Genomic DNA, 72,089 nt, shown 5'->3' with positions numbered 1-72,089 from the left:
GTGGCGGGGATGCCAGGAAAGCTGACTGGGACCGCCTAGTACAATAAATAAAAAAAAATGGCCTGTTTGGTTTTGAAGCTAAAATTCGCCTCTGGTACCACCATTCTCTTTAGCACGAGATGATAGTAACAGACTTTATGGTTGTCAGCTGACTGATGGAAGTGATCCAATGTGATGGGAAGTCAACAGTTAGGCTAAGGTCACAATGGATGAGGAGGTGCCCTTTTTATTTTTTATACTGGCTTTTATAAATAAATAAATATTCATTTATTGCAACTACAGCAAGCCCATCACAGCACTAGGCTAGGGGCATAAATTCAGTACAAAGGAGACAAATATAAAAAAAAAAATACATAGCATATTCTATATATACATTAACAACGAATATGAATTATATTAATCAAAACTTTTATTGCAGAACATCGGATTTGGCTCTCGGATGCAGATACTGGGTTGCAGGCAGGCAGCTGTTTGTATTTCTCATAATTTTATTGGAAATGACACTCCTGTAGGCTTCAGTGTTGAGCAACCTCTTACAATCAATGTTGTGATAATTTATGAGGTGAAGGGATTCATTGGGGAACATCCTGTCCATTTGTTTTCTTGTTGGGTTTTTGAATTTTCTCTGTTGGTGGGAGCTGTTATGTTGGCTAGGTTTGGGGAATTGGTTGCGGAAGTAATTAACTTCGCAAGAAGCGTGACTCCAGACTCGTTGATCATCTGTTGCAGAGGCTTTATTTTTAAGTTTTTAGAAAGCTGTTGGCTGGATATTGTACGGGGAAAACGAAGTTTATTGTTCAGCTATCTAAGAACCCAATACTCTAGGGCAAGGAATTTTTGACGGTGACTTGAGGAACACCAGACCAGATTTCGGAGGAATAGGACAGAATGGGGAAAATGCATCTCTGAACTATGACTGTTTTTCTATCTTGAATCGCTGCTGTTTCTTGCTTGATCAGCCATTTTAATTTTTGAATTTTTTTAGCAACATATACATAGTGAGAATTAAATGAAAGATTTTTGTCAAAAACAACTCCTAGGTCTTTGTGAGCAAATACGTTGGGAATTGAAACATCTGAATTTTAATTTATATGTGGTTTGGTTGTTTCTGTAAGGAATAAGTTAATTGAGCAGATTTGCTTGCATTTATAATCAGATTGAGATTCTTCAGATACTTGATGATTCCGCACATCTGTAAATTCGCATCATGGCTAACCTTGGAAATGTCATCACAGGATTTGGAAATAATAAACAACTTTAAATCATCGGCATAAGCCAGCAGGTTTGGATTTTCTTGTAGAAGTGGTTGTAGAGATGCTGAAAATATAACACTGCAGAGAACACCTCCTTGAGGAATGCATGTTGTGGTTGTGACGAGCATATTATCAGTATTAGTGGGGAAGATGAGATTTCTATGATTTAGGCTGTACTGTAGATAGGATATAACCATTGTGTCAATGAGGAAATGATTTTTCAGTATTTCAATGGCGTTCTTGTGATCAATGTTGTCGAAAGCACCTTTGATGTCTAGGTAAAAGACATCGCATTGCGCTTTATCCTGAAACGCAGTTTGGATGCGCACAATGGTGTCAGCTAGGCTTTTTGTTGTGGAGCGGCCCGTAGGACCAAAATGTATATTGACAGGTGCATTAGCGAAGATCGCATCCTGAAGATATGGCAGCATGATCTTATCAATAATTTTAGCGATTATTGACGATACAGCAATTGGACGATAGCTTATATGGTTATTACTACTAGCCTGTTTTGGAATCAGGGTAATTCTAAAAGTCTTTTCCATAGTCTTGGAAGGAATGGCTGGGAGATGCACCTGGAAATAATATAAACTAAAGAATCAATGATGAATGCACTGGGAATTTTAATAATAAAACTAGGGATGCGGTCAGGGCCTTCACTATTATAAAATTCGTAATTGGTTAATAATTTTCTGAACTGTATTCTTGTTTACAAGTTGGCTGATTAGCAAGGCTTGACTTAGGAAGCATTTCATGTTGCACGCTATTTGTGTGTTTATAAGAATTGAATTCTTTAAATCTGTTTTGCCTATCTTCAATGCAGATGTCAAAATTGCATCTTTCCATATTGAATTTTATCTGTATGATATTGTAAATATGGCGAACGGGGTTGCTAAAAAGTTGGCTGGGACCGCCTAATACAATAAATAAAATAAAATCCTTTTTGCAATCTGTAGGTTATATGGGTCTGTGCCCGTTGCACAGTGTTTATAATCACCTTCCCACACCGGATTCGAATCTCATTAATGATGTGAGGAACTTTCATAGGATTTTTTTTCCCTCCGTAACTAATTAGGTGATCTCTGACGCGGATAACAACGTTTTTATCCCTTACACTCGAGTTTTGCCTCCAGCAAAATAGGAAAATCGACCAGAAATGAAAAAAATTATGAACATAATTCACATGGTCAGATCAATTGATTCTCTGGCAACCCTAATATGACATTTTTTTTTTCTTACATTCGTAGTAGTTTGGTGGAGTTATTAGCGTTGACAGAGTAATGGGTTGATGATTCGAAGCCCTCGTGGATATCGCAGTTCTTTGCAATTTCAACTTTATTCAGAGATCTAACCTTTTGAAACATTCGAATCACTAGCGTTCGTTTCACTTGAATTGGTATTGTACTAGGTTGCTGTATACAACCTAGTACAATATCAATAAGATAGCAGCCTCTTAGTTCGTAGTGGACTTATTTCCAGACTGATAGGTTCGTTGTCTGCGCGTGGCTGGTCAGAAAAACTTTTTAGGCTGATTGGCAGTATATGAGTATAGATGATGGGAATCCAATATATTTCGGGAAGGACGTTAGATGGTTGTTTTCCATTAAGATTAATTACTATATTTAATAATCACTTATGTACCACTGGAAAATGTTGCTGTGTTCTTTTGTCGATTTGCCTGTTTTGCTGGACGATACTGATACTTATCATCAGACCATGCAACAGCATGGTTTGATGATGAGTATCGATAAGATGCCTGAAACTTCACGTTAAATGGATAGTGGTTTGGGCCGATAGGTTTCCACAATTGGTATTAAATATAGTAATTAATCTTGATAGAAATCCAATTTGTAGGGAGGCTTTCTGTGGCGTATGAGGCATGACTCTGTCTGAGTTAGCTCTAGAGGAGTTCCGTTAGTTGTGAATCATATCTACTTTTGTTTTGACCACCCTGAATGTTTCTTTGAGGGGGGGACAGATTTTTCACAAAAGTCTGTACTAGCGTTCCAGCTGGTTAGGTATAAATGTCTCTGCTCTGTTCAGCTTACTACTGGTTACATTCATTCTTGAAGGATACGTACATTTGGTTTATGGCCCCCACTTGAGACTTTTAATCTAAGATTATTCAAAGAGGACTTCTACCACAAGCTCTGGAGTTTTCTGTGGTACTAGGTAAGAAAAAACTCATGATTACTCATTAGTGTTAGGTCTGATGGGTACTTATAATTTTGATATCGGAGCAATATGGCCTTAGTTGCTAATGCTTCTAAAAAACAAATAACAAACAAACAAACAATTTTGATATCTTTTTTTTTCTTCGAAGCTCTAGGATAATGTACATCTCTCATGATTCATGCACTCATATCACCACATATGAATAATTCTTTTGCTGTTAGAGGCGGGAGAAGTGGGATTTGTGGAATTTAGATTCCATTTGGGTTGCATATGGCGGAGTGAGTGAGTGATAGGTGTCAAGCAGAGAATAGACGTTGGGGCTGCTATGACATGACAAAATCAGGATGTGCGCCAGTTATTGGCTACGAGATTCCCGGTGTGGCAGATAGACTTTGGGTTTTGAGATGCTGAAATTGTTGGTAGACGGTTCTCCGATGGCACTGGTATGTTTTGCATGCTGTACTTGATGATGTTTAGCATTAGTAGAGACATACTATGCATGCAAGAAAGTGAGCTTATGGAGCATCAGCCAAAAAAAAGAAAACAAACCCTCCCATTTCACCCCTCTATTCGTTCCAAATACCTGTCCGGGTCAGCCTTAAATTTATTTAGACTATTAGCTTCCACAACAAAAGATGGAAGCCTGTTCCACCAATAAATTACCCACTGGCTAAAGGCAAATTTCCGCACATCTATTCTACAACTATCTTTCCTCAAATTGAGGCTGTGCCCCCCTCAGGTTCTTAGACTGAGCAAGAGGAAGAATCTCATCATCTTGCTCAACCCATTCAGGGCCTTATACCCTCAATCATATCACCTCGCAGGTGCCTACTCTCCAGGGGTTGCAATTTGCAGAATTTTAAGCCTTTCTTGATAAGAGCACCTCTTTGTTCCCCTCACCAATCTTGTTGCCCTGGTTCTAGCAACTCTACATCCTTCCTAAAATGAAGCCTCCAGACCTGTACACAGTACTCTAGGTGTGGCCTGACCATTGCCTTGTATAACGGGATAATCATCTCCCTGTCCCTGCTAGCAAAATTCCTATATATCATTGACAAGACTCCATGACCTGCCCTGACAGCCCGTCTGCACTTCTCAGCGAACTTCATATTTGACTGCACAATTACCCCCAGGTCTTTTTCACTTTCCACTTCCCCGAGTGTAGTACCACACAGTTGGTACGTTTCTCTTTGATTAGTGCTACCCATATGCAGTACTTTACATTTGTCAATGTTAAACTTCGGTTGCCACTTTTCAGGCCATTTTCCCAACTTTTCTATATCCAGTTGGAGTAGCATACTGTCTTTACTCTCGCTAACAACCCTGCCAACCTTTGTATCATTGCAAACTTGGACATTAAACCTGATATACCTTCACCAATATCATTGATAAATACTTAAAACAACAATGACCCATCACCGAACTCTGGAGAACTCCACTAATAACATTTGCCCACGATGAGCAGTGTCCGTTGATTACCACTCTCTGTCGTCACCCACTCACCCATCCCTTTATACCTTTATACCCACTCAACTATCCCTTAATACCTCTCCAATTTGTACAGCAGTCTTCCATGTTAAACAGTAACAAACGCTTTCCTGAAATCTAAGTATAATGTCAGCATATGTCTTCTTTCATATTCTCAACCTCCAACCCAAGCACGGTACTAAGTACTATAGGTTCTAATACATCTCGTGTTTGGGGTTTTCATAAAAAAAAAAAAAATATGATATCAAAATTATTTTTGGCATTCAGTTCCTTTGTGACCACATCATGGTATTAAATCAAATTGGTCAGACAAAACCGGCCTTTAACAAACCCATGCTTTGTCTTAACTATTACTGCAGTCTTGTCTAGATGATCCTGCAATGCTTCGTTAACCAGTGGTCCCATTATTTTTCCCGGAACACAAGTTAAACTAACAGATCTGTAGTTACTTCTGTCACCTTTTGAACCCCCTTTGTGAATTGGTGATACAGTTGCACACCTCCAGTCCATGGCGGACTTCCCCTGAGTCCAAGGAAGCCCTCATAATTATGGCTAGGGGTTTGCTTATTTCCTTTGATGCCTCCTTTAATATAACTGGATAGATCTCATCCACCCCTAGGTGCCTTCCTTATGTTTAACTTCAACAATTTCTCCTCCATTTTGCTCTCAGTTATTAAAAAATCACTTAGCTCCTCGTTAGCGTTTGATAAACTTCTGGCACTCCCCTCATTGAATAACACTCTTGCGGGAATGTAGATGCAAAATACTCATTTAGTTTATCAACTACTTGAACATGATCCTCAATAGTCAACCCATCTATGTTAAGTGGTCGAACCTGATTCGTCCCTTTCCTTCTAGAGTTTACATAAGAAAAGAACCATTTGCTGTTTTTCTTTGCATCCTTTGCCAACATTTCTCGTAATCTGCTTTCGTCTGCCTAACCTCTCTGCGACTTGATTACAGACTAGTTTATACTAACCATAGGTTTCTGTGTCACCTGATACTTTATATGCATCCCATACACTCTTCTTCTCTGCCACTAGCCTCATTAATTCATCTGACATCCACTTAGCCCTAAACCTTGAACATTATTTCTTAGTTGGAATAAAAAGCCCAGTAGCCTCCAAATATAAGTCCCTGAAAGCTTTCCATTTAGAATTCAACGTTGGTAACATCATCAGTTGATCCCACTGTACAGAATTTAAAAACTGTCTGAGACCTCTGTAGTCACCTTTACGAAAGCAAAAGCCCTTCCCTTTAATGGTAGTTACATTTTTAAGTAATTCCCACATCAGTACATTGTGATCACTGTTGATAATCAGATCAAGAGCATTACTCCCTCTGGTTGCCTCTCGAACATGTTGCTGGAGAGAACAGTCATCCAATAAATCTACAAAAGTCTTGCGAGTGACCAATCCACAAGTTCCACTCAATATCTAGAAAGTTAAAATCCCCCATTATAACACATTCTGATTTACTGGCCCACTTATCACACTTACTCTCCTTTTTCCTTTCCTTGTGCTTATATTTCACACCAAACAGACTCAACACTGCATTGCCACCAAAATCAATTGGATGCACATCCTTAGATTTTGTGTTTCTTAACTAGCAGCATAACCTTTCCTACCTTCCTGTCCTGTCTATCCTTCATGTACACATTATACTCCCCAAATTCCAATTCTGCATTGCTTATATCTGCGTGACACCAAGTCTCTGATATCCAAACAACATCTGCCTTTGATGTCTTGACTAGCACTTCAAACTCATCAAATTTATTAACTATACTCCTAGCACTGGTGTACATGCAAGTATACATGCACCTGTCCCTACTCTTAGTTACCCTAACACAGCCCATGTATTTACTTGTCTCACTATGAATCCCAGCAGGCCTGAAAATCTCCATTACCTTGCTTTTCAGGCTGCTGCTCATTGTAATCGAAGCAGTGCAAGAATCATTTTTGCCTCTGCCTGCGGCCACTGTTACACTTTTAGTCAGTGTATCTCTCAAGCTAGCAGTTTCCGACTACCTAACACTGCCTCGATTGCATAAGCAAATATTTTTGCACCCTTTCTATTTAAGTGTACCCCATCCCTGTAGAAGCACTCTCTCCTATCAGCAATCACAGACCAGGCTGAAAAAAAAATCTACCCCTTGAGCATTGCATCATTTTTCCATGGCCGAATTGATCGACAAGGCCCTCATCATATATTCTCTCCTATCGTGTCTGGGCAGAATAGCAGACACTTTCACAGTCAACCCTAACTCGCGACTTTTTTTTTCAACATTGACCTTTACTTGTTGAGTAAATCTTCAGATCTCTTAATGTCATTAGTGCCAACGTGTATAACAACATCATCTTTTGTGCCCTTAAAAGATGATATCTGCTCTACAACTTCATCAACTTTTGTCCCTGGCAGACACACTCTAGTCCTGTTCCACCAATCCTTCTTGCGTAGTATATTCCCCCCTCTCCCTGACAATAGTCACCAACAATAACTAGTTCCTTTTGGGATCAGCGCATTCTGCCTTGGAGATTGCCTCTGTTTTGCCTGATGCACAGGGGTGACATCTGTCATTGAGCTGGGCAGCTGAGAGCGTGATGGGCTCCCTCATATTAATTTCTTCAAGGGCATTTGCCCTACACCTCAAGCTCTCATAGACGCCTATTAGAACGCTGAATTGGTGCCTACTTTCTTGACACTCTAGATCACTAGCGCACATAAAGGCATCCTCCTTGGCTAGATGTCCTGTTTTAGAAAGGTCGGCAAACATTTCGCACATTTTTTGAGACTGTGACGCGTTGGGGAATCGCCCCCTTCGTTTCTCCCCCGAGTCACAGCACTCTCCCCAGTCTGTGATCTTTGCTTCGCAGCTCTAGTCTGGGTCATGGTTTCCGTTTAAATACAATTTAATTAATAATGAAGTTTAATAACATTAATAATATTTTTGATTAATTAATTGATAATACTATAATAAGCTAACAGATTCCTAATTGAATGCTTCGTATTACGCTATCTAGTCTTACTTTATACCTTACGCTATCAGTTCCAGATATACATATGTTAAGCTATTTCTTATCGACTACAATATGGCGGCTAGTTCAACAATATGGCGCCAACACCGGGAGTCGTAACTTCCAAAAATGGCCGGTTAAATTCAAAATAAGAAGCTAACTAACGCTACTAAACCTATTTAATATCTCTGTAAAAACACAATGCAGTATGTTAATTAACGAAGAATACGGTAAAACTATTTAAATACTTATCCCTTTACAGCAGCCAAAAATCCACCGACTGTTCTCTTCCGCGACCTGAGCGCCCTCCCGAATGTGATGAGTACTTAGATGAGCACTTATATTACTGACTGTTTAGGCTGGTATCTCATCAAAGGATTTGTATATGAGAGGCTTTTGGCGGTCTTGAAATTGTTAGACGATGCCAAGATGCGTTCCTTGGAAGAAAGAGGAGTGATTCCCTTCGTTCATTTTTCTTTCATTTGGCTTTCATTCGTCCTTTTCCTAGGTTGGCTTCAACCTACCTCTCTTACTTACCGCAGGTATTGAAGAATACTGGTGCATGTAGACTAAATATCCTTAAGCCCTGTCATGAAATATCCATTTAATTTTGGACTTACTACGAACATGAGTCGTTGCATGTTCTCCACCGAAGTGCAGCTGTGCCTATGATTCACATCGAAGTGCAAACGGTTGGCTTGTAGTGGTATACTTTGCATTTATTAGTCAGTCTTAAAGACTGGGTTTGACCAACGGTGCTGGTATGTTGTGCATGATGGGAGGGAGATAGGAGCAGCCCTTAGAATCACCTAGAATCGTTTTTGTGATTCAATGGCTATCATTGTTAAGACAAGTTGCTGCGGAGTGCTAGGGAATGCATTTTCCATAGTTTGGTTCTTTCCATAGTTTTAGGGCCTGTTTCCGTGGTTTTTGTCCTTTGCAAAACGGTCCAGGATGCCTGTTCAGGCCATATTCGAGAGTTTGTTTTCAGGCTAGCAATAATCTCTTCAGCCTGGATGTGGCAGAGGAAGAATTTTCCGTTTATTTCTGCCGAATTAGTGATTTTTGAGCATTTCTGTACAAAAGTTGATGAAAATCAGCAATCACTGATTTAAATTTTGCCTATAAATAAACCTTCTCATGCTTTTTGTTAGAAGTACTGATAGTCGACGAGATATGTAATTTAACTTACAAAAATCAGAAATTTCACAGTGACGTTAGGTGCCTGCCTGTGCTAACCAGCCCTTTGCAATATTAATTTCAAGGTTACAGAGAGCTGGGCAGGTCAGAGCTTTCGCAGATAAAACTTGTCATCCTGTAATAAATATCCTATCAATTTATTGAAGATTATCTGTTAAGCCAATACCAATTTAAGTCATTCGAAGGCCCAATCTGTGTTGTACTAGGCTATGTATTTTTTGAAATAAAGTAAGATGCAAAAACTATATTGAAGCACCCTAGTTGGAGAGCTTTTCAGCGATCTAGCTAAGCCAGGCTGCTACTATGATCTCACAATTACGTTTGACAACTGCGACACGGGAAGTATAGCACATACACAGCTCTCTGGCAGCACAGCGTTTAGTCAACCGTCGAAGTTGGACGAGTTAATCTATTCAAGGATCATATCATTGAGTGTATTAATTTCTTGACTCTTAATATTTCTTAAACGCGGTCAATACGTCTTAAACTATGTTCAATGGATTTTCATGGCGTATCTATTTAGAATCCTACATAAAATGATTAATTATAATGGAAATTAATTACAAAAATTATTAATTCAACGGAGCTACCCCAATCGTACATCATCTAACTTTTAAAGGACAGAGGGTTGTCACACACTTCTGTCAGAGTCACTAGCATCTGTTTTGGGAGGAATCAGTGAACTGGTAAGTCTAGTGAACCATTAATTCAGATGTTGATCTAGGGATATCTGCGTGATCCATCAAGAACATGATTCCCAGACGTTGAAATGGTATCTTTTCAAATAAACAAACAGTTTCTTTTTATATTCTGTACGGCCATCGCTGCCAATGGAAGTTTCAGCTTCATTGCAACTATTTTATTGAAGCTGCTATATCATCGAAAAAAGATAACAAGTGGCTGTACATTTTTTGTGGCAACATTACTTGTAAATGCATAACCACATCATTTTACATTACGACGAGAAATACTAATCCCACAGACTTTCAAGTTTTTTTTCTTTTTTTTTTTTTTTTTTTTTTCGAAAGGGGGCTCAACAGCCCCTCGTGGGTAGCACAGTTGATATACAGATAACCAAAACAATCAACTAGCCAAAAATAATAAAAAAAAAATTCTGAAAGTCTGGAAAGGTTCTCACGCGCCGCAAAAAATTTCTTTATCACTGATTACGGATTTTTGAAAATCGGATTTAATTTCTGTTCATGAGCGTTTACATTTGCAGCTCTTTTACATTTAATGATTAGCTACAAAACAACTATGTTATTTATTGTATGACACTAATAACATTCTTAATACATGGTTGTAATAGTGATCTTAAATATTTCTGAAGATAATTAAAATATCATAAAAAGGAAATATAGAAAAAAAATCGGATATTATTAAAAGTAGATGTTTTCACCGGTTTATTATAAAGTTATACTTTGTGACACGTTAGATTTAAACTGGAAGAGGAAGGAAGTTTGACACTAATAGCTACCTGCACTGCTGCGGGCCGCACATGATCCATGGATTGGACTTCTAGCCCTGTACTAGCGTTTTGCTACTTAACAAAAAGCGTTAACTTTCTGGCTCTAAGTGCTTATATTAAGTCTCTAGTGGTAGGAGGCAGATGAACCCTTACATTTCAACAGCCAATAAGCGGCAGCATAAACACGCTTAAGGTTGAATGGGCTGCCAAAGACCCACATTTCTCTTCCACAATCTAGACTTTTCTTTTGCTGATAGTGATTTAAAAACTATAAGGAGAATTTTATAAACCGGGGATATAAATAGTTTTTTCCTAATATGAGAATTTTATAAGAATCTCTTAATTGGGGTGAAGGAGGAAAGGATGGAAAAATTCAAGACGACGGTTTAATAATCATTTGGCAGAAGCATATGGAGTAATATTCTAGAATGAGTTAACAAATAGAAACCATGAATTGCCAATTATTTGCGATGTTTTTATTTTTTACCGTTACTAGTAAAAAACTTAGTAATTTAAGGAGCATTTATTAAATAATTCTTATGGCTCCACTCCCTTTTATTTTTGTAGAAATCCTCTTACCGGCTATGAACAGAAAGAGCGAAGAAATAAAAGGTCTAAACTAATTGGACTTCCCTTTAAACTACTTTTTTATTTCAAGAAATATAAAAAGGAAGAATTGCTTGAGCTAGACTGGGATATTTCTTAGAATTGTTTAGCGTATAGAGTACCAGTAATCGAGATAAGTAGTAGCAAAAATATTGCGCGATCCTATTCCTCATCGACTATCGTTAAGTGTGCACCACCGATGTTTGCGCTCTTCAATTAAGCTCTTACCGGGAAGGCAGAAAGTAATGTAAGTTTGGATAGGATAATGAAAAGAAAATCAAGAAAATTTCATTAATTTTTTGTCATGAATTCTGAATGAAATTAGCCTATTAATCCTCCTCTGAGATCGCTTTCAGTTCTCTTTTTCTCGAACGAGGTTGAACCAGTTTAACGTTGCTCAGTGACGTAAATCCCGGATCTCTTCATCTATTTCGATGCCGCTCTGTTTATATCTTTAATATTAATACGTATATACTCAGTTGCTTTGCACAAAGTATTTGCTAAGTTTATTTTATAGTTGCTCAAGTCATTAATGCACGGTGTCATCTCCATTCTGGATTAAAAGTCGCTTTGGGGTTTCTAAAAAAAATTCACGAAACTTAAACTGATGCAAATTTAACTTTAGTTTATTATTGCATTTATCATCTTTATATTTTTACAGTTCCTCTCTAAATTAAGTATTTTTATTCGTTTCAAAAACAAAAACTGAACTTTAATTCTATTTAACTCCAAACGTTTTATTTGATAAAAAAAAAATCCACAAACAAAGCTTGTTTGTGCGTTGCCATCCAATACAAAATATTATAGATAATTCAGTATCCTGGATGGTTGGCATTCGACTTCAGATTTTGTAGGTTATAATTTTCAAGAAAGGCATATGTAGGAGGTTGCTTCAGAAAATAAAAGCAGAGCGAAGAATATTATTCTATTTCTGGCGAAGTACACATTGCAGTGTACTATTTCCTTTCCATAGGAAAAGAGAAAAAAATTGACCACTATACAACTTACAATTATGTGAAAATGCAAAAATAGATTTGAACGGACAAATAACAAGAAATGCGTAATACAAGTTTTAAAAACTTCATCAGTTTGTGCATGCAGCTTTTGAAGAATCCAAAATATGAGAAATGAGAACAAACACGAAAAACTGTAAAGAAAATATTTGCCACCTTCAAGAAAAATTAATAAAGAGTAATTTACACAGATGACATTATCCTACATTTTAGCCATGTGCTTCTGGTTATCTGATCATTACAAAATATTAAGACTTTTTTTAAAGATGATTAACCTCCATAGATCTGCTGATTAGACTCCTGGAGAGGGAGGGAGGGAGGAAAACTAACCAGAGCAAGGAGGAGGAAAACTAAAATTACGGAAAACCGTTAAATAGCACACCTCCCTGAAATGTACATTTGACGGTGGTATTTTTAATACTCCCTTTATTAAATATAATATAACTAAACGTGAAGGAATTTTAAGAAAGAACATAATAGTAATACTAGGCCTCTACTGAGGCCATGTTTATTATATTACAAATATGTAATACGTAAATAAAGACAAGAAAAAAAAAGAATGAAAGTTTAAAGCAGTTAAAAAACTAACGCACAATTGTAAAGAGGAGATATGCAAGAGAATAAATAAACAAACGATTTAAAGATAATAGGAATTAATGTCATAGGTTAATCTAAATTTATTGTTCAGATGAAGTCCATATTTTAGGGAAGCATGAAAGATATTGGGAACATTAATACAAGGTTTCATTATTAGGATTATTATCATAGTCAGAACTTCAGGGGACTGCTAATGACTCTGAAGATGTTAACTTTTACACATAACATCCTCAATAATACAGTTTTTATTAAAATATAATAAAAACAGTGAGCATAAATGATGTGTGAAACAAATCAGAGCATTTATTTGTAACTGGCATGAACGAGGCAGAAGGAAACGAGGCTGTAATTCAAACCTCTTCAACGCGAAAAGAACAACGTCATTTTTTTTTTATAAAATTACTTTTAGGGAAAAAAGTCTGACATTGAACAGAGTTGAATTAATACTGACCACAGAGAACTCGCAATATTAAATTGATAAATCTATCAGTCCCAGAGGGGGACTTGTATCGACAGCAGTCAGAAACAAGCCAATCATTTTTCAGGAGAACAATTTCTTTTCGTATTGTTTAGTTGAAATTTAAAATTAAAATTGCTTAAAAAATAAATAATTATAAAAATTTGTATTGTAGTTAGTATTAGCCATATAATTATAAAAAAAAATCAAAATAATAAATTAAAATAACAAAATGAAAATAAATTTCTATTAACTTTAAATTATTAAAAATTAATTTATTAATTAAAATAAAAATAAATAAATATATAAAAATAAACAGCTTATATGTTACCTTGCCCACGTAGGTGAGAAGAGAACCATATTCAGGGGAACTATTCAGCTGATCTTTGAATTCCCCAAGCTGTCAGCCTCAAACCACCCAAAGAGGTAATTAATTTTCTTAAGAAGCTCGATGTCTTAGTTCGGAATAGAAGAGTTATAATGAAATTCGGAAATTGTGAACAGTAAAGTAACTAACATTTCTATTTAGGTTCATTTCTACTTTAATTCGGCGCCTCCAAACAAATATTTTTACTATGTTCTTGTAATAAGAGTATGTAAACTTAATGTATTATCTGGAAGTTCAGTGCCCAACTGTGTAAATTTAAAGTGATAGGCCCATAAAGAAGTGAGCTCCCAAAAGGAAATGAATGAGCGGATTACGAGGACATTTTCTGTATACGAAATTTAATGATGGGAAATCAAAGGAAGGCCAATTTGTATTACTGCACAAATTAAGGAGCTAATAAATCACGATGGCCTGGTGTACTTCAAGGAAATGAGAGCATTGCACAAGAACAAGTTAAAACGATTGAATTCGTTTTTTTCTAGAAATAAGAAAAGCTTCAGAATGTAAAAGAAATTACTCTGGTGTTTTGGATGCTCGTTATTCATGAGATTCAGCATGCCATTAAAATAGATTTTTGAAATAAGCATAAATTATACGCCGGTCGAAATAATAGTTGCACCACTGGTTACTGGATTGATATACTTTCTGCGAACAGCTATTTTTAAATTTTATTTAATTTTTGGTATCTGTGTGATAAAATATATTTTTATATTATTAGTAAGAAAATGATGCAAGGAAGCATGTTTATAGAGCATCAGCCAAAAAAAAAAAAAAAAGAAATAAATAAATAAAATACCTGCATCATTTGGCCATACACTCAAATAATTTATCTCCACCTTCTCTAAATTATCTCAGCTACTCACTTTTACAACACAAGGTGGGGTTTATTCTAAAAATCAATTACTCTCTGTCTGAAGGCGTATTTCCCACATCCATCTAGCAACCATCCTTTCCAATTTAAATTTATATCTTCTTATGTATGTCGTCCTAGAAGAGTAAAATGCCATCGATATTTAGTGCATTCAATTCATTTAAAGCCTTAAATAGTTATCTGAAGTCTAAAAACATCAACCGTCTCATTTCAGTGCCTAGTTTCCTGATGCTGCAGTTTGCAGAATTCTTGTCTTTCTTAATATGCCTATTCCCTTGTACCACAGATTAATTTCGTTGCTCTTCTCTTCACTCGTTCCAACAGATTCACATCCTACTTAAAATAAGCCCTCAAAACCTTTAATGCAGTATCGAAGATGACCTAATCATTGTCACGTGGTATAATAATCTTCATACCTTTGCTGGCAAAGTTCCTGTATGACACAGTAGGGTTGTCATAACTGTAATCGGCATTTAATGGAGGGATATGGAGACATGCCTCTTGAAATTTCAAACCTCAAAGTCACGTACGTGTTCTTCTCTTACGCAGCAACAGTGACTACGCCATAGGTCGGCCATATTGGCTGACATTATCGGTTTTACAAGAAAAATATGTTGGAAAAAGGAGTAGTGTTTCAATTTCGAATTCAGGAAATCCAAAGCTGTCTTTTTAATTTATTCTATATTAATTCAATCAATTCATTCAATATTAATTCATTTATTTAAATGTATCAATATTAAGCCATTAAACATTTCAGCAATTCAAATTGCCAATAAAAACGAAGTTTTAAATCATTTTGTAAGCATTCCAGTTGTTTCACAGCATTTCGTATTTCAACTTACGTTTCGAAAATCACATATCTAAGCGCTATTAAATTCTGTTTGCGGATGCGGTTCTGTCATATTCGTAGGGCTCTGTTTGTATGCATGCAGATCGAATCACTTGTGCGCAGTTCAATGCAGTGATTGATCGAGAAGCATTAGACGTGTCTCGGCTTCTATCAAAAGTAGTGGGCGAGGTCAGTTGTTGCGTCAGAAACCATGGGCTCAACGAAAATCTATCGATGCTGCACACTTTCATTCTGTAGAAAGCATTCCATTTATTCGCGGACGATGTAAACTGCTGACAGTCTTCTTTCGTACATCGTGACACTTCCTTGCATTGTTCGTGGCGATTTCGAGTCAGCCAGTCAAATGGCGCCTTGGGTCTTTTTTCTCTGTAGCCACCGAGTTCTTGGTTGCAGTAGGCACAAACAAAAGATAACAACAGTAAACTTTACGGAAAATAAGTAAAATAGTTCACTAATCTCCATTATAAGATTTGATCATTGCTATAAGGAGACGGTGCTGGCCTGCATGGGAGAAGAGAGGGAGCCAGATTCTCTGCCAAGATTTCTTCTAATACAATCTTTTAGTCTATCAAGCACGGGGATTCTTTCCTGTCTCTTTCTTCCTCCCTGATTCCGCAACTTCTCAGGTCCTCCGTGACAGTATGGTAATGGGAGATAGAACCTTCTCACTGAATTGGGGAGTGGAGGAATTCTTAAAATCTCTTCACTGGGAGTAGTCGATCTCAGGCGATGGAAACAAGGTTTTCTCCCTTCCTGGTTTGACAGTCTGCAGAAAGATCAATGAGCCTTAAAAATTTTCTAGGGGGGGGGGAAGCGAACTGTTTCGGCCAATGGTTTGATGTAAGAACATTGGTGAGTCCCCAGACTCCCTTTCTGCTAGTGAGCCGGCTGCGTAGCACCGTTCGCTACATTTGTGCTACGCAATTGCGTAACAAGTTGTATCTTCTCTTCCCGAAAGCTTTATTACATTTCTCTCCTCACTGTCGTGGTTCTACTGAGTGACATGTACTCGAGGACATAAGAACAATTCTGCCGGACGTTGCCACACATACTGTTGTGAATCAACCATCTGAAGATATTGAAGGTTTCTGTTGTACGCATCCGCTTTCCACGGGTACCCTGAATTGATAATGGAATGCCGTTCGTCATACGAGTCGGCAATGTTACGGTATGTAACTGTCTTCTGCACGAATTATCCTGACGAGGTTCTGTGAAAAATAAATAAAGCCTTTATTTATTTATTTTTAGAGCAAGTTTCAATTTGTTTTTCTCCAATATTTATTAGGGAAGCAATTTTAGGTTTATTACCAATTTTCTTTAACAAATGAAACGTCCTGAAAGCTTCTCTATTCGTAAACGATACCGGAAAGAAGAGTGGCCATCCCGCTTTAGCTTCAACCGAAGTAGTACTGGTAAATGAGCAGTAAGTCATTAATTAAGACGAACAAACTGACAGTATAATTACCAGTTGTATCGTGCACAACATCAGTTAACAACACCGAGCATGTCACCTCATATAGAATCAAGTGAGGGACGATACATGATAAAAACACGCATTACATTTTCTTCTTGCAATCTGGAAGGCAGCCATGACGCTGACTGGCAACTTGCCAATCATGGTAATACGTCGTTATCGGTGTTTCACAACGTAACCGTTGACGGGCAATTGAGAGGGATAGTCTTTTGTTGTCGTCTAATTATACCTCGAGCATGTTAAATTTAGGATGAAAATTCCGGTAGCGAATAGATCAAAGATCATCGCCTGTGGACATTTCTGGGATTATCGATTAGATTGCGAATTTGTTTTTACAGATTTCTTGCTCCTACTTAAAGATGATAAAGAAGCAATGAGGTAGCTTAGAAAGTGGTTCTGATTAATTTGTTGCGAAGCAGAGTCTCTGGAAAGCTAATTAGGTTTAACATAAAACAAACCTGAAAGGTGGATTGGCTCCTGTGCCACTAAACTAATATTTAAGATTTCACAAAGTAAACTTTGATAAGAATTTTCTTTGCGAAAGCCTTCCGAAGTACCTTGACATAAAGCTAAGTATGGTGTCATATTTTTATACGACACTATTATATGCGTCTTGACTGAAGTGGCATTAATTCATGCAGATTTATTTTAATAAAGGTTGTTTACTTGCCGATAATAGTTGACATTATGTTGTGTAGCCAAGATTTTTCATCAGACTTCGAGACTTTCCACTGTACAAATAAACTGAAAGGCTGTTAAAATCCTCTACGGTAACGAGAGAATACGATTTTCTGAACTCAGACGCTGTCTCACATTTTCATTAAATTTCAGACACTCTAATGATAAAAGTCGTTCGGTCTTGAAGGGCTTTCTTTGACTGCGTCGTGTATGTTGCTATACTTCTTTCGGTCCATGAACATCCAAAGAAAGATATTAATAAATAAAAATATCGATGCACATTTTTTTAATAATTTGTAGGTCATTAAAGCTAATTGCTAAACAGAAATTAGGTAATATCAGCTATTTTAGTAAGTCGGAAATTTGTAACGTTTTTGATAGAAATAAAAATAACTACTCCCGCATTAAATTTCTCTAGTAGTTAGGACGATAAAAAGTAAAAAGCAAAAGAAAGCAGTTTACAGTATCATATGCAGCTTTTTTATAGCCTTCTAGATCGTCCAGTTCTAGCCAAAGCCATCGACAAAATTAGTTATTAGTCAGAGTCACAAAAGGATACTCTTACCACTTTAGACTTCAGTTCAAAACATTGCATCTGGAAACCAGAGTAGACCTAATTGAAGTGTTTAAAGCCTTAAATAGATTGAGTACGCTAAATGCCGATGGAATATTTAAACCTTCTGGGATAACATACATAAAGGGACACAAATTTAAATTGGAAAAGGATGCGGGATAGTTGAGCGAAAATTTGCTTTGTGCAGAGAGAGAGAGAGAGAGAGAGAGAGAGAGAGAGAGAGAAATTGGTTGTTGGAACAAACGTCCATCTGGTGTTTGGAAGTGGATAATTTGAATAAATGTTAGGAAGAATTATACATATTATTAGAGGGGATGGACAAGGTTTCTTGGATGACATTGCATAAGCTTACTTTCTTACATTATTTGCCATTTATTAATATGGTTAAGAATTATGGGTTTAATTAAAGGTGACTAGTGAGTCTTAACCTGAAATGTATAACGCTTCGATTTATTTCAGATTTTATATAAGGTGTTTATTGCAGTGTGAAAATTAGTAACGCCTATCACACCACAGGTGTAGCACTTTGCACCTTTGCTATCAGGCAGACAATTATCATCCGAAATTAAAACTTTTTCGCATGCCATAGAAGCACTTTAAAGAATAAATATGCTAGCACAAATTGAATGCTTTTTTTGTCGTTGAAGTATTTTATCAAGGGAACCCATTAAAATAGCTGCAGGCCTTAATCTTTATACATGTGTGTTAGGCCGAGTTAAGTCATTCTGAAAAGGCTTTATATCATCATCATGGTATCCCTTCGTAATAACGATGATTTTTCTCCCAGCCCGGTAATGTGCATTTTCATATTCAGCGAGGGTACCGAAAGTCGCCCGAGCACGATTAACACAATCGCTGCAGAGAGAAAGACGTTGCCCTTTTTATGTCCCTTCCATTATATTTTAAAGAACGAAGATTAACTTCTAGCATTATTATCTTTATTTTTTTAACATTTCTACGTCCATCTATGTCACCGCTTGTTTCTCAAGATAACCAGCTCAGCTTTCGTGTAGCAAGCTGTTCGTCATCATCATCTGTCTCTGTCACTATCTGGGATGCAAGTATCGACAAGTAACCAGTAAGCTAAGGTATTCAGCCGTTATCAGGTGTCTGTGTATAAAGATGTGCAGGACATTCTTTAGTAAAGTTGAAGTGGGACACTTTGGAGGGTCAAAATAATTTTCTTCTATCGATGGATTTTTCATCACCAAAAGTTTTAACTTCCTTACTCTGCTGTACTCTTTGATCTGTGGCGGAAATCAAACTCTTTTTCCTGGTGTTTACCACTACCCCGCTTATTACTCAGCAATTTTATTCGAGAGAGAGAGAGAGAGAGAGAGAGAGAGAGAGAGATGGTATTGCTAGAGTCTGTAGTCTGCGGATCTAGGTAAAGTTCACATTTGTGTTGTTTCTTCGCATCCACAAGAAATCTTTTTTCCGATGGTCATTTTGATTTTACTTTTACGTGAAGTACCCTGCAATTATTTCTTTTCCCCTTCCCCTCCTTCAGACGAAAAATAATTACTATCCATTGAACTGAAGTTTTCGATATGAAATTCTAAGCATTTATGAAGTTACATCTTCTATCCTTTATATGTGATCAAGACGATTTACCACTGTCATCTGTTCTTCGCTTGCACGTTGCTGATTTCTTATGGGCACTGCCGTTGAGAAGCAAACGGCGGGGTTAAAGAGTTCAAAGGGAATTGTAAAGGATATCTCTTTTTCACAATGACATTTTGGAAAATTAAATTAAATAATTTAAAAGAGACGAATTTATATCTAGTCGTCCGTAATCAGGTGAAAATTTGGATGAATGCTTGTGACTGTTAACTTTTGGAATTATTAAAGCTCATAGAATTCGAGATTTGATATCATTCGCTCCATTAAATATACTATATAATATCGGTGTTTAGATACACCATAGACACTCTTAAAAAAACTACAAAGTAGTTGTTGTGGGCATCATTTGCTCTTTCTCATATTGTGCTCTGCCTTCACGACGAGTTGCCATGATACTGCACTACCTCAAATAAGTAACGCTTCACTAATAGAGAAGACTATTGTTACTTATTCTCAGTGAGTACCACCACCCAGACACGTTTCAAGGCTATTGTGAATTTAATGTGAAAAAAACCCATTGGACCAGATGAAATATAAAATTCAAACCATTTGTCCCTATTAGACTTAGAAAGCAAAAAAGGTAGAGGGAAAGTAATAGTAGGAGTGGAAGAGGAAAAAGAAACATGTAGAAGAATGAAAGGGACTAACTCCTTGAACTCACACCACTCAAAAACTCCTCGAATAGGTAACGCTTCCCCAGTAGAGAAGACTGTTGTTACCCATTCTCGGAAACTCCGTGGATATCAGGCTCCCCAGACATGTTTCAAGGCTATTGGCCTATCATTAGTGGGTGGGCAGGTACCCTAGTATTGCAGACATGACGACCCAGTTGTGAAGTTAATCGCACAATATGAGAGATGCCAAAAGGTGTATAAGATAATATTTAAAATAATTAAATGCACTTGGCATAATACTTTAAGAGTTTAATATCTATATAATATCGGTGTTTAGATACACCATAGACACTCTTAAAAAACTACAAAGTAGTTGTTGTGGGCATCATTTGCTCTTTCTCATATTGTGCTCTGCCTTCACGACGAGTTGCCATGATACTGCACTACCTCAAATAAGTAACGCTTCACCCACTGATGATAGGCCAATAGCCTTGAAACATGTCTGGGTGGTGGTACTCACTGAGAATAAGTAACAATAGTCTTCTCTATTAGTGAAGCGTTCTTATTTGAGGTAGTGCAGTATCATGGCAACTCGTCGTGAAGGCAGAGCACAATATGAGAAAGAGCAAATGATGCCCACAACAACTACTTTGTAGTTTTTTAAGAGTGTCTATGGTGTATCTAAACACCGATATTATATAGATATTAAACTCTTAAAGTATTATGCCAAAGTGCATTTAATTATTTTAAATATTAAATATACTGCAAATCTCAGAATGTTGGAATCAAAGGATCCCTTTTAGGAAGTTTAAAATGCAGTGAAATTAGGCAATCCTACGTGTCAAACAGTTATTCTGTTTGTAGGTCATGTGCCATATTCTGAACATGTCACAAAGAAGGCAGTTTGCCTCTAATGTTATTATTGTTCATGCTAATACAAACTTTTGTGCGAGTGTTGACCTAAGAACCTTATTTATCAGTATTAAAAATCATCAGCGCGAAGAAATATTATTCCGCATTTCTAGCAGTGGTGATACGAGAAAGTGAACTTCAAAGTTCTGGCATGTTACAAAGCTCTTTACGAATATTTCCCCAAGACTGCCTTCGCACTTTAATTAAACGCTGTGCAATAATTTGTATAGCATTTAGTCTCACCCCAACCGAAATCAAATTTGCCAGGAAACTAGGTGGCAGGACCTGCCGGAGCAACTTGTCATGTTTCTGGACACAGCTGGCTAGCCTCCAGGTGGCGAGGTATGGGCAACGCTAGGGACCTGGCGGCCAATAAGCCAGACAAACAATGGGCGCAACACATCACACTGCACAGACATGGCCCACACACTTTCAAGTCTAACTTGACAGTGTACTGTCCTCGATACAGCGAACACACGCGGAGATGGGAGAAATTCCAGGTGTCGTCTGACACGATCATACCTTATAAGCAATATCAGGCACGGGATGTTAGGCTTTCCATATTTTTTTTTTATCCCACGAAAACTGTCTCGAAACACTTAGAATATACAGCCTTGTTACTCTTGACTTCTCACAGGTTCAACTATTTTGCTACAAACCTACAGTGTCCAATCCAACTCCCCTCAACTCCGGGTAGCTGGGCTTTTCCACCCCAGCCTTCTTTGCATAATGTGGGAATCGGAATTCATCAGCCAGAAGGTTTTTTCCCTGCCTTCAGTTGGTTTTTTTTTTTTCCATCAGTTCCATAGTTAGGCCATATTCCGCCGAATATATTAGACTGTAAATTGTATGTGTTTGATGTAGGTTTTCTGTTTGGTGGGCGAAGAATCCGAGTTTTCCGGAAAAAAATCCTGCTACCTTCGCCCGAGATCAACTAACTCAGCCACACACAAATGCTAATACCCCACGTTGTGAAAAAGGCCAATAAACGTTCCTCGCTTCATTGGGCGGATTGAAACTTGGGCCTTTTCCACCCAGTGTGTGAGGAGGACGGCGATTATATCAACTGTTACCCACAAGGGGTTGTCGTCGTAATTCATGGATGTAATGAAAATTATTTGGGACCGTGTTCGCTGTCTTTGACAACTTAAAAATCTGACTGGTCCATGGTGCGCCGGGGCTTAACTACTTGTTTTCGCGCAAACGTCTTGTACTGAGCACTCGTTTACTTTGCAATGTGATCCTTTGCTGGATGTAATTTTGCACAAACACATCGCATTCCACAGTTACTTTCTGGTATCGCGTCAGATAGCAGATGTCAGTATCGACAGCCTTATTTAACAGATGCTTAAGTGCACCTTGTATGTGCTACTATCTGCACATACAAGTTTTTTACGCTGAAATATCACATCCAAAATTGGCTACAATTGCTTTTGTATGCTAAAATACCACATCCTTGAAGTCCTTGAGGTTGTCACAGACATTCTCTCAGATATGTCAGACAAACTGTACTTGCTATCTGGGAGTCTAAAACGCTGATAGAACTGATATTCGGGTGACACCCAAGTCAAGTTGTCTCAATTTCGACGAAGTCCAGACGGTCTGTGTCAGCCCTTTGCTTGCACCTTCACGATTGTGGGACTGTTAGTAATACTAGGTATAACCTCCACGCGCAAGCACACTGTGGGTGACCACCCAGGTGTGAACCAACGTAAGCAGGGGTCGAGGTGTGGCGCCCACACCACATGGAGGAATGCCGCCCCTCTGTGTTAATAGACAGACTAGGTGGTAGATGACTCCCATCAACCAGTGCAATACTACCACTTTGTTTATTGGAGTCTTGAAGTGGTGGAACCCATGTTTAGTCTCCAAAGCTAAGTTCCAGTCAACCCTTCCCCATCTCTTCCATCATGCAGTATGATTGATGATTTTTGAGGTTATGATGAACATCATGGCGAAATCCAATCTTCCTTACATTTCGTGGTTACAGCTCTAAAACGGTGTTCGCAGGCCGGCCGCTAGTTAGTACACCGGACCGAACTTATTGGTAACTCTTTATGATGCTTCCGGATCAGCTAGTGTATAATCTTGCTACCTCTACTCTGCCAGATAGTGACTGGAGGGAGTCCGAGTAGTGTGAATGCGGGGTGGGGGCATTGTCGAGGCCACGTTATGTCAAGGATCTATGTATATTCTTACCACGTGTACGCCATATCCAAAAAATTCATTACTTCATACAGTATGTCCCACCTACTTTTTCTTACTATTGAATACATCATGAATTGTCGAACTAATAGAGTAAGCTTATCTGCGAAAAGATCTAAACCTCCCAAGCACTTCCTAATTCATTTCACAAATATACGTAGTCTGAATTCTAATCTCAACGACGTCCATTTCCACTTGCAGTCTGCTAAACACCGTGCGCTTTTTCTGACATAATCTCAGTTATCGGTTGATTCAACCACTGCTCGTCTCAGTTGCCCAAATTATTCGCTGTATGATTCCTTTCGCCTCAAAGGTGGTACTTGTGCATATGTCCGTTCCGATATTCCCTATCAGAGACTTGGTAATTTGGAATCTCCTCTCTTCGATCTTCTCTGGCTTAAAATCTCTCTATCTCATTGTGTCAAATTTATCTGTTGTCTCTACCGTTCTTCCAACACCACTAATCACTTGGAGCTCTTTAACGTCCTCTCTTTGCAACTTGACTTTCTTCAGTCCAACTTTCCTAACAGTGAGGTAATTTTACTTGGTGATTTTAATGTTCACAACTCCAGCTGGCTTCCGTTTTCTAGTCACACCGACCCAGCTGGTCGAGATGCAGAGGCTTTTGCAATTACCAACGACCTTGCACAGATTGTTCATTTACCTACAAGAATACCGGACAATCCTAACCATACAGCCAACACTTGATCTTTTTCTCAAAAATAACCCTTCTAAGTACACGGTCGAAGTGCGAAGTCCTTTAGGCACCTCAGATCACAACTTGGTGATTGTCTCTTCTCCAATGGAGCCTTTATCTCATGGCTATTCCCAACCTCTTATTGTTTGGCATTACAAGAATGCAAAATGGGATGACCTGCGAGATTTCTTTTCTTTTTCTTGGTCGGATTACTGTTTCGAAACTTCTGATGTCAACGTTCGCTCAGATCGTGTCAGTAAAATTATTCTTGTAGGAATGGAATCCTTTATCCCGCACTCCACTTTAAAATCTCGTCCTTTATCTAAATCAAGGTTTTCCAATAAATGTGCTAAGGCTGTTCAAGAGAAGAACGTTGCATTTCGTAATTGGCTCGTTTCTAATTCTTCAGTTTCATTTTCTGCCTACAACAAAGCTCGCAACAATTGTAAAGCAGTTATTAATCAGTCCAAACTAGAGTTTGAACAGGCTAAGAGTAGAAAACTTGCTTCGTCCTCCCCTAATGGTAGCCGAGCTTTCTAGTCTCTTGCCAAAGCTATTGGCCCCAACTTTTGTCCATCTCTGCTCCCACCTCTGTCCAAACCAGATGGTTCTGTTGTCACTTCAGCCATGGATAAAGCTGACCTGCTAGCATCCCATTTTTCTTCCAACTCATGGATTAATGATCTTGGTAAAACACCTTCCACCATTCCCAGTACACTTAATTCAATGTCTCCTGTGGTCTTCCGTCAAAAGGATGTCAAAAGGATTTTGACGTATCTTGATGCTGAGAAAGCTCCAGGTCCCGATGGTATTTCTCCACTTGTTCTTAAAACTTGTGCTCCTGAACTTACTTCTGTTCTTTTCCACCTTTTTCACTTTCTTATTCCAAAGGTGTTTTTCCTTCTGCTCCGAAATTTGTTCGTATCCAGCCAGTTCCGAAAAGGGTGACAAATCCCTCCTATCCAATTATCGTCCCATTGCCATTACTTCTACTCTTTCTAAAGTAATGCAGAAATCAATTAACCGGCAACTCTTAAACTACCTAGAAACTTTCCGTCTGATCAACGATCGCGAGTATGGATTCCGTGAGTGCCGATCCACTGGTGATATTCTGGCTTATGTTACCCATTTATGGATCAATTCAATGGAAAAGTTCAGTGAAATACAAGCAGTTGCTCTTTACATCTCAAAGGCTTTCGATCGTGTTTGGCATAAAGGTCTTCTAAACAAGCTTCCATCTTATGGTTTGCCAACTGTTTTTAGTAATTGGTTATCCAGTTTTCTCTCTGATCGCTCACTGAGGGTGATGGTAGATGGCTCTCTGTCTTCTAACTTCTCCACTAATGCCGGTGTCCCCCAAGGTTCAGTTCTTTCCCCCACTCTTTTCCTCTTGTATATTAATGACGTTCTTCCATTTACTGGAAATCCTATCCATAGTTTTGCCGATGATAGCACATTGCATTCCACTGTCTGTTTCGAGAAACCTTGTCCTGCTCAATCAGCTTCTGCTTCTCGAAAATCTGCTACCAATTCCTTAAATGCCGATCTTCAGGTAATTCTCCAGTGGTGCAAAGTCAACTTTGTTGATTTCAATCCTTCTAAAACTCAGTCTTGTCTTATATCTCGCAAAAAGGATTCTTCTGCTCCTATGCTTATCTTTGGTGACACTCCGATTTCTAGACAAAATGATATATCTCTTTTGGGGATTACCCTGACTTCTAATCTCTCTCTTGGCACAAGCACATTACAAATATTGCTTCTTCTACACCTAAAAAACTTGGTTTTCTCTTTCGCTCTCGGCGTTACTTTTCTTCTAAAGAGCTGTTTACTCTGTACAAATCGCAAATCCGCCCTACCATGGAATATATTGTTCCCACAACTGGGGTGGTTCTCCCAAAACCTCTCTCAGGCTTCTAGATTCCGTTCAGAAGAGGACAGTTAGGTTAATTAATGACTGATCTCTACTCGTCTCTCCACTCGTTGCTCATGAACGTACTGTTTCTGCTGCATGCCTCTTACACAGATACTTCCACGTGCACTGTTCTTCTGAATTGGCTTCTATAATTCCCACTCTCTCTTTCAAAACAGTCCGAACACGTGCCGCCACTAGCCAACATCCATTTACTGTCCAACTTCAAACTCACAGAACCAACTTTTCATATTCCCCATTTATTCATTAAACTGTCGTTTTCTGGAACAACCTTCCTTCATACGTATTTCCTGAAAATTACAGTCTACAGAAGTTCAAGTCCAATGTCAACAAATATCTTCTTTCGTCTTCTCAACCTCCAACCCAAGCACTGTACTAAGTACTATAGGTTCTAATACCTCTCGTGTTCGTGGTTTACACGTGGTTTACATAAAACAATATATACCTCCTTGTCGATTTTACCATCAAATTATAAATGCGTTGTAAATGACTGCTGGAGATCTTAGCCCATATGCCCAGCAGTAGACATACACGTAGCGATACGTTCTATCTATCTACTGGAGAATGATGATTTAATAATAAATTGTGTATTGCTTTTCTTGACATACTGTTTTTTTCGGACAGACGATATAAAAATACTAGAGGCACAAATAGATCGAAATTGAGAAAATATTCCTAGTAATAATTCAAACTGGCATAATCCGTTCTTTTCAAATACAAAAAAAAAAAAGAAGTTTTTACAGTTGAGGCAGTCTTAACTTTCGTCTGAACTGCTAATTCGGATTCAGTGTTTTCCATGCGTCACATGAAAGAAATGCTATCTTAAATACTAATCCTCCAAAAGAAGATTTTGTGTTGAGGATTAGTTTCACATTTCATTAAAGTTAATAAAAGCCATAATGCACCTTTAATGACAGCTGGTTAACTGTAAGGCCACTAAAAGATAAAAAAGCTAGGAATTTAATCTCAGTTAAGGAACGGTATCTCATCAAGTCTTTATAAGAATGATGTTTTTGCTTGCCGCATAATAATTTTCTTCTTGGAATTGCTTTGATATTCTAATACTTCCTGATGGTTATTTAATTTGCCAATAAATAACATTTATATATCGAATTCTTCATTTGTTCAGTCATTTTTTTTTCTCTGCACTGATTTACTAATTAATTAGTTGATCAGTAGAATAATCTGTTTTGTAACTTTAATCATGTACTTGCATGATTAAAGTTTAAAAAATTACCTGAAATTTTGAACCTTGATTTTATAAGTTGAAGCTTGAGATTCGATCGTTGAACAAGAGTCGGTTCTTGCCAATGATGCGTGTCCTATACATCTCGAACTTTTATTTCTCCTGCGAAAATTTTTGCGGTTGTTTAGTTCTCTGAACGCATATTGGGTCTAGCTGTCTGGATATGTTGAACTGCTCAGCCATGGGAAAGCCATGACTGAGCAGTTGAGCAGCTGAATCCGAAAAGGGAGGCCGAGTTTGTGAAGGTCCGAAATTCCGAGAAAAAATATTAGTTTTTCAAAGGAGGGAGCAGCAGAGGATTTTTATTGCATACGATACTTCTGGATACTCCATTGAACGAAGGAATGTTGTCATTGTATTTAAGAGAGAGGGATAGGAGATATTTAATTCTTCATCTAAGAACATTGAGTCTTTTTACCAGTAAGTCAGTAAGGTGATTGAACCTAATGTTTTGATCAAAACAAGAAAAGATTTGCGTTTTAGGTGACAGTGTAGGCATTCCGTCAATTTGTGACATAGATGTGTTTGATGGAGTTTAAATGAGAATATCGGAATGGCGGATTTGTTCGGGTTGATGTCCAGGCCAACGAGTAACAGATATTGAGTGCACAGGTTGAGTTTACTATTAATTATTGAAGTAGTAGTAGAAAGGCATGCTATTTCACGTGTGGTGGTGGTGAGTCATCTTGAAGTTGTCAGCGTGGATAATTTTATCTTCTCTGGAGTATATAAATGAAACAAGTAAGCTGCGAACAGCAGACCAAAGAAAACGTCCCATTGAGACATGCCTGCTGCAATGTGTTGACTACAGCAGTGTTATTATACCTTAGGTGGGAAGTCCTCTTTTGGATCTAAGAAAAGCAAGTACACAACGTGAGTTTTAAATAATTGGTGAAATAGATGCTGAACCAAGACTGTGAATAGTCTAGGTAGATCACCGCGATTTAGAACCACTGATTCTGATATAAAACCACAGCTAAAAGATTAGTGAACTCTGCCTATTTAGAGGCTCATAGTGGAATTTGTGATGAAGAGGGGTTGAGTGAATTTTGGAAGGAGAATGGAAACAGTTGAAATTGGCTTAAAGTCGTTTAGTCAGGTGGTTGCGTTGACATAGCTCAGAAAGGTGGAAATAAAGTAAAGGAATATTCGCTCAGACAGAATGTAATTTTATGTACATGAACGAGAGGATCCATAAACAATGTTCTAATGCATTTGATAATGAAATCTGGTATCCATATCTGCAGTGGCCGATGGTCGGAGAGAAAGGTGATAGCTGTTATGTGCTGTTATCTGGTAATAACGATGTATGAGACTACTTTGTCAAGGATAAATGGCATATCAACCTTAAGATCAACCCCAGAGCTGCTCCCAAAGTTACGTAGCAACCGGTTCACATCTACGGAATTACTAGCAGCCGCTAAAATATTGGAATGAAATTAAGTGGATATATTTGCTACCCAGTTCGAATATAGATGCGAATCAGAGAGCACTCTTTCTGCCATACTCAATACATAAATGTTTTTGCGGCATTTGATGGGAATACTTGATGCTTCTCTTTGCTATCCTTCGATCCCAGTGATGATCTCTAATCCATGTTCTAACAGTGCTCACCAAAATACAGTACTTGAAGGTATCCCACAGGCCGTAAAAGTGTTTCCAGCAAATTTAGTGCCAATTGCTTCTCCAGTCTAATCGATACCTCTTTAACTGTTAAAGAGGTATCTGCCGTCAATACTAGTGCAAACTGTTATGTGAAAAACTAATAGTTATTGGGATGAATTTCAACATTTAGTTTGCATTTCAAATGGAAAATCTTGGCTACGTCGTTGGTATTCATAACGATTGGCTCTTTTGAAAATTATAATTGTATGTTATGACAATTGTATTGATTGACTGATTTTTGTGTATGCTTTTTTGTAATTGTACGTAATATTAATGAAAATATCACATAATTTGTGCTTTACTTGTAATTTATCTTTCACCGGTTTTAGAAATTATTAACCCATTTTAGATATTTTTAGATTGCATCGAACTTGCCATTTTCATAAGTGTTATCATAACCCATTCATTTCCTTGTTATATTACTAATTGTCAAACTTTACTTGTCAAATACCTGGCCCTATAATCCGTGATGGTATTTATTATTGTCTGTATTTGGTTGTGTACTTGAGAAGCTTAGTTAGGCTTTGCTTCCAGTCTCCGCAGCTATTTACTTATGAAGGCATCGACGAGATATCGAATAACCTTTTCACAATTTCAAGATCCATCCTTTACACTTCTCTGAATATAAAACCTTCAAGTTTCATTTGTGCTATCAACTAATGTAAAATTTTGTAAGAATATGGAGTTTAATTTCCTCTGTCATTTGTTTTGATCTTAAAAGGAGGATCGCCAAAATAATCCAGTTAAAATCTTCAGAAGCATTCATTATATTAAGCACAAGTTCCCTCATAAAGTTTTGGATTTGTGCAATAACCTGCAGATTGAGCTAGTTTTTTACTGCGATATTAATATTGCATGCAGGACTACTCGAACTTTGAAGGAAATCACGCTTATGCAAATGTACGTAGAATTATACAAATGTATATATGAAATCTAATTATAAAATTTTAAGTTGGAAAGTAAGAACGTATACTATGGTAGCAATAATATGGCTTTAGTTTTTGTTTAAATTTATTCGTCAGGGTTTGGGTGGAGGTTTCAGTACAGTGAGATATCATTGCGCCTTTCTCAATGTAAAGAAAATCAAAGAATAAAAATTTAGGAGAAGCCTAAATAATTGCGAAAGCAAGCCATAGGGATTTTTGTGGGGAAGCAAATTACCTTTAATTGCACGCACCACGCTTCGAGCAGCGCTAAAATAAAATTGACTCGAATCGAATACTGTATTTTTAAGAAGCCACAGCGTGGTGGACATGGCTTTGGGATGAACGAAGTAGTTTAATAGCAAGACAAGTCGATACGTTGGCAGAATAGTGATTTCGTTAAATTAGTTTAAAAAACTTAATACTGTTCAATATATGGCAAAAAGAAGAATAGATTAATCAGTCGGCTAATACACTGACTTGCCTGGCCATTGAAATAGTTTGTGGTTCCATAAACCATTGCCATGCTGTGGCTTCTTATTAGGTAGAACGTAGGTAGAAGTGGCAGTTTCTTAGTAGGTAGGAAAAGTAGGTACAATTGTTTGTGTTGTAATTGATCTTATTTGAATTAATTTTATTTTATTATATGTCAATTTATTTTAGTCTAAATAAATGTGTGTGTGTGTGGAAATTACTGTTTTATCTGTTGTGTAGTATAAGTACAAGAATTTACAATTACTATCCTTTTAGAACGAACCGTGCTATCCTCTCCCAAGACCGACTAATTTGGTGTGAAAAAAGCCCATAAATTTCCTTTGTCACTGAAGGGATTCGAACCCAGGCTTTTCCTGCACAGTAAGGAAGAATTACCGTACTACTGAGAGGAACACTGTTTAAGAAGAAAGTAAATAACACGGAGTATATCCTAATCTTACTCTTTGTCCTTAAGGAACCCTATTAGTTTAAATGTGTGAAAGGCCAATTAATACAAAACAGCAGAACATACCTAAGTCTGTTTACTATAGACAGACTTCGTAACAGACTGTATTGTGTTAAAAATATGTGTATAGAAACGTTTGCATATACCAAACTTTGCTTTACAGAATAAATTCTGTGAAAATAATCAGTGTTTTCATAATGAGAACGATTAGTAAATTTGTCAGTCCGATATTTCCCAAACCCAGCTGTAAGACTTAATTACAGCTGTAATGCTACGTTATTTTTATTTTTTATTTATTTATTTTTTTTTGCTTTACTATGGGAATATGACCCCATATGGAATATTTATTTTATTTATTACTCCAAAACAGCCGAAGCCTTACAGATGAGGAATTTGACTGTAGAAATATAGTAATCCTTCTATTTACAATCTGTACGCAATGTCAGGTATCAATATACAATTTCAAATATACAAGGTCAATTTACAACATATACAATGCATATCATGCGTTACAAGCGATTTGCATTTTAGCAAAGCTGTGGTAACAGAGAGATTAGTATTTCTAAGCATTTTGTTGTTTTCTTTTCTTGATAGTTCACATTAATTAGTTGCATTAATTGCTTTGCGTTATTATTCTTATTGTTATCCCAAATTTTTTTTTTCTAATTGTTATTTCTTATCTTAATTCATTGAAAAAAAAAATTTTTTTTTTTTTTGTTAAAGCTAAGTATACCTATCTTTATAGCATTATTATTGTTGTTATTATTAAATTAGTCATTTATTTTCATTCTCTATTAGTTTGATTGAAAAACCTTTGTAGCTCTTTTTTGATATTAATGTTTTCATTTAGGATATCAATGTTGGATTCATTCAGCAATTTTGCAGTTCTGTTGAAGCAATGTAATCTGAGTTGATCAGTTTTGAATGGCTCTTGTGCCAGCATATTTTGTCTTCTCAAGACTCTTGGTGGTTAGCTGAAGTTGATGAGGTAGAGCAGCTCGGGGGTATCGAGCTTGCCAGCCACGAGATGCATTAGGAATTTGCAGTCTGCCGCACTCTTCTTTGGTAGAGTGGTACAATCCCGAAGTGAATGCACCATTCATTGTGGGATTTTGTGTTCAATTCCAACCTAGATTTGTACACCAGGAATCTGACTATGGATTTCTGAATACGTTCCAGTTGTTTTATAAGAATTTTGGTGTGCGGATTCCAGATTTGTGAGGCATATTCTAGAATTGGGTTGAGGATCATTATGCAAGCTGTTTTTATGAGCTGTACATTGGTGAAATCGAAGCAGATTCTTTTAACCAGTCCAAGGGATTTGGAAGCCTTAGCTGTAGCTTTATTTACATGTGTGTTGAAGTTTCCCTTCTCAGAAAACCATACTCCCAAATCTGAAACCTCATGTATTCTCAATAGCTCATGATTATTAGCTTTATAGGGATAATTAATCTTGTGTTTTTTGTGATAGTCTTTGACAGACATGGTGCAGCATTTGTTTAAGTTTAGTGTTAGACCATTGTTCGTGATCCATCGGGTGATGGTGTCTAGTCCATTTTACAGTGATTCACAATCTTGTGTTGTTTTGATGGTTTTGTATATTTTCAAGTCATCTGCATATGAGAGCACTTTGATGTCAACATGTTGCATACAATCTTGTATGTCGTTAATATATACAGCAAAGAGTAGTGGCCCCAGAGGAGAACCCTGTGGACTCCCCTTTGTATATGGAAAGTGGAGGAGTATCTTCCTTCAAAACGAACTCTGCTTTTCCTGTTTTCAAGAAAGTTAGACATAAGTGATAAGGCATTACTTGATAGACCTATGTTCTTTAATTTGAGGCAAAGCAAGTTATGTGGTACTGAGTCAAAGGCTTTCTGTAAGTCCAGGTATATACTGTCTATCTGATTGTTATTGTCAAGGCTAAGTTTTATGTCATGTTCAATGGAGAGTAGGTTAGTCACAGTTGATCTGCCCATTAGGAAGCCATGATGAATGTGGCTGAATTTATTTTTCATGAAGGAGCAGAGTTGAGTGTAAAGTAGATTCTCAATGATCTTGCTTAGGGGGTTAGATTTGTGTATGGGTCGAAATGAGGAAGGTGTGTCTTTAGGCCCCTTTTTAAAAAGAGGGGTGATAGTGGTTTCCTTTAATATTCCGGGGAGTGATCCCTTATTGAAAATGGCCGTGATCAGATGTATAAGTTGTTGTTGCAATACAACAAAGCAGTGTTTCCAGAGTGCCATGGGGAAACTGCCGGTGTTTGTGTCATAACTTAATTTAAATTTGTTGAGGGTATTCAATAAAATCTCTGCATTGACTTCAAATTGTGTCAGGGTATCACTGAAATATGAGGAGGGAGAGGTGTTATTACGGATAAACGGCCATTATGATTCTCGAGAGGAAAGTGCTTTTATTTTCAGTGCAACACCAAAGTCACTTATAGTAACGAAACAATATGAGATAGTGTTTCCAGTATAAATGGTTTCCACGAAATCTATCTTTCTATCACTTATTTGGAAACGCTGGGTTTGATTCCTGTCGATGAGTACAGGAGTTTCCAAAAATCCATTTCTTTAGAGGCTTTAGTTAGCCTATATCCGGAAGAAGGAGTATCATTTTTCTCCTCCTTGAATTAGTCACGGTTTTTCAGCCCGCACAACACAAATCGTTCTGTCAACCCACACAATTTTACAAATGCACGATATGGATACGAGCGACAAGTTCGGGGTGATGTTAAAATATTAATATAAATTTGAATTTTTATAGTAAATGACTTATATCCAGCTGTGTTTTTTTTTTTTTTTTTTTATATAAGGTTCGCACACACTTAGGCCTAATATCAGTGTTTTGATGCACGCTTGTATACTTGAACAGCTGACTTTCGCTTCTCACTGTGCCCTCTTTGTCCCTGCCTTTGAGTACAGAATTTTATCAACGCACGAGCCACGGGCGTGTCGTGAAGATAAACGAGACCCAACACAAGTAAAAGAAGCGGACACGGAGCAGAAAGTTCAGCAGATAAGATTCGCAATCATTACTGTCAAGGAAAGTCTTCTCTGCGTACTCTTCCTTTGACGTAAAAGGTGTTCAACCGCATGAACGCAATATACTGACCCCCTTCGATTTTTTCCCCAAATTCCGGAAACGCTTCCATAATCAGCCAACGAGAACTCGGGACCCTTATCGGCAGCATGTGGATGAGTGGGTAAAAAATCCATAAGAAGACAGTTAGATGCTGGTGAATCTGAGTGCGCCCTCAGTTATCGATTGATGTAATTTAAATATTGCCCTCAAGCGGTGTCCCCTAGAGTCTGGTACGTTATTTGGACTGGTGGAATTATCGAAGAGATCTTGTAAGTCGAAGTTGGCACAACTCACCTCATAAATATTTAGAGTAGTCTAAATGATTATAAGACTTTTTTTTTCTCTTCGAATTGTTAAACCATCAGGAACATTGCATTTTTTCATTTGTGAGGACCATTTTTATGATAAAACTAACTGTCTGGTTTTTCTCTTAGTTTTCTAAAATCTTTAACGGATATACTGCGATCCGTGGGAAGAAATTGGCAGAGCAAGTGAGCATCAGCAACACCCAAAATGAGATGTCAGTAATGAGTATTGTATCTGCTTTCTAAAATCTGAAGAAACTCTTTATTTAGGAATTTCATATAACGTGGTATTTCCCAAAGAATTTGTTTATGCCTGTTAGACCTGTCCGTTTTCTAAATTTTTTTCTCTCAACTGGGAATGTGGAGAAGGCTAAGTCTTAGTTTCGCTATATTATATATTTATTTTTGATAGCATGTGATTTTTAAATGAAAATCCTGAATTAAACGTTAATGAGAAATTCCACCCCAATCTTTTTTCACGTTCTATCGAAATGCACCGCCAGTGCATTTCGATAGAACGTGAAATGCTGGAAATAACGTCCGTTTCTATGCTGGAAATAACGTCCCACAGAAGTTCGCATAAATTTCATAGCATGGTGTAGAATAACTGAAGAAGGAGTGGAATCTGTGGTGTACCCACGTTTCTTTTTAGTTTGTTAAAATGTGAAGTACACGGAACATTCTTCTTGATTGACTAAGGACAATCTAATCCAAAGGTGCCGAAGTTGCTAAACCGTTGTAGGCGCGCGCGCCCGGCTGCATTAGTGTTCGACGCAGTCTGTATTAGCATATTCAGAACAAGAGGGAAAAATCGCGGCACCTCTGATACACAGAACCCCACAGAATTTCAAAATGTTTATCTAAAAGTCTTTATAGCAGCAAATATAATACAGTAGCCTTGTTAACCTGAGTCCTCCTGACCAAAATAAAGTTATTATATCTTTGTAAACGCATGGTCCACACTACATGAATTCGCATAGAAATAAAAACAAATATATTTAAAATTTTCTTAATTAAAAGCTGTTTAACCATCTCTCGAAAACATTTTGAAATATGTTTATTGTATAAATGTTACTGTGCACGTTCCTTGTTCTTTAGTTTAACTGTTGTTTGGTTGGAATGCCTATTTTGCCTATAGACAGAATAGGCAAATTGCCACTAATTACATAATTTTATTATATTTTCTTTAACTAGTTAAGAAAAAGTTTTTTATTTTATTAATTTTAATTTATAAAATACTTCTTATTTTATCACTCACATAATCGTGGTTGGCTCTCGTTTGTTTTGCCTCGAATAATCGATACTCTTCTGTATTTTGGACGACTGAACAATGCAGTACACACTGATAATTTAAAATTTTATTAATTATATTAATTTTAAATTACTTCAAGCGTTTTAAACGAAACTGTTTATTTGATATTTTCCGTCTTGGCTTACGAAAAATAGCAGGTGTTATTAAAAGTGAGACAAATTTTAAATGTACAAAGACAATAATATTGCACTTTTTATTTTTCGTTAAAAAATAAATAGTCGCTAGTACTTGGTACGACTACTTTTGTTGCTATGACAGCTGTGCATCATATTGGCATGCTAGAAATTAAACCTGTCATGTAAGATTTTATGACACCCAACATTTCAAGTGTCTCTAGAAATTCCCTTTTTATCCGGAGATTTTTTATGCAGTCGTCACCCCATCACAGCTGACAGTTTTCGATTGGCACTGAGATCAGGTCTCCTCGCAGACTGTTTGAAAAAGAAACAACGTTCTTTTTCTACATACGTATTATCTTTGACCTCGGGCAAATCATGTTGCTATGGTATTGGTAGAAAATAATATAATGAAAAAATGTTAAAAAACGAACAATTTGCTCAATGATATGATTCAAATGGAAGTGATCGCTTAGAGGAAGGAAACAAACGGCCATTCAAAATCTAGATATCAGCATTTGTGCTGATTTATCTATATCTCAAAGTGAAGTCACCCCCCCCCCCCCTCCTCTCATTCCTTAGAGAAACATCCGCTGACACTTTTGGCTATGTGAAAACATCATGAAATTGAATTTTTGTTGAATAAAGAAGTGTTTTGCAGGAACCATGGAGATCTGGCTATTCTGAGAAAGTGACACTTTCCCTTCCTTGACAAACTTAATGTTCTTAGGCCCTTTCAATCCATGTTGATTCATCAGAAGAACCTTTTTTTCTTGGATGAGAGGCTTTCAGTTCCTAGATGGTCAGTAACCCCCCCCCCCCCCGCCTCTACTGCATTCGCCTATGAGATGAGTTGGGTTGCCTTATGGTTCTTAAAAGAAAATCGACATAAACAGTACTTTTGGCCAAGAATGATGGCATTCGATTGTTCAATACAAAGAAAAAAGTGTTAATTTTTAATTTACATCACGTTAAGTTAAAGTGCCGATATGAAGTGCTGCTACAGTCCTATTTACTAATTAGCCCGTAATTAATATTTCTAATTACTAAAGAATATTGAATAGATTAATTAATATTGAATTAAATGTTTTACCATATATTATACCATATATTAATATTGAATTAAGTTTTAACTTTAATTGAAATATAATGTTAATTTGCTAAGACCCAACATATGAAATTAAGGGGAGTTTTCTATTATGCAGAGTATAACCTAAGAAAATAATTAAAAGACGTTTAGAAGAGAATGAGAGGTATTTATATCTAGAAGTATATTTCCTATTTCTTCTGTAATAAACCCTCTGGAACGTGTAGGCGAGGTTAGCATCAAAAACGAAGTACGAGTATTTCCGAGCAGAAAATTACTCGAAGTGTATTTCGTTTCTAGTCTTGTAATTTGTTGCGTTGGCTCTTGGACATATGTCGTCATTAAAATTTCATTCTCCGTTGGTTTCAGTTGAAGAACTAATCTTTTGTATTTGTCAGAAATTTAGTTTCTCTGTCAGCTTGTGATGTATAGTGACTCTTCTTCTCAGTAAGTGACAGCGTCACCGGCAACTTAAAGATAAATGTCACGAAGGTGAAAGAAATATTTCCCGGCACGACAGGCTCTTTTCAGAGTGTTTATTACTACAAAATAACACGCTAGAAGGATTCGCCATAAAAATATAAATCGTGACATTAGTTTACAAACCCGATGTTAAAACAGCCGTTTAGCTGAGGTTTTTTAGAGGATGCGCGAATAATTGCCGACTCTAAATATCCTGCGAGTTTGCCGAACTCACGTTACGTTAAAATTTTCTTAATATAATATAAGTAATGTGGACGCGAAACGTTAGAGGCCCATCGAATTTATGCTGCTTAAATGTTAGAGAGATGTATTATTATTACTTCGTTATCCGCGAAAGTTAACTGTCGTAAAAGTTTAGAGGTAGAATCATATATCCAAATTACAGCACTGCTGGCCTGAGAGGCGAACCCTCGAAGATAAAAACGCTAGGAATTAGCGCTATCAATAAAATATTGTAATGTTGGCATAAAATATAGCGGTGAAATTAGCGGCGATAATAAACCGCGCGTGAATGTACGATTCGGAAAAGAAAATCTTTCAAAAGGGAAACGAGAGAAGAAAGAAATGAAGACTTCTGTTTTTTTATCTTCACTTTTTTATGCTAAAAGTTCTGAACGTTTTACTTATCAGTTTTAATGTCCACAGGTTGATTTCAAGAGAGTGGCATATTGGGAATTCATAGTTGTGATAGATCTGTTTGAAAAATCCCAACGTTTTAGCAGTTACATAGTTATAAAAACTAAACTGTTTTACTTAGGAAATAAATATTCTGAAACGACAGAGTTGGTATATTCTGGATCAGTTGCTCAACGTTTATAACAAGGTACTGGCTCAATACTGTTTTCTACCACACCAAAATATTACTTACCTTGTCAAATTACTACTCAGAATCTCTGCTGTATTCATCAATATTCATTACAGGCCCAAAGCGAGAGCATCTCGTGTTCTTAGAAACTGTTAGGAAAGCGCTTCTCCTCCTCTTCCTCACTTCTCAATTTTTAAAAAAAGTGATCCCTTCCTGCTCCCTCCTTCTAAACTTTCTCCAAATATACTCTGCCATAAAATGAATCTTCAAATACTAACTTACTCTCCAAAACAAATCGGGAGCACATTTATAAACTTACTGGCTCCAGACAAAATATTCAGATATATGCACAGGGAAACTGTGAGAAATTTTAAAATAATAATGTCTGTCGAAACACTAATTTGTGCCGTTTTATTTAAAAATGGTTTGTTGATTGAAGCATGTACTGTTCCACACTTATTTACTCTCAATTTCAAAAGATAATGTAATTAGTGCAAGAGAATGTGGGTTGTAGCATGTACCCATCAAATTACAGGTACTACGTAATTGTCTAATTTTATTTCATTAATTATATCCTGAAACAAATAGGATCCTTGGGTCTTTGAGACTGATAGAGAAATTGTTATTCCATATTAGACATCTAGGCTGCCTTCGGCTGTTTAGATGTTAAAGCATTGCTTACATTTTGTGAAGATTTCTGCATAAATGAAGGAGTTGCTTTACATTTCTTTATTGCTCTTGCTCTTCTCAAGATTAGTGTTCCATAGATGAAATGGCTAAACGTTCTTCCGAACGGTTCACACCGAGGCTCCACAGGACTGGGTTTATCTCAGGTCGGTTGAGAAAAGCAGACACTAAGACCAGTGGTCGCGACTATTGCAATCCGGGGTACTACCTGACATCTCAGAGGAAAGAAATTTGTACTCTGGCTTCCAGTTGGTGCAATCTTAATCTGTCTCCTCGCTCATGAAAATGTCCTATGTCAAGTGATAGTTTACCATTCTGTGATAGTTTACTATTAACTTTTCTCCTAACTTAAACTTCTATAAGAGCTTTGTCGCTACGATGGAAAAGTATCTCTTCAAATCTGGCGGTGTTAGAACCAGAAATGACATTTAACGACTCGGTGGAATGACTGTCTCCCCTTCTATAATCTTACTTCAATCGTTAACATGCAAATTCTCTTCTGTACTATATTATTCTAAATATACCGCTCAGTTAAGACTGACAGAGAATGCTTTAATGGTATATACGAGGCCATATCTCATATTCATTTGCACACTTCAAAGTAAAAAGTTAAACTCTAACTTTCTGCAATCCTTAATTTTGTTATCGAGCCGCAAGTATTTCCATTCCTCTCATTCTGCACATCCTGTGTTGTGTTTATTTTCAAAGTCACTCTCAGATCATCGTCAGTTACCTTGACACTGTCCAGATGTCAGGATGCTGGTCACTAAATTCGGTAACTGCTGTCATCCTTCTTTCTGAACTTCACCTCCTCCACACTGGTGGTTAGCCACAGCTCAACCAGCCAGTGGACCTGCATGCTCCCTAATTTAATCATATTTTGTCAAGAAGCTGGAAAATATGTTAACTTAAAAAGTGTTCCCGCATCCTTACTAGAAAACGAGCGTTTTTCTAAAAATACAATTTACGAATAAGATATTGTTGAGAGCAATCACTTAATAGGTGCTTGCTTCCTTTCCCCATTCAAACATATTTACACAGCATCTATACAACTTTTTTGTTTTACTAAATTCAGTTTCTTTTACGTAGACTTCTAGCGTAAAATTCTCTGTTTGAATTAACTTGTAAGAGTTTATTATATTATTTTATATCAGTGGTTGATGTTCTCTTCTTGATGAGTTCTCACTTCTCTATTTGATCAATTTAATGCACTTTACAGAAAATTCGTCAACTGAATTGATTTATATGCGAAATCTATGCAAAAAACAAGATGTCGTTGTACAGTTCACGTTCTTTTCTTTTTTATATCATGAAACTGTAAACAGAAAGCTATCGCTTTCTTTTAGTTTATCGTATATATGTATAGTAACAGTTTTGTTTTCTGAAGTTAATCATGAATATTGACTATACCTTTACTCACTTGAACTTGGTCATTTGTAGATGAAAATTTTGTCCGGAACGCATGCTTATGTTTCTGTTCATTAGCTATGTATAGTACACAGATGTAGTTCGGCTAATGTATTCCAGATTAGTTGGGGACCATGCTTTATTGTTGGTAGTCACCATAAATTTTAGTCCTGTTTCCAAAACTTAAGTTACTAAGTTTGTAACTGAGTTAACAAACTAAAGTTACTGAGTTTGTGCAACAGGATGGAAAATTGTGCATTTTGCCACTCCCACTGATGGTAGGCGTGGTCTTCAGATAATCAGGGATGAATTAAAGGCACTTTGTCTTTATATTTGGCAGTTGAGAGCTTTATCGCGCTGTTTGTGTTGCAGCAGATTGCTTTCACTTTGTATAATTCGCATGCGAAGTTAGTAAAATCATTCAGACAATCGCGGTGAACTTCATTAATTCATGCTAGTTTAGTACTGATAAAGTAGCAGTACAAACCATTTTGCCAAATTCTGCAGTATTAGTAAGTTGTCTTTACTGAAAAATAAGAATTTTTTTTAAAATTATTTTTTACGTTTTATGAAAGCATTGTGTACAAACTCCGGAAAGTTAATACGATTAACAACTTTTATCTAAAATATAATATGCTTTTAAAATGTTGAGGCTCGTTAGCGTATACTTCGTATAGCGTATATACGTAAACTTCGTATTTGTAAAATAATAAGAGAAGTTTACCTCAATATAATATGTAGAACACTTCCGTATAATACTCTCCAGCAATTAAAACGAAAAAATCGCAAATCTTACATTACAGTAAAAAATTAAAAAAAATAATAAAAAAAACAAATGAACACAACTAAAAATCACTCTGACGCTATTAAATTAATTAAAAGAAATGTAACGAAAAAAATTGCACAAAACGATTTTCCTTCCTGAAGCTGACCATGCTTTTTGACCACATCTCGTGACAGGAGCGAACATTATTACGGAATAGGGGTGAGCATGACACTTTTACTCGCATGCGCGTAAAAGCCCACGAATCAGAGATTAGAAATGGCCGGCGAACATTAACAGAATTCTCATGTGATTTAATTTCGACAGTTTCTGCAATTAATAGTCTGGTATAATTACGTTGGACACTTAAGTATTTTGGCCTCGTTAAATAAAAAAGTATGTTTTTCGTTGACGGCATGAAAAGCGTACAACCTTATTACGACGAGATGCGGGAATTTCAACTCGTCGTACCAAGGTTCTACGCGGTTCCTCTGAATTTTCGTGTAAATCAACACGCGGCCTCAATTCATGCTTCTCGTTCAGAAGCGTCAGTATTAGCTTTTCATGCCATCAACGAAACACATACTTTTTTATTTAACGAGGCCAAAATACTTAAGTGTCTAACGTAATTATACGCGACTATTAATTGCAGAAACTGTCGAAATTAAATTACATGATAATTCCGTTAATGTACTCCGGCCATTTATAATCTCCAATTCGTGGGCTTTTACGCGCATGCATGCGCGAAGACAAATAATCCCTATTTAAGTGTCGTGCTCACCCCTATTCGCTAATTTTCGTTCCTGTGATCACGACATACGGTCTAAAAGCGTTGTCAGCTTCAGGAAGCAAAATCGTTTTTTGAAATTTTTTCGTTACATTTCTTTTAATTAATTTAACTTTTAATTGCGTTAGTGATTTTTAATTGTGTTCATTTGATTTATAATTGTGTTCAATTTATGAAAGCATTGTATACAAACTCCGAAAAGTCAATACGATTAATAACTTTTTTTTTTGTTTTTTATTATTATTATTTTTTTACTGTAATGTAAGATTTTCGCTTTAATTGCTGGAGAGTATCATACGGAAGTGTTCTACGTATTATATTGAGGTAAACTTCTCATATTATTTTACAAATATTGATATCAAAGTAAAACATATTGAGCATTACAGCTCTGGTTCATACTATCAAATACGTAAACTTCTTATTTAATCAAATACGTAATCAAATACTTCTTATCAAATACGTAAACTTCTCATCCCAAATTTCACGCAGAAAATATTTAAAAATAGAAACTGAGCAGTTATTATTTCTTTGTCCGTCTGGCTTCATGTAATAACGCGGCTCTTTTTTTCCAAATTAATTAAAATTGGACCAATAGTAATTCAGCAATTATCATTTATTTTTATATTTATCGCATATGCTATCCATATATCGAGTGTAGGAAATTTTTGGGAGTTTCAAGAGTACAATCCAATGGTTCATCTCATTCTGTAACACTGTTATTGTTAGAATAAAAAAAGAACATCAACACAGTTTTGAATAATTTCAGTCAGATAAGGCGGATGAAATATCAAATTCTAGTCACAGAAGCCTTCATTTCAGAATATCACAATGATCAATTCAGATATCTGCAAAGCACGCGTGAACTAGAGAGAGAGAGAGAGAGAGACTTTAAATATTTTCATAGATGATATTAAGATTGTGCGTCAGAGGTAAACAGGGAACATGGAGCCGTGCTGTTTATATTGTGGCAAGACCACACAGATCAGAGGAGTTTTCAGTTAGCCATTTCAACAAAAATGCTATCATCAACCGTATTTAACGGTCACAAGAGCTCGAACCACAGTAAAAGAGTTTAAAACTGGTTATTTGACAAGAATATTACCATTAACTATATTTAAAGGTCACTTAGAATCAAGCCACAGTCAAATCAAATGCGAAATCGCAGTAGCACTTTCATTTGACCCGTATGATACATCAGGCCCCAAATAGCAGAAAAGTCAGTAAATCTTGGAAATCGTTGAACGAATTCTATTTTATAACCTTCGCTCCTAATTTATATGAAGATTTCTGATACTTTTTTTTTTTTGTTAGTTGTTGGCGCATCGGCTTCCGTGGCCATAATGCACTTCCCAAAGTTTTTGCATTTTACTCTGATCCAAGCCCGAGGCGGAATTCGAACCCGCGACCTTTGGGTTGCTAGATTAGGCACTTTACCCACCTGGCTAGCCCGGTCGGCTTCTGGATACTGCTTTAAATTTTCATTTATCTCAGTAACTGACCATTTGGTGTAATTCACTGGATCTGAAGTAAAACTATAACAACTAAACTCAAGTTTTTAGTGTTGTCCTCCTCCTCCTCACTAACAATGACCGCTCCACCACTTTCCAGTCGTTTGGGGAAGTGTGGATTCTAGATGTAAGTTTAAATCCCATCGGATGTAGGAGGAAATCTTAAAGATCACTTTAGTCGGTGATGTTGTTAGCCGATCCACAGTGGAGTAAGGTTCATCCCCACCCACCTCCCGTGAGTTGTTCCGGAAGTAACATGCTAGTGAGCAATATAGACAAAAACCGAGGAACCCGAGCTCTTTACATATTAAGAGCTGATGATTATTTTTGCCTAAGTAGTTGATTAAAAAATTCACGAAAAACAATAGCTGCTGTTATGAATTACAGCATTTAGTTCTAAGGTTTCTGTTTCAAAATCTCAATTGTTACATCCAGAGATTGTTAACGATTCACTTTTTCATTTGCTAAAACGAGTCGGAAAATCAATTTTCACCACTGTATAATGATGGACTTTGGTAAATTATCCATCTGTAAGAAGAAATGCGTAAAAATAAATAAAAAGAAGTAATCAATGGCTTACAATAAATTTTTGTTGTTTCATATTATAATAACTATTTTAAAATAATTAAGAATTTCCTGTGGATTAAAAATGGTTTCACTTGTGAATACAGTTTTTGCACGATTATTTTTAAAAAATTATGATTTTTTTTTAAAACATGAAACCACTATGTTATTTGTTTTAGGATTGCCGACGTTTGGAGTGAATTGATCAATTCGCTCAAATGGCAATTAAAATCACTTTTACAGTGAGTAAAAACGTAACTTCTGTCGTTCAAAGTTACGAGCGATTGCTACTGATCTTTGTTGATTTAAATCATTGAAACATGACTTCTTGAATTCTTCACATTACCCATGATGTTCTGCCGCATTCACATTATTTAATGCATTTTATATTAGGTAGCCGAGAAAGTGCGTTTTCTGTGTTCATGTTTAATTCGAATGTCACATGATTGTTCGATGGTTTACTGTAGTTAAAAAGAAGAAAAATACACAAACGAAAAAAGATTCAAAAAAAAAAAAAAAAAAGATTATGAGAGGGAACAAAGAGAAACAATCCTAAATAATTCATTACATGGAATGTTCACTCGCGTGATAGCGAGGCATACAGGAGTTTTGGACACTGAGTTAAGAACAACATTCTTAGAGAAGGTTCCTTATACGAAAAAAAAAAAAAAAAAACTAGAAAAGAATAACATATTTTTGTTAACGGAAAGTTACCTTAATACAGTCGCCAAAACACAAATGGGCAATTGCCCTGGGAAACTGTTATTGGTCCTTGCAAAGATATTAAATAAAAAATGAATAAATTTTCTGTTTATACACCGGGACGACCAAACGGTCAGAGGAGTTCATAAGACAGGCAGAACACGAGAAACAGCACCGTATTCAATACTTGCGAAATGTGATCCAGAATATTCTAGTCCCTATTATGGCGCTCACAGTATCTGTAATCATTCCATTTCTTTTACGTAGAAAAATAAACGACAGCATTCAATTACATGTTTAGATAAAAAGGAAAACTTATTTTTAGGCCACCCGAATAATTAAATTCATCTGCCGTGCTGGGTGTCTTATGTCTGTAAATTGCGTGTGTTTTATGGTCAATTTGTCTGTTTTGCTGGACGAAAAACCCCAGTTTCTGGGGAAAACCTTGCTATCTACGCCTGAGACCAACTAACTCAGCCACGGAGTGAAAAAAGTCCATTAAAGTTCTTCGCGTCATCGACGGGATTCGAACCCAGGCCTCTTCCAGCCAGTGTGAGGAGGACGGTGACGATACCACTGTGCTACCGCGCAGACTTCCAGGATATACAATTTGACTATCGATAATTTTAAAAATCTTTCGCCGTACTTCAAGTACCTTTTGCTTAGTATACGACACTGTACTGCCATCGTCCGCAGATTTTAGTAAGGTACACGAAACTGATTATGGAACTCTGAAGTTCTGCCATGAGAAAATTAAGGTATTTAGCTTGGATGCTGCTGTCCTTGTCGTATAATTTGGATTTTTCGTTTATGTACTGAAGAAAGTCTGTTTTCATTTGATTTATTAGATTCGCGGTTGAGTTGTGGAAATAATTTACTCAGTTGATGCAGTCTGGTGAGTTGTGTTCTATAGAGAATACTATGCCATTAAACAACATACCAAGAGCAATAACAGCTTTGCGGGAGGCTGCTATTCTCTCCTTTGATACTGAGTTCCAATAGTTAATTTTTAGGTGTTTGATATTTTTAATTTTAAAAATATTATTAATATTAAATCTTGTTACAGAACAAGTTCACCCCTGAAACAGCCCCTTTGACTATTTGGGGCGTCCTCCTTCAGAAGCAAACGGTATCTACCCACATAAGTATCGCGTATTCTAATGCAGAGAATTTTTTGATAATTAACTGTGGGCTCTCGACCATTTAACTAGCCGTTCAAACAAGAATTCCAGCCATGCATGTATGGTAGCTATCCTCTTTTTATATCTAAGTGTACTTTTGATACCCGTGCAACCTTTAAAACAGATTCATGCACTCATTCTAAGCGGGTCATATTGAGTAACGAGGATGGGCAGGAAAAGGAGGTTACGATGACCATTCTCGATTTTGGAGAGAGTTAGGTTATTCTGGACATTCAGTGAAGCAACCCAAGGCTGTGATAGCCATAACCTTAGTTGCCTTACTACTCGTTAAAAAATGAAAATTACGAGTTGCAGAAGAGAAAAATTATAGAACTCTCGCCCATGAAAGCGCTTATCGGAATAAATACTTCTCAATTTTGGCTGGTCAAGTAGCGACTGAAATCGAAGCATTTCTTTTCTATGCAGTGCGAGAGATTGGTGACCTGCATGCCAAAGTCGATTTATGAGACTCGTGAGGATGGGATTAACTTACATAAAGTTTACTCTAGTTATACAACTTATTGTGTAAGTTTGTATTGTGGAAGGTATATTACGAAACAGCCTTTGAGATGTGGGAAAAGTCACCCACGCTGATAGTGCATTGGATACATCATCTTTGCGCTCTCTCTCTCTCTCTCTCTCTGTTGTAGGCGCCTCCGTAGCCAGGTGGGCAGGAGCAGCAGTGCGTAGCACATGCTTCTTCATTAGACCGGGGTTCGAGCCCGTGAGCCACCAAATACGGAGGATGCGGAAAGGTCAGGGAATGACCACCGCATATCCCCGGAGCAATATGGCCTTAGTTGCTAATGCTCCTAAAAACCAAATAACAACATCTCTCTCTCTCTCTCTCTGTTGCACAGCCTAGGGTGAAGTTTGCATCATTTTCTCCCCTGGTATGGCATTTCATACCTGCAAAGTTGCCGGACTATACAATAGGCCCACGATTTACTTCAAAATATACTGATGCCTCATGGGATTAATTGTCTCAGCAAAGGTTCCAAACAACTAACCCAACTTCATCTGCGCATTTACTTGTCACACTAGACTTACGAAGGTGAAGGGGGGGAATCGATGTGCCATTTTATCGCTTTTAGGACACTTTATTTATTTTATTCCGTTTTCGCCAGTTTTCCATTCTAAGATTCCTTTTCTACCACTGTTCTACAACAAAATGAATTATTTTTACCTGTGTGCATCATTTTGGGGTTTTTCAGAAAGAATGAAGAACTATTGGCCTCTTGTGATGCGAAATCTCTTCAAATACTTGAAACGAAGGAATTCTGATGAGTTTTGTTGCGTTATTATCGCTACGAATTTCCCTAGTAATGAATTCTAATAAACAACACTTCTCAATTAAAAGAACCACAGATTTTTGTGGTTCTTTAAGTGTAGTTTTACTCACACAAGACCTTTTGCTGGATAATACTAGATGTTATTAATTGTCGTACATATTTGTTGATTCCTTAAGCGCTAGAATTTATTTATTGTCCTTTACCACAGTTGTATTAAAAAAGAACTCCTTTTTAATAATGTTTTGTCATTTGGGCAATTTTTTCCCGTTATAATTTTAGTTCAGCGTGTGGGTTTTTCGTTGGGAATACAAAATAATAAATTGGAAACAAATACTTAATTGATCTCCGCATTTAAATCGCGTGACCGCAAAGGATCGTCGGTGGGAGTGTTTCTATCGAGAAGGTAATATTTTACACGAGGGATGTATTACTGAAACAGAATGTGCTAATAGAATAAGGATGCGCAGTGGGAGCGGATGAGAGAAATTTCCATTTTAAAGCGAATAATTCAAACAGCTGGTTCTGCTGGAAGACAATTCTAAGTAATTAAGCTGAATGAGGACCGAGTGTAATTATCAGGCCTATAGAGAGTTTCTGTCATCTGTTGTATAATGAAAATTAATATTAATAGCTTGAGAGGTATTGTCATCTATTTATCAAGTCATTACACGCTTTCGCGCACATTTTGACGCTCTGCTACCGAAATGTGTCATTTGAGCATTCCAACAACACAAATAGAATGATAACGACAGAGACACTCGCTTGTTGTTTGCATGTCCCTCTGCCGTAAATTTGGACGTCTTCAGCTGTGCTCAAAATCAAAAACGAAAAGACGTGTGCAGTTTCCCAGAACTATTGAGTCGATACTGTTTTAGTGTTAATTTAAATTAGCATAAATAATGCATCCAATTTTTCTATATTCTGCGTTGCGAGTTCAGTCACTCTTCATCTGTTGACTCGCATGGACGTGCTCTGGCTTCTTTCTGCGTTCCTGGTTACGCGTTCATTGCAGATATTGTACCATACAGTATATAAAAAGTATATTTTTATATACTGTATGGTACCAAGGTCATTGTAGAAGCTATATAACAGAAAATGAAATTGCTTTAAGATTCTAGAATTCTTCGTTTAGCAAACTCGTTGGAAAGACCAGTGATTTGCAACATTGGTGAAAAGTAATTCGTCAGTCTGTGGGCCTAACTATGTTTGTTTGATCAAACATCGTTCACAAGTGTTCGATTGGTGTAATGTGGTATTCACTTCTTCCATCCACCGTTGGTCTTGAGCGATGTTAATCGCATACAAAGGAGTGAAAACTGGAGAATTGTCGGTATCAATGCTTGAAGTTAATTATGGAAAGAATCCATGCCAGATTTCAGTGATCAACGGTCACGTGCTATATATGGGGTCACTGTAAACACGGTACTATTCTTGATTAATTACTCCCGACCGCTGTTGAAACACTTAGGGCTAGCGTAGGCAGTCATTAATAATATCTGAATGGTTACCCTAATTTACAGCATCTGAAGTACTACAGCTGACAATCCTAACAACTTTTATAATAAACGATGTCATTACCACATCATTAAGATGGAGGAAGGAACAGTACTTGCTATTGTTAAGTTCATTAATATTGTTGCTGCTTCCGTTGAAACAATTCCTCCAACTTGAAACTTAGGATTATGCTAATTTTCCCGTCTTTGATAGCGATAGCCGTCTTTGCCATTTTATAGAACATCAATGCAGCGTATTCAGTTAAACAGGTCCCAAAAAAATCACTTTCGAAGGATTAGCTACGATGGTAAATATACAACAGTTATATTAACAATTTTAGTATAACTTGATAATCTGATCACTAAAGTAAGAAAGCAGCAGAAAGTACAGCAGACATACTTATTTAACTAGAATGAATACATCATCCACAGAAAAGAGAAGCAGTCTTCTATCAATATCATTTTAAATATATATCAGACTTCTTCTTCGTGATGCAGTTGGTATGTCTCTCGATACTGCTCTAATATTCTCACAGACGGTTTAGAACCGTGATTACAAAATAAATATCATGTTTATTATCTAGCTAACTGTAAAATTATCGCAACCCGATTACAACTTTCTTGTACCTTGGAAACTAATTTCTGCAATCCTTCCTCAGAATCTGCTACCAGTGCCATATCATCTGCAGCTCTAACACTCAATATATATACTTTCCTTCAACTTCACTCCATACAGTTTCCCCATTCATATTTTCTTTAATCTTTCTCCCAAGTGCGTATTAAATAAAGTCGAGGACAGGCAAAACCCGTGTCTGACACCTCTTCCTGTCTCTATACGTGCAGTAGCGCCTTGTCCTGTGCTATTACTTTTTGTCCCTAGTATATTAATCTGCTATAGTGGACAGAAAATCTATAGGCCGTTTAAGGTTAGTTGTTAGCTGCTATCTTGCTTCTTATTCTGTATGCCTTTCACCAGCATAATTCGTTGTACTAGCTCTTATATAAGCTGAGAGTAAATACTACATATTAATATGAATATTAATGTCTTTTTGTACACGGATTGACGTTTAATAGGAATGAAAGAAGCAATAATTAATGATACTCTAAATCACCATCTGTATGATATAGTAAATATACAGCGGAATTGCCAAACATTGGCCGGGACAGCCTAGTATAATAAATTTTAAAAAATAAAATAAAATAAAACAGCAGTGTGTTCCTTAGACCAACAGTTTGTGGATAAGAAGTAGTGGAATTGGGGCGTGAATGCGTTGCGGAATAGTTTGTGAATGACCATGGGTGGGTTTCCGGTGTATATTTTCTCTACTACATTCGCTTTTCTTTCTTTCCAATATATTCAATGATTTAATCTAGTCTAACCGATCCAAGTCTTCTCCAAATCTATAAAACATGTGCATGCACCTTTATTCACTTCCACATATCTTATTGTCAACATTTTCATCACGCCTAAAGCATCATTTGTTCTGCACCCCGTCTTGAACTCAAACTGTCTTTCTTATCGTCTTTCCATTTTAACATTCTTAGTATTATCTTCGCTGAATTTGTAATTCTAAACTCTTTCCATTTCGCTACATGGCTTTTCTTTTCTATTGGTATCTTTACAGTGCTCTTAAAATCTTCCTGCCCATTGCTCGTGTATTAATCTACATAATCCTGTTAATTCCCTTAAGTCAATTCTTTCCAAATAACCTTATAAACGGCATCGAACGCTATCTTTAGCTACTGCCTATTTCCTTCAGCGTTGCGATTACCTCTTGCACCGTTATGACTAGCCCCAAGCTGTCTTGATCTGTTACTTCTACCTTATCAAAATCAACCTCTTTTTACCATGCGTTTTAAATATATAATCCTCCTACATTATTCCATCCGTTGTCCCCTAATCTCCTCTGGTCTTTCTTAGTATCTTCCCATCCTCTACAACATCCTAATCTCTCCCCTCTTTCTCCATGCTCGCATTCCTTGCTGTCTTGTACGTTAACTCGTAATTTCTTAAACGGTGGATCTTTTATAACTATTTGATTTATGCTGGTTGTAGTCAGCAAATTAGAAGCTGACTTATCGATGGATTTAATTCCAGTTTCCTGTGTTTTCTTAAGCCTAAGTTAATACGTGAATCACTGTTGAAAGTTGTTAGATTTTCTTTTTGTTAGTGAGGATAATTGCTTTTTTTTTTGTAACTAAAGGAAGCCTTTCAATATCAGAGTTGCATTAGTTTGTTGACGTTGTGAATTGGACTTGACATTTGGTAAGAATCGATTTTCTCTTTGTGTACCTGTATTAATTTTTTTTCTAATTTTCAGCCTTCCCAGTTGGTTGTTTGTGGGTCAACATAGCTTATCTTTATGTAACATTCTGTTAATAATTTTTTGGAATACCTTCTTCTTGTAAATATATATATATATATTTTTTTTTTAATTTAATTTTATTTTTTTTTTTACTAATGGTTGAAAATTTCTAAAAATCCTTGTACTTCACAGTATTTCACTTCAGTCCCCGAAGAAATTTCACAGTTTATCGTCACTTCATTGATGTTATTTTGGTCATATGGTTTAAGTTTTGTTAAAAGGATCGAGCAGAATTAGTATCAGCATTAAAGTTTGTTTGGTCAATGTACAAACTTGCCATTCATAGCTGATATTAATTGTTTTATAGACTTTTGACAATCTTTTGAACTGAGATTCCTGTCTTTCATTTCCTCAAATGTACCATCCAGTAAGATAGTTTGTTATTTAGTTCTAAGTGGTTCTCATACTGTGCTAATATAAAATCTTGAATTTGAAGTCATTTTGACTCTGAAACCAAAAGGTCTTGAGTTAAAGTCCGCATCAGGAGGTTGGTCGATCAAGTTTAGTCAAAGTTGTTATTCACTTATTCCCAAATCGACCGAATTGGTAGAATCTCCTGAGGGGTTTCTTGAGAATGGAGAGACAAATAGAATTTAAAATAATTATTGTCTATCATTTTGATCAGTAAGCCTTGCAAGCTGTTATAAGTAAGCTTTGATGTATAAGCTGCATTTAAGAGTTACGCTAGTGTGGATATTTTTACAAAATTTAATTGCATTGCATTTTAAACAAATCCGTTTATTACAAATAATGGAATTAGAATAGTTATTTATTTATTTGAGTTTTCCATCATATTCAGGAATCAAGGTCAAAATCTAAAAACCCAAAGTAATTTCACTGTAAGCGGAAACCCGCAAGTAATTAGAACGATCAGACTACAAACTATCAATAAAAGTAACAAAAAGCACAAATTTGGTAAACACTATTCTACAAAAATACCGCTAAATTCTAATTAATATACTGAGTTGGCTTTGCATCAGCAACACCTACCAAATGCCTCGTGGGCCACCTTTTACATGTCTTTTGGCTGTTATCCAACTTGTACACATCTTAGTATGGACTCCACAAGGTATTGCAGCGTGTCCAGTGGTAGTGCTACCCATGCGTTGCTCAATATGCACAATGTGTCTTGTAATACTCAGACATTGTCAAGTGGATTGTCGTCGCATCGAATGTCCTCTTTCAGCGGTCCAAAATAGGCTCAGTTGGGTTGATATCGCAAGAGTTGGGTGGCCATGGGAAAAAGGAAGCAAAATTAATTGAGTTTTTTTTGTGTGTTTTGTTAATAGACGCTGGAGTCGTCTGGATACGCTGTCATCATGTACTTGATCGGCGATTATAAAAGGTAGGCGTTCCCATCGAGCCGTTGATTAACGGTGATCAGAGAACAAATGATGTGGCACGAAAACAGTCCCCAAACCATAACATCATCTCCTTCAGCCTGCCGAACACCAACAGTGCATCCAGGTGCTTATGGCCTCCAAATGCCCATACGCTATTCAACGTGAGAGAGTTCGAAATGAGATTCGTTAGACCATGCTATAAATTTCCACTTGTCGGTGGTCCAATGTTTGTGTTTATGTCCTCATGCAAGGCGCAGTTTCTTGTGTCTCACAGTGAGCATAGGTTCCCTTGATGGCCGTACACTGCCATAACCTATATGATTTAATGTCTGGCGTATAGCCCATGTGCATTGCTATTCCTAAGTTGTAATGGGTGATTATTTGGGCCCCCGTGTTGAAACCCTGCTGTGTTACAAGACAAGACACACGACTTTCACCACAGGCATAGACCATACCGTAGCTGTCCCACTTGATTGATTATTCGACCACTGTTGAGCCAGTAAGGGTAGACTCATGACACCACAGAAAGAAAGCACTTAACCATATTGACTGTTGTCAAGATGCTGGCACCTGCAAGTGTAAAGTAAAGTGTGTTGATGTCGTGTGGCACTAGAGGTTTCCCCATCTCCGCGTTGCTTACATTGTGGGTGTGCTAGTTTGCTGGGAAATGCCAGGGATTTAAAAGTGTGTGGGTATTGACTTTGTGTTATGTCGTGAACCGTTGTTCATCTGGTCTTTTAGACGCTAGACCTCTGCTGAGGCCCAACGTTGCCTCACTTACGCCCCGTGGAGGCAGACCAGGAACCTAGTAGACAATTTTTACTCTGGCAGGTCCTGCCGCCTAATTTCCTGAAATTTCAGGGGCTAGGACCTAAAATATATATATATACACACACGCACATATAAAATATATATGCGTGTGTAACATGTGCATGTCTTTAATTGCGTGGGAAAATATCACTTAGATGTAAAAAGGCCGAAAGTGGGCGTAGTTAATTTGGAATTGTTTAAAGTTTTGGTGTGGGGGCATACGCTTGCGTAAAGATAGAGGGGGAGGAGACTGCAGACTGGGGGGAGTAAGGCAGAAATATGGGGACAATAGAGTAAGCGACCCCAGTAGATCAGTGAGGCATGCACATGCCTCACCAGAAGGAAAGGAGGGGTAGGGGCCCTCCCACACCAGGTTTTAAAGAGAGTCGGGCTAGGTTGCCCGGCTGAGATCGTCATGTGGCGTCGGCAGCTGGGCTGATGTCACACATGTCAACTCTGTCCGAGTTGTTGATCCGGTATTTGTTCTGGAACAGGAGCAAGGATCCCTTTGTTCCAGCTACGTGGATGTCCTTAGGTTCTGCTTGTGGTTGTAGGCGACTAGTCATGTACCTCGTGGGTGTTCATTATTAAGTTCACTTCTTGTTTTTCCTTCATTGTCACAGTTGATGTACCTATGGTCCAGTCTGTTTTTTTTTTTTTTTTTTGTCGGAGTCTCGTCCGTGCTGGCAATCCCCGAGTGTTTATCTGTTCTTCTGTTGTGTTTATAGTAAAAGGCTGTTCTCCTGCTTTGTGAATTGACATTTGTCCTCAGTCGGGGTCTCGTCTGTGATAGGACACTGGGTTTCCTTTTCATTTCACCTGATTAGTTCCAGGCTTTTCTCGTTGGTTACTGTCCATATTTTTAAACAGTGCCTTGGGGCTTAGGTTTATCCTGATTCAGTTACTTTAGTCAGCATTTAATTTATCCTGGGATTGTTGTCAGTTGTGGTCTTGGCGTATTGGCTCTCCGTCTTGCAAACAATTTCTGGGCAAAATCAGTGAATGCTAGGTACTCTTTTCTTTCTTTCTTTTCTTTCTTTTTTTGGTAGTTGTTGGCGCATAGGCTTCTGTGGCCATAATGCACCTCCCAAGGTTTTTGCAGTACTTTGATCAAAGCCCGAGGCGGGATTCGAACCCGCGACCTTTGGGTTGCCAGGCAGGCACTTCACCCACCCGGCTAGTCCGGTCTGCGCTAGGTACTCACTCACCTTTTGTGTCCAGCAGGTGTTGTTCAAGGCCTCTTGGTATGTATCTAATCTTGGTGATTAGGGTGTTGCGTAGGTCGTCATAGAGCTGGGTGAGGTGCTGCCAGCTCTCTAATCCTCCACAAACACAGGTGGGGTCGTCTTGGATCCCATCCCAAGGAGTGATAACTTTGCATTAATGGCCCCATGGTCTGTGAATAGATAGGTTGATTGTAAACCAGGGGAGAACCAGTTGGGTGACGTAGGGTATACCCGAGTCACATTAGGTATGAATTTTCTCGTGATGTTCCCAGTACTGGAGTTTTGCCATCTCTCCTGCCACACCTGTATTAGGTGCGCGTTCAGTCTCTTCTTCTCTGTTTTCTGATTAGCGTCCGGATCTGTTGTGAAGTCCAGTGGGAGTACTCTTGCAATGACTTGGAGAGCGTGGGTACTGACAGTACTGTATGCACGGGTGTCTTGTCCCCACAATCATTCCACTTTCGAAGTAGGAAAGAGCTCGACGCCAACCCATTCTTCGTCGCAGACACTCAAAAATTGATTGCCACGTGTGAGAACTACAATCAGCGGTTTCCGATTTTGATCCTTCGCCAGATCATCCCTACAACACAGGGGACAGTGTTGCCAATGCAGAACCAACTCAGTCTATGTATATGTTATTTGGTTCCTTAGAAACCACGTTCAAAGTTTTCTGATATTAAATTTATTAGTTTAATCTTATTAACATAAAAAGTAAGTTGAACTAAGGAATTCACTAGTTAACTGAAAACTTCGACTTCTTAAAATCTCAGCTTTTTTTGCTGTTATCATGAATTAAAAATTTCGATATTCTACAAATTTCCTCTGCAACTTCCTCTCCTTTTCGTTCTCTCCATGTTCTTTCTTCTCTTTCCCCGAACTTTTTAGAAATGTGTTTTTTTTTTTTTTACTCATCATCACCGTATCCTCAGAACCAATCTTGCGCTGGTATTTCAGAAAAGCTTTCATGAAACTGCTCTGAAAATCATGATTTAGGGTAGTGACAGCTGCCCTCCAATCTTATTCGATCTTCCTTAATTAAAATGATCCAATATAAAACAGTTCCAAACTCATTTTTTCCAGCTCCATCGAGTAAGGGGAGTTGCAATATTATAATTTGTAATTCGTGTGCTCGAATTTAGTTCATTATGCAAATTTCGTAAATAAGTTACGAGTGCAACTATTTATTTCACTGCGGAACTACTTGTAATTAGCAACAGCCACGGTACACGTATTCAGTATCTCCCAACGTTACCATTTTTCCTATGCAGCATAAGGTAATCCAGAACATATCATTTGATCAGTAAGTACACACCCCAGTTGAACGACATTGCATTTCCCCAGGTACTAATTTAAATTAGGCTTATCTTGCAAACGGTGTGCATCGTATGCGGAACAGTTAAAGCTTTCATTCATTTCCCATTTAATGATTAATCACCTTTAACCGGTACTAATATTCCTATGTTAGAGTCCTTTTACGACCCTACATATCTTAAGTTTTCGAGTCTACGTTTATTAATTAGTTATAAGCTAATTAATGGCCAAAGTCTTCGCACATGAACTTAAAAGTTTCCGTTAATGTTTTGAGTTCGTTCTTATAGTTTAGAGTCGAGTGAGCAAATTCTGCTCGCAATATGGTCGATTTATGAAGCTAAAAATTTGTGAGAACGTTTAAATATTACAATTTAGAATTAAATCTTAGAATCTAGTATCCAACTGTGTTAATCTTTTTCTTCGTGTTCGGAAAAAATATTTTGCAGTGTCGTTTTCATGCGCTACCACCACCAACAACACAAACCCTCATTAATAATAATTAATTATTATTATTATTATTATTATTGCGTCTGCTAAGAGAGAAAAATGGTCCTGAGTAATGACTAATATTACTTTCATTTACATGACACGTGCATTATGTCATGTTACAATTTTTTTTATCTCATACATTTTATCATATTACCCAAAATTCAATCTTAATTTCTAAATGTATTTGAAACTTATTTGAATTTTCAGAATCAAAATTATAGCAGCGCACAAACAGGGTTAAGCATTTAAAGTTTGAAAAGAAAATCTTTAGCTTTGTAATTGTCTTACACAAAACAATAAAACGAAGAGAGAACCTGACAAGGCACACGCGCCTGTGGATAGTCTCGAGACTCGAGTTTATAATGAGACTGACTGATTATCTGCAGCTATGGGTGTTAGGGAATTAGGTGTATATCATAGGTCTTCCGATTTGCATATTGTGCAACAGAATAATTCACGGGCGACCCTACTCCCTTCACCTGAGATCGGTTAACCCTACTCCCCCAATTGAAGAGGCCAACCCTTCAATCGCAGACAGCGATCGAATCCAGATACAGGCAACAATCCATCGTACTTAATGAGCTGCCACAGACTAATGCGACTAATACAAACTAATGTAAAACTAGAAGCTCGAAATGCATCTCTCTGATAATTTTTTTAAAGTAGCGTTTTTGTTATAAAATGATGTTAAATTGTTGAATAGTTAATAAGATCTAGGAGACTACCAATTTGGAACTATAGATATCAATGATAAAACTGATAATGCTGTCTAAATCTATGGGCTGCTAAAATTGAAATGTATTAAAAATTATACGGTATGTACAAAGTGGGCATCATAGTGTTCAGGTGTATTCTATGATGCGATAGCTGAACTGCAGTAACGTGTTAACATACATGGTTGCTGTTATTGAAAAGTGAGTAAATGATAAACGAAATACAGGAAATTCAGGAAAAAATGCAAAGAAAATAACGTTTTTCGTGGAATCATGGATTCTGCTACTCCCGTGCTTGAAAATTCTATAAGTAATTCGTAATTCAACAAAATATGTTTGTAAAGGTTGTGCATAGTGAATTGAGGTTGCCATTTTGAATAGTACATAACATAACTAAAATGTGACATCCTGGTGGTATTTATATAAATATCATTTAATGATCTCTGCAAATAATACTTTTGTCTATTGCTATTGTCCACCAAAAGCTGTTAAACAAAAATCAAACATGCACATCAATTCCTTTGATTTCGTTTTCGTTTACTCACCTTTTGGGAACAACCATATGTGTAAATTTAAAATGATCATATCTCTGTAATGTTTGAGCATCGGATGTATATCCATATGAGAGTGAATAGGACTTAGAGCCATTAGCAACAGTAGAACTGATAGGTGCGGAGGGGGCGTTGCTGTAATTTATCTGAACTCATTTGTACCATGTACAATCACAAAACGCACTTCTGACAATATTGGAGCACTCTTCAAAATTGTTATCGACCTGTGTGTTCTTAATCTTCCTCCAGAGCATAATGCAGAGACTCAGATGGAGTTGGTGGTGTGGATTATTCTGCAATTCATCCTAACCTGTTGTCTTGGGAGACTTTAATCATCCGCTTCCTAGGCACGCTACAGCGAAAGCTGATTTGAATGCAGCACTGCTTGTTTTGGGTCTTAAGCAAGAACTTACCAAGACAACGAGGGACGGACTTAATTGAATTTATCACAGATGTCGGGAAATTAGCATCATTGGTTGTGGCAGAGGAGTGTGATCTGATCATAGACTGGTGGTTTTCGAATTTTCTTTGAAAGAAATTGGTTCATGACTAAAATGGTCAGTTCAAAGATAATTTCTCAATTTACCTTATTCAGAGTGATGACACCCCATCAGATCTGTAGATTGGAGGAGATTCAGTGAGTTGTATGTGGAGGACCCGTGCACGGTCTCAGTTAACCTGTTTAGAAGCCTTGGCTGAGGTTTCTAAACAAAATCTGTATTCGCCTAGGGCTAGAAAAGGGTATCAGCTGAGATGAAGATATTTTAGAAATGGAAGAATCGCGAGTAGTGAATGATTCTGTTTTCTCATATTTTAAGAGAAAGTTCTCAAATTTGAAATTTGAGAACTGTCTCATAATTTGTTACCCTTGTAGTATTATGTCGCCGTGGAGTGTGTAAATAAACTGAAGTAAATGTATATATTAAACATTTCTGATTCAAAAATGATTTAATTATTGGTTTCTATAGTTAAACGAAAAATAAGCATCACCTTCCTATAAGGAGAAGTATGTTTATAATGAATAGCATTAACTAATGATTGTTTTAAGAGGACTTCATTATAGGAGAAATTGATGTATTTCACATTTCTTGAAAACTAAGAATTTGATAACAGTTCTTATATAGAAGTTCTTTAAGCATTGTATTTGCTGTGCATCTACAAATACTAAACAGTGATTTGTTTTGTATTTCACAACCACGCGAAATTTGTGTGGCTTTTCTAAATCTAAATATTCTTCGGAACACTCATTTAAAAAAAAAAAACGTTAATAATTACCACTAAATTAAAAACAGTAATACACAGGTACACAATAATTAAAATATAATTTATTATTTATATATCGTGCTAACTACTAAACATTAACCGTTATATCTTTTCGAATGTGCGGTCAAGGATTGATCTGCATAACAACATAGATGTATTTTGCATTAATGTCGCTGAGAATGCACTGTAACAACTGTTTTTAAAGAAGTCCATCTTCAGTCACAGCTGGCTGTGTTAGATCGCTTTTTATTTGAGGACAGTCGTTTTGACCGCATCCAATATCAAGAAAGTAAATAATTCATTGTTTTTGCATGTTAAAATGGATAATTTAGTTTGATCTTAAATATTCTGAAAGATAATTTTCTCTACTTTTTAGATTTAAAAACTTGTTTTCCATTTAATAGTTATTTTAATTGATTTTCTAATGGGAAGTGTTGCGCAACCCCAAGCGTTTTCAATATGGGCAATATAGACCATATTTGAGGTATTTTTGACTTGAACAGATAGCCTTAGGCCTCTCTTCAGTCCCGTCAAGGAGGATCTGGTAGTTCAAACATAAATTATTACTCCATTCCCCCTGAATTCTAGGCCTTGACAGAAGCACACTCAAAACATTATACACCCGAGCAGCGTCAACCAGATAGCTTCACCATTCCAGTGGACCTCAAGCCAATAGGAAGACATCCGAGTCCTCGTTCTGCCACTTTTGCGGAGAGGAGAGGCAACTGGATATGTGCATTTCTGATAATTGTCTGAACGTCCATGAAAAATGCGTAGGTTTGGTTAAAGACGATAAAGGGCCATTCCTCTGCCTAAGTTACTAGCCCTAATTATGGTGTACTCAAAGTTTGAAAGGATTTTATTTTATTTTGCGATTTCTTCAGTTATTTCATTTTATTTACTTATTTGGACCAAAGCACATCAATGTGTGCATATTTTTTACTTTAAATTTTTGAGATAGTGAATTAATACTTAACAAGTAATATAAAAAAAAAAAAAAATTTAAAGTCAATTCCTACTTTGGTCAACAAATAAAAATTTTATTTTAGTTACTTTTTATTAAATAATTACAATTAATATAAATATGTATATACATATGACAGAATCACAATATTAAGTGGCAAAATAGAAAGCGAATTTCCTTGCAGTTTTCCATTTTCCTTTCTATATATGGTGTTGGACTATTATTTTTATTCACATGTTTCATTTTCCAATTTGTTCCCTCCTTGACCCAGACTAGAACCCAGAATGAAAAAAGAATCTGAAAAAGAAATTTTTTTCCAGCGATCTACACGCTTCGCCACTGACGGTATTTATTCCTAAATTTATATCCTGCTAAATATCTTATATAAGAGAAATTTTTTTCTCCCATATAAAACTAAAATTAATTAATTAAATTTAATTAATGAATTAATATTTGAAAAAACTGAATTAACATCAAGTGTCATCCACTACAAGTTTAAAAAAATTTATTTGAACTTGAGTGGATGAATAAAAAGTATTTTATTAACGATTGAATAATTTGAACAAGATATATAAATATACTGTATATAGGGAGAGTGTGAACTAATAGTAGGAATTGAATGAAAAATAGAATTGGAATTTTGTTCCTTACTTTTCAGTTAATTTACCAATTGGCATATTCATTCAATGGCCGAACGAATTCTGACAGTTAATTATTGATAGTAATTACGATAGAAGTACTGAAAATATACCTTAATTTTTGCTCTTTTATTTTATTTTTTGATTCACTCAGAACATTAAAAAATCGCAAACTCTGTTGGCCATATTTAGAGCATATGGTCTTAATATAGTCAAACAAAAATGTTTTTTGAGAAAGGGCAAACCAGTAGGCCTATTGTAGGGTAAAAAAACCAAATTTATTTACTCTTCTATATTGTCTAAGAATATGTTATGTGAACTGTGTATTAGAATTTGAGAAAAACGCTTAAAATTAATAAAGCTTAACTAGATCATATTGGGCACAGTCTGAACGGAGAGCGAAGTAAAAAAAAATGTTTGGGAAACGCAACTCTAAACTATTAAATAAAAATCTCACATGAACCCTCCGTTTTGTGATATAATTTCCATTTGGTGACTACAAAAATGTAAATAACTATCTTATAGTTTAGTTCTTAATTTTTCGTGCTAAGTTTGTGAATATACAATTAGAAAAACTGAGCTAAATAAGTCCGTTGATTAATTAGAGCAGGAATATGCTGCCATGGACCCAGTTGGAATCAGAAGAAGCTGTTGATTAATTTTCTATGGCTTGCCGAGCTTAAAACTATTAGTTATGTTTGAGGAGAAACTCAAACTCAAAAAAAAATGTTCACTACATGTACACTACGCATTCTTTACCTGTTTTGTATGAATTGCAAATAAATATCTTTATTTACAGATTGTTTTATGGGAACAAATGCTGGAAGGCTTAAACGTGTTGCGATAAACTTAAATTGAGCCGTATTTTTCGTATTCATTCTTTTCTTTGCAGGGGTTAACCTTGAAAGAGTTGAGAAAGAAATAAAAACTGACATCTCTAAGGTGTCTTGGAAGTTCTGTCTTGAACATTTCAGAAACACAATATTCTGTAAACTATTGAGGTTTTCTCGGACAACAGCGAGCAATCCATCATCTTTTTATCCAGAGGTGTCTCGGGGTATTTCACGGCATCAAATTACGCTTCCAATCTCATTTATACTAAAGGGATGCGGGAAACCGATGAGATTCTCATACGTTGTTTCTTATAGCGAAATCGGTTCTCGTATCGGGGAGATGACTTCTTGCGTCATCTCGCTCGAGCTTAAGCACGGCATTGTGTACTGTGCCGCTGATGGAAAAGCTGTATTGGAATTTTTGCTGAAAATATCTGTCTGCATCTCTTATTTGGCTTTAAGAAAGAAATTATCGGATAACTTTAAGGGATAAAAATATCCAAAAAATGTATGTTCTATAAAATATACGTTGACAGTTGACTCGCAATGAAAGAGGGATGCAGAAATGCAGCAGGCGACGAAAAGACGCCAAGTTCTCTCTCTTTTTTTTTCTTTTTCAGATAAGCGTACATTCACAAAAATCACGGTATCAAAGATTAATAAAAAATTGTCAACGATGAAGCGGTGTTTTTGTTTACTTTTCGCAGTAATCTTTCTGAACATTTTTTTTTTTTTTGAAATGATAAAAAAAATGCAATTATTCAAGAAATGTGGAAATAGATAGCGATATCTAAATCTAATATAGAATATAATATTGATGAAGAAGGCAAGAGATAAAAATGCTCATTCAATAGAAAGATAAATGCTTCGAATGTTTTCGTTAAGCTAATACAAACAGCCTATTCTGCTATATTATAAGATTATACACGGTGTGTTATGTTTAAACAGGAGTGCAGATCGTGGACGTAATCTTTTTTGATCATGTTTTGCTATCTGTAGAGGATTATATGTTACTGAATAAATATTTAAAATTGCGCAGCCTTCCGGGGAATAGAGGAAACTCGGAAATTTCATTTCCCATTTGAATTCTTTTGCATCGAGATAACAGTGTATCTAACGTTACTATGGTTTTATTCTAAAATAGCTAATGCTAAATTTCATGCATACTGCGTTGTAATATGATTGGATTTTTATTTTGTTGTATATTTTTTACGCTGAAACGGCCGATTTCTAGCTCTCTTAGTAACAGTACAAAGCTGGATATTGCCCGTTTTATCATAAGAAATATATAAGAAAATAATATAAATACAATAATACATAGGCTCTACTGACCTCTATAGAAGATTGAGTCTGCAATATTGAAAAATGACTATTTTCCAAGATTGCAAGCTCAGTCTCTTTTTGAGTCGTCCTACCCCTACCTACTAATTCCTAAGAATGTGAAATATTCCATTTGGATCATTTAAAACAGCTCGCACATAATTTTAGGAAATAATTCAACATCTGTAAACTGAATTTAAAAATAACTTAAATCATCTGGCTTTCATTAAAATAAAAATAAATCTTGTGTGACCCTTGGAAGATATTGTCTTTCTTAAGGTTGCTAATAGCTTGCAGAAAAAAGAGTGCACTGCCCCACCCCATCGCAGTTTCCTATAAATATGGTCGGGTTCTTTGTAGCAAGACAGCTTTTTTTTTGTTTTGTTTATTGCTCCCCGGACACTGAAATTATGTAATGTGTGATTTACTGGAGTTTCTGAAAGTTTTGCACTGACAGCCGATTCATTGTGGCACTGCTAACGGCCTAATTAATATATCCTTACAAGTTACCCTTCCAATAAAACTGAACTGTCAACATTGATAAATATCTTACGTCGGTTGCACAATGCATCTTCATATCCCGCCGAGTTCTTTCCCCCATTTAAGTTGTCGGAAACATTTTTTTCATGTTTAACTCAGCCTAATTCTTTTTAGTTTTTCAGTTTTTTTTAACACCACTAATAAAACATTTATGTATTAGTGAATGAATGGAATGGAATGTGTGTACTTCGTGCACACAGTTCATATATGTTTTCTTTCCCAATATTGTTAAACCATTTATTTAAATCCCTAGCAAATAAATATAACAGTTCAGTGCTCTTCTTACTACAATAACCAAATGGTACAATATTTTCGGCCATTTTACCAAAATCATGAGGCTTTGAGTTCTGGGAACTTTGTGTTCCGTGAAAGTCACTACAAGAGTAAAGCTAACAGTTTCATTGAATTATTAGAGTAGGTAAAACTTTTTCCATTTAACATCAAACAGCGTATTTTTATTATTATTTTTTTTTTTGTGCGAATTCGAACAACTGAAAGCGTGCTTTATTTTACACAAGCACGCTTTCGTTCTGAGTTACTTGCGCACTAATAGCATGGATTACATTATTAAAGAGTTAAATATATACCTGCCTCATTGAGGGATGTTAACCCGAAAAGAAAGGGACAGCACTGCTTGCATAAAACTTTGTAGTGAATTTTTCTGAAGCGGATAATGCGTAGATGAATATAATTTCCCTTGTGGATCATGCAAAAAGGATAGAAATTGAATTTTCACTTTTCTAGAGAGAGATATCTGCAAAAAGAGTTTTATTTATATAATGCTCGAACAGAGAAGTCGTTCTGTTTGAGCAACATCTCCTCTCTCTCTCTCTCTCTCTCTCCCCCTCTGCCTCGTGGACGTTATAATAAAATGGCTCAGTAATCCAACCATTTTAATTAACTTCTTAAATTTTAAACTTGTTTAATGATCAAGTTCTGTTACCAAACACGTGAAGAGGGCCCCTTTTTCCTTTCTTCTTCACACAATGTGTTATCGGTTTCCTCGGCCACCAATCATCTAATTTGTACTCATTCTACGATTTATTCCCGGAACGGGGAGTATTTCCGCAAACGTTCGTTCTGAAATATTCTGTTTTTGATGTGCTTTGGATCGAAATCTCTTTACTGCTTTCCGTCACATTCATTAACCCTCTCTATGCGGTTCTCGCGCTTATATACCCCACTCAGAACTTTTCGAACTCCACTTTTTACAGCCCAACTTTCCCAATATTGAAATAATTTTTTTATGACTTTAATATTTCTAACCCCAGTTGGCTTGCTTTCCAGCTGGAATAATCCAGCCGACTTTTTCCATTACTGACAACCATCTTATTCACTTGCCTACTAGTAACAGATACCCCTAACCATGCAGAAAACATCTTGACGTTTTCTTAAAATAACAACTGTTCAAAGTGCGCAGTAAATGTTCTCTGTTCGCTAGATACAGTTAGACTCGAAGTTAACCAGGTAACTGGTAGATACATTTTCCCGAAAACGAAAGAAAAACTCGTTAGTAGACTTTCAGATAGTACACTATTGGAAATTCTGGTAAATAGGATTAATTTATTTATTTTTAACACATATCGCGCGTAGTTTGTTCACATTTGTACTTTCTCATTAAAGTTGACACTTCAGCACTTTTTCACGCATTCATTGATAAGCAAAAGTTTTTTTTTTTTCGATAGAAAGAACAAACATTTTCCGTTTTAATAAGAAGGATGAAAATTTTAAAAGGATAAAAAAATAAAACTCAGAGAATCTCGTTAAAATTAAACATACGGTAGTAAAATTGAAGGCCTACTGAAATATGATTAGTATGGATCAGCAGGCAGAAAGAAAAGGTGAGTGATGATATGTAAACAAACAGCATTGTTATCGGATTCAAAGGGTTTCTTCTTGTTATTCGATTTTGACCTGATCTAAACTTTCGCGAGGCATGGAAACCCCAGTTAATCCTCCCCGAATAATCGCGAAGCTACTGTACCTCACTACAAATTCTGGAGAATCTCTTTTCCAGTGGAGCCTCTTTTTCGTGTTTCTGTTTTTGTCGTTACAGAGAAACGTAGCCTTTATGCAAAAAGTCGCCAAGGCTGTCACTATGGCTATACTCCATGGGCATTCTCAGCCTCGTCTCAATTTGGCCTTACAAGTGTCAAATTTAATCTTCGTCGTGACTAACAAGAAGAAAAACATTCGTTCTTCTTTTTCATGTTAGGTATATACGTATAATGCGAGTATTGTCTTCACCTAGTCTGTCCGCATCTTGTCTTTATCCGCATGTAACAACTCGATTTCTAGTGGATGTATTTTAAAACATAATTTTACGAGGGTGGTTCAATAAAGAATCGCCCTCACCTACTTCCACATATCGCAGAGTCATAATATTTTGTGTATAGTATCATACATATCTCTGTACTAAAGGTGTAAAATGTCAGCCCTGTGTCTTAATTTGTTTTTCTCTTACAGAGCTGAACGTGTGACGAAGTAGCATCACGGACAAGTTGAAGCCAGAGTTGTAATCCGGTATCTGTTCATGAAGGTGGAATCTCCTAAAGAAATCCACGAGGAGATGACTGCTGTATATAAGGATGAAGCCATATCCTATGACATTGTGAAGCACTGGTATAGATTTTTTAGGTATGGTCGGACGTCGGTAGAATCTGAGCCCATTCCAGGTCGTCCCTGTTCAGCCATTGATGACAGCACGATCAGAAAAGTGGAGTCGTTAATCATGGAAGATCGACGGATATCTGTGCGTGAATTGTCCCAGGAGGTGAAAATCAGTGTGGGCTCTGTTGAAACAGTCCTTCGTGACCAACCCCATTTATGGAAATTGAATGCAAGATGGATTCCCCGATTATTCACTTGTTTCCAGAAGGCTGATCGACAACAGAAATCACAAGAGTTGTTAGCCCTGTGCCAAAAAAAGAGAAGACTTTTTTTCTCTCCTCTAATCACCCAGGATAAAAGTTGGATAAACCATTTCGATCCTGAAAGTAAAAAACAGTCCATGGAATAGCGACATCATGGTTCCTCCCCCCCCACCCAAGAAGGCAAGGGTCCAAGCGTCAGCAGGAAAGGTCTTGCTGACAGTGTTTTGGGATGACAAAGGCGTAATAATGACTGATTACCTGCCGAAAGGTAGAACAATTACAGGTGCCTATTATGCCAATTTACTCACAAAATTACGGGAGAAAATCAAAACATGTAGGCGTGGCATGCTGTCCAAAGGTGTGAGAATGCTTCAAGACAATGCCCCAGTGCACACTTCTGAAATTGCAACAACACAAGCGGCCACTTGTGGATATGAAATACTGCCCCATCCAGCCTACTCATCCGATCTTGCACCATCGGACTTCTTGTTTCCTTCCCTCAAATCATTTCTTCTGGGGATCCACTTCCCTGACGACGAGACACTCATTTCTGTAACAGAGTCATGGTTCAAAGACCAACCTCACCACCTCTACAAAAACGGTATCCGTAGCCTCATCCATCGATGGGAAAAATGTGTAAATCTGTACGGCTATGTAGAGAAGGACTAAAACCTGTGCCAAGAATCAACAGGCTAGCACCTCTGCAGCTAGGTCAGGGCGATTCTTTATTGAATTACCCTCCTATATTTGGGTCTGTTAAAAAGATTTATTGAGCCATCCAAATTTAATTAAAATCGAATCTGTAGACATCTGTAAATTATACTTTCTTTTTTTTCGTCCTTGCGTAATAATTCTTCTCACTTACTTACTTTGTTTAGATATTGCTGAAGTAACATACCCTGATTACTGTAATGTACCGCCCTACAAACCCTCCTACCATCTGAAAACTTGGAATTTAACGCTGATATACCTTCATCAGTATCATTAATAAATATAGAAAACAATGGGTCCAGAACTGAACCTTGAGGGACTCTGCTAATAATATTAGTCCAATGACAGCAGCGTCCATTGATAACCACTCTCCGCTCCGTCTACTCCCACTCACTATCAACTACCACTCAACCGACTCTTTATTCATAGCAGCAACTATCTCTAATGCCAAACTGTTCCAGTTTGCATAGTAGACTTTATGTGCAACAGTATCAGAAACCTTTCCGAAAACTAAATATGTCATGCCACTTCTTTCATATTTTGATGGCTCTATTGCATGTTCATCTAAAGATAGAGTTATTCCTATTGGCATCTTCCTTACCTTAGATTTCATCACATGCCACTTAATGCTTCTTTTAGTTTTCAGAGGAGATCTATAAAAGGAGGATTACAATCATAATTCCAAGACGTTCTCAAATCCTTAAAGAATCTTCATCTATGTTCCAGAGATAACTGGTAATTCATATCGACATCTCATACTGTGTTATTCCATTGTTGTTTTCACGAAACATGAAAATTTGTCAGCTTCTTCCTGAGACGAGTGACAATGTCTTTAGTTATCAGCCTGTTACTGTTATTTCAACGCTCTCCGAAGTAAGAACACAATCAATTTCCTGCTCTCTTACAGTGCCTTTCGATTTCAATCTGAATAATGAATCCACACATGTGGATTCATTCGGTGTGGATCTATATAACTTGCTTTGCATATTTATAGCATATTTAATTCAGAAGTTTGGAAAAAATCACACAGTTGCTCTTGGCATCTCATCTCTAAGGCTGATTTACAGTAAAAAAATAATCGCACTTCTGTCTTGTGGTCTGTCTTTGTCATTTTGAAAAAGACAGCCCACAAGATAGGTGGATGCCAGTTTCCTTTCTGACCACCCGTTAAGTCTGATGGAAAATCGCTCTGTATTTTCTAGCTTAGCTAATGTTCTAGTTCCTCAAGGTTCTATTTTTTTTTCACTTACTGTTTCTGGTTTCGTTGTGTATTAACGATCTTCTCCAACCGACTGCAAGTTCTGTCCATAGTTTTGCTAATAATAGTACATTACATTCATTTCACTTTACAAAGATCCAGCTTTTCCCACTAATATAACACTAGTTGTTGATGCATCAATAAATGCAACCACTATATTCAGACAGTCATAACTCTTCGAATTTAAATCATTTTTCTTAAATGTTGATCTTCGGTATTGGATGGGGATATAGAGAATAATTTCACTAAAAACAAGAAGTCGTATTTATTAAAAAATAAATCTGCTATTCTTATTCCCACCTTCAACAAAACTCAACTTCCTAGACAGTAACAGATCTCTTTAGCGGTGTTTGCTGTATTAACCCCGATTTCTTAGTTTTTACATAAGGTTATGACAAATTTCGCTTAAATTTCATATATATATATATATATATATATATATATATATATATATATATATATGAAATTTGGTGATACGCTGGCTACAGAAACAACTCTGAGGCGCTTATATGCAAATGAATACTGCCTTCACCGTTAGGCGGTGTCAAAACACCGTGTGCTAGCCGATAGGAGTACGACCACTTTCTCCACAACTCTCAATATTCCTGGACTTACGTCAAGGATCAGTGACATGATGCTTATTACCACAGTTAAACCCTCGTGTCTAGCACGGGGTTTATAATTGTCATATTTTCGAGTCATATAGAAACGCCTGGATAAAATAAAGCTCTAAAAAAGCAGAATAAAGCCTGGAAAAAAAAATTAAAGCAGATTGGTGGAATTGGCATTCCAATAATCTGCCATAGATTAATGGAATTTCTATACCAAATGTTGCCTACCACAGAGATCTTGGCAAACCTTTTGATGAAAAGATGACGTTCAACCTTACCTCCCTTGTAAAGATATTCAATTCCCTCAGATGGAGAAGGTGCCTGTGCCACCTTCTTCCGCAGAGTTCAGTATCTTGCTTTGTAGAACCATTCTCTTGGTTCGCTGCACAATGCAGATAACAGATAATGGTGCATTTTCCTCAAATACGGAATATTGCGTGACTGTGAAACCGTGAGAACTATTGTAAAAGGTCGGATTAATGATTTCCGTGTTTAGTGATTTACAACATTTATAATAATTAACTGACTTTGTGTTTGAACTTTTTAATAATACCTAAATAATTCTTTCTTGTTAATAACATCTTATACCTGCATTATTTCTGCCCCATTCACCTCCACCCTAGACGGCAAATGTAGAGCGGATTGGTGTGTTTTTGAGATGACGTGGAGTTAATTGGTGCAGCACATGGATCTTGAAAGGAAACCCATTGCAGGAAGGATCGGAGCACTCTACGGACTATTGCCCATTGCATACCTTCTGGCGATATTGATCCGATACTAGTGTGCATTTCGTTTTTGGTGCAGCACGATCAAAGCTTGCCTGTTATCAAACAAGCACCATCTACCATTTGCTGTCATATGTTCACTTCTGCTTGCCATTGTAATGTCATCTACTTTTATCGCATCTAAAATGTGTGCGTCACTATTCGTGGCATAAGATTTACTTTGCATACTGACTGCAAGCAGTACCACGCGCACTCTGATATCAGTGTTTAAAACTTTTTTTCTGCCTTTCGTTTTAGCTTGGTATACACACTATCTGTTCCAAATATGATTTCTGTGCAGTTCATGGCTTAGCATCTAAGCGACGCGCTTTAATTATAACTGCCTTGTATATTTACTTGAAATATTTCATTAAGGTAACCGTGTCGTTATGTGGCGGAGAATAATTTATCTACTCAGCCTGAAATCCAATCAGCTGAGGAAACGACACGAGTATTTTAGAAAATCCGTGGTTGCTTATTTAGATAAAAATGCATTCATAGGACATAAATATACACTTAAGTTCTGTGTTGCAAATTAGCCAATAAATATCGTTCTCCTTTATGCAATACAGACAAGCTCCGCTTTAAGTCACTCAGCAAGTAATAAATGCACAAATCAGGTAGCATTTATTACAGTTAACACGTTACACTAAAATGCATCAGTGTAAATTTAGACGCATCTCTGTCTTGTTCAAGTGATTTTCCATTTGGATTTCTGAACCATTATCCTTGGCACATTTTCATTATTTATCTAATTTTTAAATAAATAACACTTATTTAACACCGCTGCTTTTCGTTTTTCTCCCTTCTTTTTAACGTAGAAAAGTTATCAACTAAAAAACTCTTTCCTTCATTCTGTCATCCTCGCATTTATGTGCCATTTGGCTCTTACAGTTTTGGTACGTTTTTCATTCCGCATCTACTGTTTTCTTGTTTATTCTCCAAGTAGTATTTTGCCACTTGGATAAATTTCTTGTTGCACTCCATTCTTGTGGAATATTTAGGCTGTTTTTTGTTTTTACTTATGCATTTCGCCGTTTTTTTCTCGTTAAAATTTATTTAATGGAAAGTTTCACTTTGTTTCTTCTTCATTCGACTTTCTTTACCATTTCTCTTCTTTCTCATATTTTTATTTATGTTAATCTGATTCTGTCCTTTGATTTTATTTTTAGAAGACCGTCTCGCTTTCAGTTCTTTTGGTTCATATTTTAAGCAAGGTCCTTTTGATTTTTTGCATTCTTATATTTAGCTTTTTTGCCCATAGTTTTATTAAACATCTCTCCTCTAATATATAGTTCTTCTTAGCTAATGCATTTCACTGAAGAGTATATACACGAATGCTGTAAATATCCGGATTAGCGTACCAAAAGCTTAAATTCGTTAAGCAGAATTTATCTTTTGTTCATTGCGCACCTAGACTCTTAGCGATTTTCTGCATATAAGAGATCAAAACCTTATTCAGAAAAAATACTTTCAGTTATATATCTAATTTAACCATTAGCTTATAGTCAGAATTCTCAACCGTAGGGTTACCAACTGCTCCTCCTCCAGAAGCAGAAGGTTAAAAAAGTGAGCTAGACTCTTTGTGGAATAGGGGTACGAGAAGAAAGAAAATTCTAGTATGTAGGTATAATATTCTAAATTCGGCTATACCTGACAGTTGAATGATGGAGAGAGAGCGAGAGAGGACTGGGGTCATGATGTTATTGGCAAGGGAGAGTAACAAAGAAACGAAAAGTAATGAAGTCTATAACAGCTGTCAGACAATCTGTAATAGCACTTCAGAAAAGGTTACGCTGGCGAAGTTTATTAGGATTATTATAATCACTTACTGACTTGCCTTCGTTCCCCTCACCGTGCTCCCCACACCGGGTGGAAAAGACCACAGGTCGAGGATGTCAGGAATTTTTATGGGCCTTTTTCACAATGTGGCTAAGTTAGTCGTCGGTCTCAGGCAGGATCGCATTGTTTTTCAACCAGAAAATAGACCAAACAACACGCGCAATGTTTTACAGACAATATGCACGGAACAATAGTAGTAATAGTAGAAGGAGGGACATGTGATGCAAGAAAGCAAGCTTATTTAACATCAGCCAAAAAAAAAAAAAAAAAAAAAAAATACACATCCGTTCCCCCTGAAAGTTTGTTCAGTTCCTCCTTGAATTCATTTAGGCTATCAACTTCTATAACGACAGATGGAAGTTTGTTCCAGCAATCAACTGCCCGCTGGCTAAAGGCCAATTTCTGCACATCTGTTCTACAACTGTCTTACCTCAATTTGAATTTATTCCCCCTCAGGTTCGTAATCGCAGGTACCTAGTCTCCAGCTGCTGCAATTTGCAGAATTTATGCCTTTCTTGGTAGGCGCCTCCGTAGCCAGGTGGGCAAGAGCAGTAGTGCGAAGTACACGCTTCTTGATTAGACCGGGGTTCGAGCACGTGACCACCAAATACGGAGGATGCGGAAAGGTCAGGGAATGATCACCGCATATCCCCGAGCAATATAGCCTTAGTTGCTAATGCTCCTAAAAACCAAATAACAACAACAACAGCCTTTCTTGGTAAGAGGATCCCTTCGTTCCCCCTCACCAATCTTGTGCGCTACTCGCTCAAGCAACTCTACGTCCTTCCTAAAATAAGGCCTCCAGACCAGTACGCAATACTGAAGGCGTTGTCTTATACAAAGGGATATACAAAGTTGCCTTATACAAAGGGATAATCATCTCCTTTTCCCTACTAGCAAAATTCCTGTATATAATATGGTCTTAGTTACTGAAGCATTTTCACATATGAAAATGCTTCAGTAACTTTGTATTCAGTATGAATACAAAGAAGAAAATATCAAATGAGATCGAACCCTTACCTGATCCAGGAAACTGGTAGATAATCCTACTTGTGAATTCAACCAGTATGTCGCAGTAATCTCCTTTACATGCAAAATAATTGACGATGAGGAGAAGCTGTGCTAATAAAGCTGAGCATTGTGAAACTGACAATATTAAAATAGCGCAATTTTCTATTTAAAAAAACTTTCGAACCGAAAGGTAAGTAAGACCTTTCAAGTTG

The sequence above is a fragment of the Mastigoproctus giganteus genome, chromosome 3 (assembly GCF_048544385.1).
Source record: "Mastigoproctus giganteus isolate SK-2022 chromosome 3, ASM4854438v1, whole genome shotgun sequence".
Lineage (NCBI taxonomy): Eukaryota > Metazoa > Arthropoda > Arachnida > Uropygi > Thelyphonidae > Mastigoproctus > Mastigoproctus giganteus.
The sequence above is the reverse complement of the archived record's forward strand: the minus strand, read 5'-3'. Positions refer to the sequence as shown.